This window comes from Oryzias latipes, chromosome 6 (assembly GCF_053564925.1).
Source record: "Oryzias latipes strain Hd-rR chromosome 6, Olatipes_Hd-rR_3.1".
NCBI lineage: Eukaryota > Metazoa > Chordata > Actinopteri > Beloniformes > Adrianichthyidae > Oryzias > Oryzias latipes.
The window spans coordinates 34,730,001-34,782,500 of NC_136242.1; the positions used below are offsets into that span (position 1 = coordinate 34,730,001).

Sequence of the window (52,500 nt, forward strand, 5' to 3'; positions counted from 1 at the left end):
GCATTTGGAGAAAGAGCTCTTTGACACCCAGAGATTTGATAAAAATGCAGACAACAACACAATCAGCAGTAACATTCATGCACAGAGACGTATCAAACTTAGGACAATTAGACAGTAAATCAGTGGAAGGATGGAAGCAAACTTCTAGAATCAGTAGAAAGAACGCAGCAGCTTCCTGTGCGCGTCTCTGCCCCTGCCGGGCTCCTGGACAGAAACACAAACTTTGCACTTTTCCCTTTTCTGTTTGCTGAACAGTCCGTGAAGTTCCTCGGCAGACGAAGGAGTCTGATCGACGACGCGCGCAAGGAGCGGGAAGCAGCGGCGGCGGCGGCGGAGGCTGCGGAGGCCGCCGAGCACATCGTGTTCGAGGAGGAAGACGGCAAAGCGCTGCTGAACATCTTCTTCACCCTGAGGAGCTCCAAGACGTCTGCGGTGTCGCGGACTCTGAAGGTTTTTGAGGTTCGTCAAAGGTCAGGTTCGGTTTCCACCTGAGGTGCGCGCGCGGCGGGAGACAACATAACAAAATATATAAAACGACTTCAAGCTTAGTCAGAAAGATTATATTGGTATCAATAAACGACCTTAAATGATTCTTTCCACTCAAGATCGTTTCAAAAGCCTGGAGACAAAAGCGTTTTTGTTTGTTGGGTTTTTAAGAAAGTGACTATATTCTAAATCATTTCCTTAATAGTGAAAACAGGAATGTCACTAGAGGCACAGCGCCTCGTACTTTTAGCGTTCATAGGTGCGGCCAAGAAAAAAGTTCCGCACTGGCCGCGTGCGCATTTCAGAAGTGACGCGCGAATAGCTAAAAAAAACACACGAGCGTCCGCTTTCAGTTTGACCAAAGCCAAAAGCAGGCAGGAGGTCCCAGCGGCAAAAGGAGATCCAGCACGGAGCGCGTGAGTGTTCGGAAGCAGAGGGAGAACCGAGCCTGCAGCTGAAGCAGGAAGAAACCTCAACATGCGCGCGCTCCGACTCTGTCCTCCCCCGCTGCGTCCCTGAGCGCTCTGCGTGAAACGCAGTCCGGTTCCGGACCGAGTCCGGTTCCGGGCTCAGCCTGCTCTCTGTGTTTCAGACCTTTGAGGCCGTCATCCGACACCTGGAGACGCGGCCGTGCCTGAAGCGGAAGGACAGCCTGGAGGGTCTGGAGTACCTGGTTCGCTGTGAAGTTCACCTGTCTGACGTCAGCACCCTGGTCAGCTCCCTGAAGAGGAACGCAGAAGATGTCAAGACCACCAAAGAAGTCAAATGTGACTTTTTTCAAAGCTGTGCCAATTCTAATGGAGCCTGAACATCCTTCTTCATCTTCGTCTCGATCATCTTCTTCCTTATTTTTCAGTTCACTGGTTTCCAAAGAAAATTGCAGATTTAGACAAATGTCACCACCTGGTCACCAAGTTTGATCCAGACTTAGATCAAGACCATCCAGTAAGACGTTCTTCTGTCATCATGGGACCAAAGTCTGCTGACAGAACTTCTAAAGCATCTGTTTGGTTCCGACAGGGCTTCACGGACCCGGTCTACCGACAGAGGAGGCAGATGATCGGGAACATTGCTTTCTCCTATAAGCAGTGAGCCCCTTTTTCCCAGAATGCAGTTCAGACCGAAGCAGAAAACTGTTTCTGATGGTTTGTCTGTTCTCAGCGGGCAGCCCATCCCCAGAGTGGAATACACCGAGGAGGAGATCGGCACTTGGTGAGAACCCCCGGCTCACCGATGGGGGGGGGGGGGGGGGGGGGGGGGGGCACACAAAGACCGCCGGCAAACGCTCACCTTCATTCAAAGGGAGTTTCTGTTCAGCCTGAAGACTTTGGATGAAGTTCAGACGCAGACGAGCATAAAGATGATCCACAGCATCCAAACTAAACCACCAGACATTTAGCTGATTTAAAGTAACTCAAATAATTAGTCAGGATCAACTTTTTGGTGAACATAAAATAGTTTTTAGTTTTAGATTCAGTTTCAGGTGAAAGGTTTTATATGGAGAAGTGACAAAAATCACATCCAGAAAGTAGCTATGAACCGGCAAAATGACAACCAAAAGCTGATGTCACTGACAGTGAGCTGTCAGCCGAGCCCGTGTGTCCTTCATCGCGTCGCAGCGGCCGTCTTCCTCTGAGGGAAAACTCTGGGTTTTGTCCCAAACAGGCGGCAGGTCTACTCCACCCTGAGGGAGCTGTACAACAGCCACGCCTGCAGCGAGCACCTGGACGCCTTCCGTCTGCTGGAGAAGCACTGTGGGTACAGTCCAGACAACATTCCCCAGCTGGAGGATGTGTCCCGCTTCCTCAAAGGTAACCTGTGACCCCCCCCATTCATGAGGCTTTGACTAATGCTTCATCTCCGGACGCCGCAGAGCGCACCGGCTTCCAGCTGCGTCCCGTCGCAGGTCTGCTCTCAGCCAGGGACTTTCTGGCCAGCCTGGCGTTCCGCGTGTTCCAGTGTACCCAGTACATCCGGCACGCCTCCTCCCCCATGCACTCCCCAGAACCGTGAGTACTCCCATGACTGCAATGTGTCACATGATCCGGACTGACAGTAAGAAGCTGAAAGGAGGCGCCGCTGCTGCTCCTTCAGCTGAGTGTGAGGAAGATCAGGCACCTTACGGTGAACCAGGTAGAGCTAACCGGACCAAGAACACCTCAAATCCAGTCTGACTGAACATCGCATGAAGACGAGTCACAAACCGAGTCCTAGACCAGGTTCATGTCTGTCCTTGTCTGCAGGGACTGCGTGCACGAACTTCTGGGGCACGTCCCCATGTTGGCTGACCGCACCTTCGCTCAGTTTTCACAGGTCAGTCAGCGCGTCTGCACGTTCCCGTCATGTAGGTTCTGCTGCGGTCATGGCTTCTTCTTACTGTCTAGAACTTGGGTCTGGCGTCACTGGGGGCTTCAGATGAGGACATCGAGAAGTTGTCCACGGTGAGACTTCCACTTTGGGAGGATTTGTTTGCCACTTTTGTTGAATGATCTCTGTCAGAAGTTCCCGTTGTTCACTTCCTTCCACTTTCACGGCTTCTGTTTTTCCCGTCAGCTGTACTGGTTCACCGTGGAGTACGGTTTGTGCAAACAAAACGGCGAGGTGAAGGCTTACGGCGCCGGACTGCTCTCCTCCTACGGAGAGCTGGTGGTAAGGTTGTTTTTTTGGGGAGTTTCTTCATTCACAACAATCTGAAATAAGGTCTCGCCTTCTACTCTGTCGTCCTTCCAGCACTCTCTGTCTGATGAACCAGAGACCCGAGAGTTTGATCCCGAGGCTGCCGCTCTGCAGCCCTACCAGGACCAGAACTACCAGCCCGTCTACTTTGTTTCAGAGAGTTTTTCAGACGCCAAAGAGAAATTCAGGTACTTCCTCCTTTCTAAAGAAGATGAGCAAACATTTGGGACTCCTCATCCTCATGCAGGAAAGCTCTCGAACCCCTCCCCTGTGAAAATCAGAGGGTCTGTCTCTGGGGGTCTGCATGGGCTGGGCTTGTTCCCCCAATTCCAGAATCATTGCACCGCAGCGGCGTGAGCTGCATCTGGGGCTATTGGGGTGGCAGCTTAGGGCTGAACAGAACGAAGAAGACAAGGGAAAGGTCAAGTCAGGAAAGGGTCACAGAGCAGCCTAAACCGCTAAGGATTATGGGTCAACCGGGGAGCCAGAAGCAAGGCAGCTGTTCCTTGTGTAGTCCTTCTTATGGTGGCGAAACGCTGCAGTTTGATTGTTGCTCTGGAAGGAAGCACTGCTCAGGGTCATTCTTCTGGAAGGAGGTGCTAGTCAGGGTCTCGTTAAACCCTTGTTCTATCCTAGGCACTTTAACGTTGGGGGTTGGGTCATCTAGACCCACTAGACAGTGCTCTGAACCTTTTTCCTTCAATGATTTGTGATCTTCACTGGTGTCCATGGATTACATGAAATCTTTCCACCTTTATCCACCTTTGTCATGGTAGGGAGAACACCTCAATGGAAGGGGGGGGGTCATCTAAGATAGCACAAGGGTTAAGGAAGGAGGTGCTGCTCAGGGTCATGATTCTGGAAGGAGGTGCTTTCTCTGACCTAAAGATTCATGGTGGAGGGGGGACGGGGGTTCTGACCAGATGGTCTCTTCCGCTGTGAACCAGGAAGTACGTGGCTGGAATCAAGCGTCCGTTCTCCGTGCGCTTCGATCCGTTCACCCACAACATCGAGGTTCTGGACAACCCCCTGAAGGTCCAGGGAGGCCTGGAGAGCGTGAAGGACGAGCTGAAGGTTCTGGCCGACGCCCTCAGCGTTCTGTCATGATGGATCCAGTCGGGCGGCGCCCCTCCCTCATCATCCGCCCTGCGACAAACACCAGACACCGCCGCCTGCTGTGCCCTGATTGGCCGATGAGGTCCCATCCTTTGACCCTGAAGTTGAAGCTCCATAGATTGGGGGGGGGGGCATCTTTGACAGCTGTTTCAAAATAAAATGGGACTGTGATTGTGAATGTGCAAAAAATGTCAACAAGCAAGGTGGGAATATTTTCAAAATAAAAGAATCTTATTGATCTCAATAAAAGTTTATATTTCAAAGTCTTAATTTAAGTCAAACCTGTAAAGTCCGTTTATGATTGTTTGTGTGAGATTCAGTTAATCCGGTTTGACTGGTCCTGTTTGATGTTTGCCCTTCACAGTGAAACCATCAAACTTATGTGTCAAATTCAGTCTTTATCGGAAAAAACGACAAATAAAAAGAAGCACAGAGGAACATTTCACCGGGAAAACGAGTCTCATTGTTTCAGCAGCAGAATTGATCGGTTGCTAATCCGCCACAAGAGGGCGCAGTTGGACAGCAGGTCCCGCTCCGCCTTTGTCCTCGCGCCTGATGGAGAAGCGGAACAAGGGATGAAGCGGCTCCGCTCCTCCTCTTCATCATTACTGCCCCCCCCCCCATCACCACAATGAGGACCACCGAGGGGGGGGGGGGGGGGGTTGACGGAGAAGTCCTCATGGGGAGGGTTTGCCCGGGCATATCCCGAGAGGAGGTGGAGGTCTGCAAACAGGTCGGTGGGGGTCAGTCTTACGTAAGAACCCCCCCCCCCCCCCCGAATTTCCCCTCAAAGATTCATCATGAAACCACAACTTTTTACGGACACTGTTACGGTTCTGTTTGGTCTTTTTTGGGGAGGGGGTCCTCCGTGGGTCATATCTGCATCCTGATGTTTTGCCCCGCGTGCCCCGCAGCCTCCGCATCAGCTGATCTGCGTCCTCCGCTGTCACCTTTGACCCCGATGACAGCATCTGGACGTAATTCGCGGGGGGGGCACCGCAGAGCTTCAAATATTCATCTCCATCCCGGCAGGGCGGAGGCTGACATTTCTGTCGGAATTTGCTCTATTCTCGCTCCGCGTGCGCCCCGTGGGTAGACACCGAGATTACAGGTTCCACGCGGACGCGGAAACGCGACGTTCTCCGCGCTCAGCCTGTGAAACTCCTCCATGTCACTTCTCCTCCGGGCCTCCTCTCTCTTTTTTTTATCAGCAATGGAGAGGAGGAGCGAGGGGGTGGGGTGGGTGTAAGGGGCGTGTAGTGGTATATAAGGCGCGCGCCTGTAAACTTTTGCCTGTCGCCTGCTCTTTGGGACAGCCTCTCACACGCATCTCTGGACCCGCAACACCTGGAAACTATCTCACCTGCAAACCCCGCAACCAAAAACCGCGTCTGCCATGGAGATCCCGCAAAGACACGGACAGCAGCCCCCCCGCCACACCTGCAGGACGGCGGGAAGCATCAAGGTAACCGCGCGCCCACCACCCAGCTTCGCCGTGCGCGTACATGATGGCAGGTACCGCTGCGAAAGGCGCGCGCATGTGGAAGGGACGCCGCGGCTCCGCGCGTCCTCGCGGCTTCCTCCTCCGGCAGCCGGACGTGTGCGCGCGGCGGGAACCAAAGTCCTGGATGCGCAAACAGATAAAGAACCAAACAGACCGGGGGCAGCGGCGTGTGTGTGTGTGTGTGTGTGGGGGGGTGTTCTCAGGCTGCACTGTGCCCGCCGCCCGCAGAGAAAACGCCGGTGTTCTCGCCGGTAGATAGGGGGCGGTAGGTCTGAGGGTCATTGAGCTCACTCCGGGGTGAGCGGGGGGGGGGGGGGGGGGACGCTGAGTCTGGGATTTAAGGCAGTTAACTATCGAGCAGCCGCGCGCGCAGTTCTTGGGGGTGGGGGTGGGGGGGGGGGGGTTGTGCAAGAGCCCCGATAGGGGCCACTTTCCTTCACAATAAGCATTTCTCCCAGATGCCGCACATGACAGCAGCTGACTAACACGGGGGGGGGGGGGGGGGGGGGCACTTAAACTTTGAGAAACTGCGTGAACGCGCGCGCGCATGACTCCGATGATGTTTGCTGCGTGCATGTGAAGTCATGCTTGTGTGCGTGTTTGTGTCCGCAGGTATGGAGGAGGTCTCCCGGCGGCGCGCTGCTGCTCGCGCTGGCTCTCACGCTCTGCGTGGGGGGGCTGGCCTCGGCGGAGACGCTGTGCGGGGGGGAGCTGGTGGACGCGCTGCAGTTCGTCTGTCAGGACAGCGGCTTCTACTTCAGTGAGTTGCCCTCTGTCGCTCATCCCCGCCTCTCCTGCTCACGCACTGACGCCCATACGCGTGCGCGAGGCCCAAGCGGCTGCAGCTGGCCGTGTGTCAGGGCCGCGCGCACGCGCCTGCTTGGACCTCTTTGCATGTGCAGAGCCACGATGAGCTGCGTGTTTACAAGGGAAGGTAGGAAAGTGACCTGAGCCGCAGTGATGGAGGAACCCGGAGGAGGAGGTTCATCTCCTGGGTGAGAGGAGCGTCTCACGGTCAGGGTGGAGGTTCCTCTAGAGAGAGAGGTGGAGGTTCCTCTCTCTCTCCAGAGGTGGAGGTTCCTCTAGAGAGAGAGGTGGAGGTTCCTCTCTCTCTCCAGAGGTGGAGGTTCCTCTAGAGAGAGAGGTGGAGGTTCCTCTAGAGAGAGAGGAACCTCCACCTCTAAAGAGAGAGAGAGGAACCTCCACCTCTCTCTCTCTAGAGAGAGGTGGAGGTTCCTCTCTCTCTCTTTAGAGGTGGAGGTTCCTCTCTTGTTTACGGCTCCTGTCTTCCTTCTGGAGGTCAAACGTCTGTGATCTTCTGACCTTTCGTCACAGTTAGGCCCGTTAGGTCAGCATGCCCCCCCCCTCACGGCAGCGTTTCTAATCTCGACTTCTCAGCCTTTTTCCTTTCTTCTCCTTCGTGCGTCTTTCCTACTCCTCTTTTGTTTTGCAATCTTCCGGCTTGTTTTTCCTCTTTCCCTGCTGCGTCCACCCCCCCCCATTTCAAATCCTTTCTCCTGTTTTCCCAGTTCTGAACCCCTTATCTGTTCAGAGACCCCCCCGATCACAGAAAAAGGCTGTGCTGTCTTTTGACCGGCGTCCCACTCTTCCTTTGCGGGCCTCGTTGGCGTGGAGACGGGATGTTTTGAGGCGTTTAAGGACTTCCAGAAATCCATAATCTGATTATGTCTACAAACAAAAAGATTTCATGCAGTTGCTGCTACATTTCCTTTGATCCTCTTTACGCCGCGCGCTGCTTTGACGCTTTGATTGTTGAAGTAATCCTGCAAAAACAACCCCCCATGACCCTCTCATGGACCTCCATCGCTCCTTCACAGGTAGGCCGACCAGCAGGGGGGGGCTGCGGCGCCAGCAGAGCCGTGGGATCGTGGAGGAGTGTTGTTTCCGGAGCTGTGACCTCAACCTGCTGGAGCAGTACTGCGCCAAACCCACCAAGTCGGAAAGGGACGTGTCCGCCACGTCTCCGCAGGTCATTCCCATGACCCCCGCACAAAAACAGGTGCGTGTGAGCAACAACATCAACACAACGCGCTGTCTGAGCCCCCGCCTCCTCACCTGCAGGGATCTTGTTTGTCAGCCAATAAGCTACTGACTGAGGTGGAACTGAGGCGGCAGGTGACCCTCATCCAACAAGAAAACTGCTTCTTCTGGTCACGAGAGAGCCCCCAGAGGTGGGGTGGGGTGGGGGGTGCAGCCTTAGATCTTCTGCTGTCACACACACATCTCTGCCTGAAGCAAACAGACTGGGGGGGGGGGGGGGGGGTAAATTAGTATGGGCATGTCCACCAGCTTGATGGGTACAGGCTGCTCCCAGCTGTTTGGGGCTATTGAGCCGTCCAGGGGGAATAAAGGGGGATAAACACCCTTTAAGTGGCGGATCCAAACGATCCGTTCACACGGAGCACCTCGCTGAGGGGGGAGCACGCCGTGCCTGACAGGACGGCGTTCAGGGGCCGTGGGCTGCTCTCCTCATATGGATATGAGGACAACGAGCGGCCGTCCCTCCCAAAGAGGCCGGCTGAGCTCCTGGTGACAGTCTCCATCAGTCCAGGAAACCAAAACAGGGACGGGGTGGGGGCCAGACCAGCCTGATGTGATGACGCTCATCACAATAAGATCCATCCTTGATTTCCAACAACCATTGATTGTTTTCACAGCCGAAATGCGGCGTTCCTCCATTGTGATAAGCGGCCGTTCTCTAATGAACTCTGATGAACTGACTCCCTCTCTTCCCTCTGTTTTGGCGTGCTCGCCACAATAGGAAGTCCCAAGGAAGCAGCCTATGACTGTGAGGTACGGCGACAACAAGGCGTGGCAGCGGACTGCGGCCCAGCGGCTCCGGAGGGGCGTCCCCGCCATCCTGAGGTCCAAAAAGTTTCGGAGGCAGGCGGGGAAGATGAAAGCCCAGGAGGAGGCGGTCTTCCACAGGCCCCTGATCAGCCTCCCCAGCAAGCTGCCCCCCGTGTCGCTCGCCACGGACAAGTTTGTCAACCACAAATGAGCGGCCCGCCCTTTGCACAGACCCGAGTTTGAGGCGAGGAAAAGACTAGAGGATTATAGCTTTGTCTCTGACGTCATTTCTGTGGCAGTCCTCTTTGACCTCCCCTGCCCTGTCCGAGCCCACCAGTCCCTCCCCCTGCTCTCGACCACCACGTCCTGAACCCCGTGGCCCTTTTCGAACCCCCACCCCGAATCTCACGCCCCCTCCTCCGGCACACAAACATGCCTTCACATTCTTCCTGTCTGAACTCCTTTGCAGGAACAGACAAAAGGCACAAACGCAAATGTCAAACAAAAGGTTAACAATTCGCCTGAATGCAATTCAGGTGGAAACTTAAGCAAAAGAGAAAAAGGAAGAGGGGCGAGAGGATGAAAGAGATCTGTGCTTTGCAAATGTCAAGAGGACACCTAGAGGAATGTTCTTTGTCCCGGTGGAGGACGGCTCCATTCCACGCAGTTTCTCCTGCCGGCGGTTCTTTTTCTTATTAGTTTGCACCTCTACCTATAAAGGGACTTCCACACTGTAAGGAATTATTTTGCAAAATTAGATTCCTGCTCCAGCACCTTTTTTGATCACAAACAAAAAGCAGAAGAGAGTCTGCAGAATTGCACATTGCCACGGATTACGTCAAAGTAAAGAAAAAATGGCACTATTTTTTTATGAACAATGAACGTGTAGCTTCAAAATGTCATGGTGCTAGCTTTGGGAACGGACTCAAAGAAGAGATTGAAAAGCACGTTTTTTTTCTGGAATGATTATTAAAACTTTCCGTTTTATGGAAAGTGTGACTTTAAAAACACGATGGAATCAAGGACATGGGGGGCTCCTGGCAGTGGCACCGTCAGCGGGGAGGAGTCACTGAGGAAGGATGGGCTGCCTTGGCTCATAGGCTCACGGCAGAAGGTCGTCGCTCGTTTGCCAGCATCCCAAGCAAAAGGAGGACTCGACATCCGGTTCCTTCTGTCCCCCCGAGGCTGACGGACACACCGAGCAGCGAGGGGGTGCATGGGACACCCTGGACTGCACGGACTGGGACTCTACAAGACTTTCAGGACACTACTTCCTGTTTGCCAGGCTTTGCACGCTTCCTGCTCTGGCAGGAAGTGACATGGCACGGACAAAGGCCGAGTGGGGATGATAATGATTATATCTTATTTTGTCTTTTTCATATCAATGTGTCGATGAAAACCCTGTCAGTTTCTGGTACCGTGACATTCCTGTTTTTCCAAGTTAGGCTTTTTGTTTTTTGGTTTGATGGTTATTTGTTTGAAAAGATTTTCCTGTCTAAAGAGAAGGCATACATTCAATTCAAAGGGAAGAAAAACAGCAATAATGTTCAACTAACATCATACGTTCATTTGATTTCATTAATATTCACATGCTTCTGCCTGGAAACAAATACTTGAACATACAGTACATCGTATATGTATGTATGTATATATCTATATATAGATATATACATACATACAGACGCAGATGATTAGGTGAGAATGAGGAAGATATTAAAATAGTTTCCAGGGACGATGTGTTATTTTCCTTTAGTCTGAGCTGTATCTTGCGTAATGAGCCGCCAAGCTTTTTTGTTTGTTTGTAAAAATACAAATAAGGGCACTGTATAAAGGCATTATTTATTTTGTTATAAAATATATTTTAAAAAATTGGTCCAAATGATATACGTAGCACTGATGCTCAACTGACGGATTTATTTTGTATGATCTCTGTTTTTCAATTGGAGTTGGAAGGCTTTTTGTAGATGCTTTGTACCAAAAAATGTCTTTTTTTTGCTTTTCATTTTGCAATGCTTAGCATAAATTAATATTTTAACAGCAGCGTAATGGGAATTGCTTAGGCGTGTTATATCACAGAACAGGCACATAACTCAGAAAAGGGCGGTTTGCATGGTCCCTGTCAGGGTTGTCTGAGAAAAATCTGCTCAAATATCTGTTTGTGCTCAAACCCACTACGTTTATGACGCCACTTTAGCATTGATGGCAGGAATACCAGAAGTCCTCTATTAAACCATGTCTTTATCACGGCTGACGGTGTCCTATGGTCTTCTGAAGAGCATCTCATGTGGCCGCCGACGCCGAGTCAGTTTGACAATCACGTGACCCAGCCGACATAACAGCGAAGATCATCCGCGGGTCGTGTAGAAAACAGCGACACGGATCTTCTGTAGCACATAGGCTGGGGAGGGGGGAGGGGGTGCATTTATCCCTCACAAGTTCATCCATTATGCGTTTGAAGCGATGAAGGGGACAGGGGAGGTGAACCCGTGGCGTGTCGCAGTCGGCTCGTCCGTCACGCCGTCCCACCCAGACAACAGTGACACAGAGCTCAGTCATCGCAGCTGCATCATCTAGATCTCTAGAACTATCTACATCAGTTGTGCATCAAAGCAAGCAGTGCAATTATTATTGTTATTATTATTATTACGATTCATATTTTCCTGCTAGGACTGCATATTGTAATATTACAGGCTACTATGGTGTTCTTATGAAAGACAACCACTTCATTTCCATAAACATGAAGAGAGAGCTGCCAGGCGACGGCCGCTTCCTGTCTCAGTAGCTCACTCAAGCCTGTGTGTATTTTCCTGATTTAACCTCTGCACGCTAGAACGTCCGAAATGCACAATTCATGTACTTTCATTTTTAATATCAATAAAAATACATTTTATCAAACGGACCATGTCTACTGCCTTTACTGCCAGGATTCAACGGTGTGTTTTGATGTTGTGCACGTCGGTGTGTGCATGTGTGTGTGTGCGTACTTGCATGTGTGTGCATGCATTTACACATGTGTGCATGCATGTACGCACACACATGCATGTACGCACACACATGCATGTACGCACACACACAGGCATGTGTCTGTGCATTTACACATGTGTGTGTGTGTGTAGAGCCGGAGGAACAGTGCTGGAATATTTGCACATGCGTTGCAGGCGGTGTGCATGGCTGATGATTATTCATTGCATGTTGAGATTGGGAATCTTTAGCAGCTTGTTGCTCCTCGCCGTCCCGTTTCTCCGCCCCCTATCCGGGTGCGTTTGTGGCCCGGCTCAGCTGTCCGTCCGTGTCAGTGACAGGACTGCATGCGACCACAGATCCCAAGTCTTCCTTCTTCTGCATTCTAAATAGGACAGACCTCTCCATCCTCTCTTCCTCACTGCAAACTACTGGTCTCCTCACTTTCACACCTTGAAAAAGACAGATTTTCTTTCAGGGACGTAGGAGGACCGATCTGAGAGGGGTCAGCTCCATCAGTCAACCCTGAACAAGACGCTTAAACGTGACCTGAAGGTTTGGTCTTTGTAGCCGGCAGAGCAGAGTTTTCTGGGTGTAAATGTTTGTCTGATGAGATTCACATGGGATGTGTCAGGGGAAGAAAAGCTGCTTTGAATGCCTTCTTTGCCTGTCTGTCCACAGCTCAGCAGGAGCAGGGAAACAGATTCCAACACTGATGGTTGCTGAAGGCTCACAGGTTCACACACATCCTGCATTTGCTGCTGAGTCTGAGGAGCTCTTTGCATTTCATGAGGGCACAAACATTCAGAGCTCCTAATGTGTGTGTGTGTGTGTGTGTGGGGGGGGGGTGTTCTAATACCTACAGGTATGGAAACAGTTTCTACTTCACTGACAGTAGATCAGATTAGGTTTAACGAGGAAAAAGCAGGTTTGGTTCCCTCTCATGTGTCAAAGTGTCCTTGAGCAAGACACTGAGCCCCATGTTTCTCCTAGCAGTTACAGGTTGGTGCCATCAAGTGTGAATTTGTATTTCTGGCACAGTAAAGCGCTTTGAACCCTTTTGAAGGTGGAAAAGCGTGGTTACGCATCCGCCGTTCAATTTCAATTCAATTCAATTTTATTTGTAGCCCAAAATCACAACAACAGTCGTCTCGATGGGCTTCAAAGTAAAACATGAACTCAAAAGGATCATGAATACAAAGAGTTCAATAGGAAAATACTAAATTGAACTAACAAACTGACTAAGCTGCCCTGCCCTTAGACCCCCCTTCTCTGTGAGGAAAAACTCCTAAAAAAATGGATTTCGGGAAAAACGAAGAAACCTCAGGGGTGCCCACATGAAGGAGGGATCCTCCCCCAGGACGGACAGGAGATTACCAGAACTCTTAGAGAAGAATTAACTTATCTAAATCTACAACTACATATATAAAAGTCCAGCAGACGAGCTTCATCCAGCCGTTCACCATATCCTCACAGAAACCGATTAAAGGTGACACAGGGCCAAAACCTCAGCAGGTCTAAAGCCCCACATGTGGGAAACGTTTTATTCACCTCTTGTTTTTCAAACTTGAAAGTTATTTTGGGACCAAAACCTTTCAATTGTAACTACAGAAAGAGCTAATGGATGCTGGCTCAGCAGGAAGTCATCAATTCAGGGGAATCCCAAAGATCTGCATCCATTTCCATCCCCTGAACTGTGGAGCAGGTCCTGGATGTGGGTGGCACAGCTCTCCCAGGCCTGACATTGGAAACTGCCAAAGAGCACACTGGAGTTAGTTGTGGTTGGCCGGATGCACGGGATGCATGCAAGGCCAGGCCAACTACTGAGGCACAGGGTTTGGCGTGCCCGAACCAACACGGCCCAGCACGGCCACACAGGCCAATTAAGACGGTCCTTATCCTCCCTTTCTTCTCCTCTGTCTATCTGCCTCTCTCTTTATCTGTCACTTTGTCTCTTGTACTCCCTTTCTGTGTCCCTCCATGCTCACAAAGCTAGCTCACACATTCCTCTTTTCCCACTTTTCCTCTCTAATTGCTGTGGACTGAAAAGAGGATGGAGAGAAGGCAACGAGATTGAGAGAAAGAGACAGAAAGAAAGCGGGTCATACCACAGACCGTCCATGGCCAGGACAAACTGTACTGGCTGGCCCCCCTGGATTAGTCCGAACCCCTTTGGGGAGTGTAGCTGCAAGCATCCCGCGCTTCCTCCCATGTTAATCACATAGAAGAAAAGACATTTCTCTGATTTCTTCCACAGAGTTTCCTGTTCATGAGGTGCAGATGAAGCGGTCAGCGTGGACCGAGTCTGAGCGTAAAGGGGTTTGTGTGTCTGCAGAACTGCACCCAAAGGTCTAATTGTTGATCCCTAGTCAGGCTTTAGGTAACTGTATGTTCTGACATGTTAACGTGGTGGATTTAAGGTAAAGACCACGGGGGTCCAGTCATGTTTCCGGTCCCCCTCACATGTTTGCAGTGTCTGCTTCAGAGACGTTTGCGGTTCCGAGACGCCAGACTGTGTTTTCTGAACCCGGACTGAGAGACCGGAGCTCAAACAGCTGCACAGCAGTTGTGTTTTTGTCTTTGCTCCGTGTCTTTCAGCCCACTCACACTAAACATAGGAAGCCTCCAAGCCTGCTTTTCTAGAGGCGAGCTATTCTGAGGCTTTGGGTGTTTTTGTCAACACTAGCTCAAAGGTCAGCATGTGGATGAGAGGAAGAGTGTGTCTGCAGGGTCAAAACACGGGAAATGAGGTGGTTCAGCCGTACCAAACCAGAACCCAGGGGGGGAAGCGGTTTGCAGTGTGGTCATTGGGTCAGCGGACGACCACCTCTGCCCACTGAAAAACAAGAGGCCTTGCAGCTTCGCTCTGAAATGCTGCAGATTTGGTCCGGGTTCGACTCCCTGGCCGGGTCAGACATGTCCGTCTGTGGCCTCTCCCTGCCAAGCTGGATAAGAATCCCCAGTTTCATTCAAACAACGTTTGGTTCCACTTTGGAGCAGAGGCGACGTCTTCAGTTATTGTGAAACATGAAGCGGCGGCGCTGCAGCAGGAAAGAGGTGGGTGGCAGAAGCTGTCCAGAAAGTAAAACCTGCACTTGGTTAGAGCAGGAGGTCAGCATGTTGGAGCGTTTAGCTCTCTGTGAGGTTTAACATTGTCCAGGTGGGTGCTCACCTCGCCCTATTGGGGGCATTCATCATTGTGGCACGCCAGCGTGGCCGTGTGGGGGTCAGCGGGGCATCACCTGGAGCTGCACGCTCACAAACACACCTTCCCGTTGTGACCGGCTCGTTTGGGGTCACGACGGCAAGGAGGCGACAAGGCAGAGCAGCTGAGCAGATAACGGCTTTACGAGCTTTTCTGTGAATGATAAACCGGAGCAAATGGGAAGCTTTCACGCCGAGGCGGGCACTTGTGCCAGGGGAGGCACAATAAAACGAGCTGCACAATCACCAGGGACACTCCCCTCTATGTTTGAACAACATATAATTACAGATCAGGATAGCAGAGCCCATTCTGAGGGGAAAATAGCAATCTCTCCTAATTACAAGGCAAGCTGTGATCCATACCTATCCCTCACTTCAAATAACTGCTGGAGCGGCTGGCAGCGACATTTCTGTTCAGTCAGACGGCACAAGATAAACGTTGGAGGATTCCTTTGTTGAAACAGTGAAGAAAGTCTGTCCTTCCATCGTGACGAAGCTCTCTGAAGACGTGTGTCTGCTGTCTGAACGCCGTCCAGGACGCTGACACAGAAACGGGCTGTGACCATCATCATCATCACAGATCTTCCTCACTTAACCCTTGTGCTATCCTATGACCCCCCCCCCCCTTCCATTGAGGTGTTCTCCCTACCATGACAAAGGTGGATAAAGGTGGAAAGATTTCATGTAATCCATGGACACCAGTGAAGATCACAAATCATTGAAGGAAAAAGGTTCAGAGCTCTGTCTAGTGGGTCTAGATGACCCAACTCCCAACGTTAAAGGGTCTAGGATAGACCAAGGGTTAAACAAGATCAGTTTGTTTCTTCAGCCATCACCTCGGTCTGCTCTTCCCGTCTTTGACCTTTTTTTCTTGCAGGAAAGCCTCCCTCAACTCATCAACATCAGATCATTTATTTACTCCGATTCTGTTGTCAGTTATTGAAAAAACGGTTTACATAACTTCCTAGTTGTCTTTGAGAATGACAAACATCTCGGATATCGTCAGAGCTCACGCAACGGCGCACATCCACCCGGACAACAACACAACAACATTTGGGAGGAAATTGCTCAAGAAGGACATTGCGACTGTGCCATTTGGCCGGCCCGGGGCATTGCCATGGAAGCTGGCAGCAGTTGTTTGTGTCTGCGATGCCATCATTCAGCCCGAGACTGTCAATTTAAATCTCATGCTTCAGTTACGTGGACTGGAAAACATCCAAAAACAGCCACAACAGAAAGACTGGCAACATAAACTGTATATCTGAGTGTGTGTGTTTGCGTGGGACGTCCGTGTGGACGTAAATACATATCCAGCGTGGAGTGATGACAAAGTGCTGTCCGTGTCAACCCACACTTATCCACGCGTGTAAACAAATGTAAACTAAAGGAACACCTGAGAACACGGAGCGAACACGCACATGTTCACATGAGCGGGATTCTTACACTTCTCCAAATGAGAGTGGACGCTCGCACACATGTAAACACACACGGCCGCTGGTGATGGAGCCCTGCTAATGATGGGTGGCAGTCTGATGTTTGTGTGCGCTCCAAAAGAATTGGCATTACTGCTGCGGCCAAATCAGCAGCCAACAGCAGCAGGCTATTAACAAAACTGTTTCTTTGTTTGCTTTTTCCCTTTTTTTCTTGAGAGGCGCCAAGCAATTAATGACTTGCCTATGGGAGGCTAGTAAACTATGCAAGCATGAGGAACATATGCTGAATAATGTAAGACAAAGTGGAACAATAGACAACAACACGGCCTGCATGGGTTTAAAAAGCAGGAAAACACCCAAAGTTCTTTCCAGCTGACATGCACAACAAATGAACACAGTTCAGTTTCACCAGGCTGGTGTTTGCCCGGTGTACAGTTTCACACAGTCACATGCTGAGCGGGCGCATGCGTGTGCACGTGCGCGGGAAACAACTTTTCATTTTACACTTGATCACATAAATGGAATCAGAAGCAATTGTTGCCTCCTGGTCAGAACCTCCAGGCGTTTTCATCTTTAATATTGATGGCAGATGAAGGGTGAGTCATCATAAAACGGCGGCGTTTGTTTGTAAACAGCTTGTCAAAATTGCTGCCGTCAGCTGTTTTCTGGCGCTGTGCAAACAGGACTGATAAGCAGAGCAGATATGAAGACCAACGGCAGGAAAGACAAATCCTAGGAAGGGATTGGTTCCCTGGAAGACCCAAAGAACTGTTGGTCAGCTAAATATGCTTCAGTTCAGATGAATTTAATCAGGTTTAATTATTTATAGATAAGGATAGACAAATATAAATGAATTAAAGTTTCATCATTCAAATGCAGTCAATGTAACTCTCCACATTGAGCGTTAACTTAAATAGAAACAGGAAGAACGTCCAGCACCACCAGACTGAGTAGAGGTGCCATAGAGACAAACCTTATTGTCACTATGCTCAGCACAAAAGGGTTAGAGAGGAAAAGAGGACAGAGTGAGTCATTGCCACGAGGTAAACGGCGTTCACCGTGCTAATCGTTTGATTACTTAAGTGGTGAAAGTCGTAGCTGATATTAACACCTATATGGCTGATTTATCTAGCATGATGACGTTATCAGCTGAATGAACTAAATGACCTCATCAACTGTTTACGTCGCCACTTAGTTGAAACGGATTTTCAAAAAGACTAAGCTGAACAAACCAACATGATCAAAATGTCTCTATCTGTTAACCCTTTACCGCCGGAGCCTTCACCAACCACAGGAAGGAACACGCTCCCTGAATCACCGGAAATCTTTGGCCATTTGACGGCCAATTGTAACTCCACTGGATTCTGAAAGATTCTGAAAGCTGAGAAAAGCAACTTCAGCTGCAGCGTCTGAACACTTTATGAATGACGCCAACAGCAGAACCAAAGGGTTAACGTAAGGCTAGCAATAGATCGAAAAGTTAGCTTAAATATCTATGACAACAAGCTAAATAAGTTTAAACAATCCTGATGCCATTTTCAACACGTTACCTGAACCGTGTCGTAATATTTTTAAAATTTTGTCTAATTTTTTGTATGTTAGCACGAGTTAACGTGTCTTTCTATGGTTAAGAGTAGCAATTGAATTATTTACAAGTGTACATGGGTGTATATGTATTTACCAATCAATGGCATGACTAATTATTCTGTTTGATACATCTGTGCATGGATGTTTTGTTTAGTTTTAATTTTGATTGTTTAAAATAAACCGTTTCCAAATCCAAATGAAGTTCAGGAGGCATCGTACCAAAGGATCTTTTCTCTTGCTGCTGGAGTCAAACGCTGTGATGTCGGGGGGTTGGTGCAGGACCCAAATGCAGAGACGAGTGGTTCCAAAAACAAGGGATTTTTTTGAAAAAGCACTGCCAAGCAGGGAAACCAAAAAGCGACTAAACAGGCAGACAGGGGAGCAGACGGATGGACCAGCACAGAGGAAGGCAGAGACCAGACTTACATACAAACAGGACTGACGAGACACAGGTGAACTCCATCAGGGGAGACTGGGACCAGGGAAGTAAAACTCAAACTAAGACAGGCAGGAAGAGACCTTCAAAATAAAACAGGAAGTTGAATTAAGGGAAAATAGAACCCAAATGACAACAAACTGACTTTTTTCTCTCGTCTTGCGTCACTCAACAACGCTTCTGCCTGTCTTCCCTCTGAAGACATCCCGTTCTTCTACCCCTTTCTGCCTTCTCACTCTGAAAATAGTCTTTGAATTCGATCGACGAATCCTCCCCCCGTTCACGAGTGGGGATATGGACCCTTCCTGCACGGATGGAACCTTTAGCGGTTGGACACACCTATGATCCCTTGGGCAAGAGGAGGCTGGGGACTCTGCCTAAAGCCTTGTACCTGTAAGGAGGTGGATCCATACAGGTGCTGTGGGTTTTTGGGTTGTCCAGGCCCGTGAAGGTTCATAGAGAAAAGTGGTTGGTTCTGGGCCCATCTGAAGGGAAGGGCAGAAGATGCTGAAGACGTGTATCTAACTAGATGATTGACAGTTAGATTTCTGAGTGTAAATCAAATGGCGCTTTATTGAAGGCAATGGTGTAAGGTGGTTCCAAACACGTCACCTGATGACTACTGGTAGGATTATTCTTCCGCCAGTAACCTCACAAGACACAGGTCCATAGTTCAGGATGGAAACCTCCCTCATCCCATGGTTCAACAATCCTTCCTGACGCGGATGAATGAAACCATCTGGGTGAGTGTGCAGCATTAATGATGTCTGATTAATGTTCTACCAAACACAATGATGTATTTGAGGATGTAAGGAGGCCATAAAAGTTGTGGTGTGAGATAAAGGGAATTTATGGACCTATGGGGCCAGTCAGTACGCAAACACGTCATTTTAAAAAGTATTCTGTGTTTTTAAAGTGACATAGATGTTTCACATCTGGATGTGGGTCTCTGGAAGCGCCATCACGCATGTCCGTGCAGTCTCATCCCACCCATGTCTCTTCTTTTTGGTTCCTCCAATGTCACTCCCAGTGCTTCTCCAGTCAGTCCAGCCTTTGAGAACCAGCAATTTCCCCTTTGAAAAAATGAGGATTATCAAGAAGATGACAAAAAAGGAACAGATCCAGAACGGTTCGTCTGACCAATAGAACGACTGAGGAACAGCTGTTTGTTTCTCTATGGAAGACCATGGCATACCAGCAGGTACTTCCTGTTTGGAACACCAGGGTGGCGGAGTCACTCAGTCCAGCTCTCATTTACAGTCAGGGGTTTGATTCAGACACTTTGTGTCCCAAAGGTTTCTGGTGAGGATGATGAATTCGCCTCATTCTGAAAAAGTTGGATGTTCGTTTTCTGCCGCATGTGGTTGATGTTCACGCCCACTCACGGGATAGGCTAGTTGTTTCAACTTTTAATGAAAACAAACAAACAAGAGCAACAGAATAAAAGGGGTATAAAAAAGGGCGTTAATGAGAAAAGCCTCTTTGCTGCTCGCCAGTGCGTGATGTTGACCAAGGAACCATGTTTGAAACCGAGCGTCCAGCTTTTAGTGCTGCAGCAAACAGCTTTATTGTGATCTGATGATCATCAGTGACTTCCCGCTCTCTGTGAACGCTGACGCCCTCTGGGCTTTCGTGGGATCCAACGAGATGATGTAACAGTTGTGGTTTCAACTTAACAAGGTGATTTGTGTGAGAAAATGAGGTGCAAATCCACATTTGGCTCTCCGTTGGGTTTGGCACATGTGTCTCACGTGTTTTTAAACGCACGACTGTGAGCAAAGTTTTCTTATCTAGCGCATAGTTGCTGCCATAAAAGTTGATATGTTTAGCATTTGTATGTTAAAGGTGTTTGTGAGAGGAGACTTTGACAGATAACCAGGAATTATCCAGTGACTTGCTCCCCAGACAGACCGTGCGTACACAGTGTCCCAAGGCTAGTAATTGTGGGCTAGAAGAGAGAAAGGTTATACCAGGTTAGCCTTATTATTATCATTAAAGTGAGAGTTAGCCAGCTGTCTGAAGATGCTCCTTCAGACAAACGGGGGCTTCTGTTCCTCCCACTAGAGCTCAGGGGCTCAAACGCGACCCGGTAGTCACTTCTCATGGGTCATCCGTGGAGAAAACAGCCCTCTGTCTTGATTTGACCTGCAGCTTTAAAAGCTAGTGGAAAGGGAATTGGTGAGGATTCCTGCCATCTTCTCGTGGAGCGACATGCTGCACCTTTGGTCCCACAGGCGATTTCTGCAGCAACCCCACGCCTGACAAACAAGAGTCTCTGGAGAGGGGAGACGGGAGGAGAGAGCAGCGATCCACAAAGGTTTTATTGAAACTGCTGCAACGGTCGGACAGAAAAAACGCAAAAAAACAAACACAAAAAAAGCTCATCTAAAACTGTTATTTCTGCCCGAGATTCAGACTGTTTTACAAATGCTTGGAAAAGAACAGATGTGACCAAAACATCTGCAACTTGAAATAAAACTCTCTTTCAAACAGCAGTTCAGCAGAACCTTTGTTTAAAAGTGAAGCCATTTTCCCTCCAAAACAAGAACATCATCGTCACCCCCCCCCCCCCCCCCCCCCAGGTCGCAGTTTTCTCCAGGCTGGCAAACTAAACAAGAGACGCAGCAAAACAGCCCCAGACGACAGACACAAGTTTAAGATGTTCCTTCTATGACAAACATCCCAGCAGCCAAAGCAAACACCAGGCCGCGTCGGACATTTGCCTGCAGACGTCCCAAAAGGAAACCGTGGGGGCCGTGCCCCTCCACCTGTCCCGGGCCACATTCTTGTAGTATCACCTGCTCATCTGTGCCCCCCCCCCCCACAGGGATGCTCTGGGGCTCGGCACGTCCGGGGGTTTCCAGCAGTCTGAAAATAAGGGATGATGTCTGGAAGCTCAGCTCCCACGTGTCAACAGTGAGGGGGGTTTCTGTCTATGGGGGTGGGGGCGAGCAGACAACAGCAGAAAAACAGAGAGATTATAGCACCCCCTTTTTGGAACCATCACGCACTTTGTGTGCATCATGAAAGCCACAATCAGCTGTTTTCTTTTTTATCCCAATAATGGTTTAAATGATATCATATTTACAGTGATAGCTGGTTTTATCTGAGAGAAAGTGATGAGCTTTCACGTGACAAACACTTTGGAAAAGAAGAGGAAAGTGTTGTGTGGATCCGCAGGCGATGACAGAGATCCAGTGTTTGTGCACGTTAAGCGCACAACAGGTGCCAAACATAACAGAGCAGATGAGAAAAACATGGTGGGGTTAGCTCTGAGCCAGACTTCCCGCTAATGCAGTGTCACAAACAAAAAATGGGACAGTGCGTAACTTTGAGCATACCAGTGCGATTTTGTGACTATGTGTGATGTTAGGGTGTGTGTTTGTGTGTGTTTGATAGAAAGTGCACTTCAGAGGATGCATCTGTGTGCGGAAAGTCTGCAGCTGTTCGTGTTCGACCAATGAAAACAAACAATACGGGGAAATGAATGAGGTCTGTGCGATGACTTGTTCTTCTGTTATGTTCATTTGGCTCCAACAGATGCTGCAGCCTGTGTGTGTGTTTGTGTGTATGTCTATATGTGTATGTGTGTGTGCGTGTCTATATTTGTGTGTATCTATATATGTGTGTCTATATGTGTGTGTGTGTCTGTGTTTGTGTCTGTGTGTGTGTCTATATTTGTGTTTGTCTATATGTGTGTCCATATGTGTGTGTGTGTGTGTCTATGTATGTGTGTGTGTCTATGTATGTGTGTGTGTCTGTGTGTGTGTCTATATGTGTGTGTGTGTGTGTCTGTGTTTGTGTCTGTGTGTGTGTCTATATTTGTGTGTGTCTATATGTGTGTCCATATGTGTGTGTGTGTCTATGTATGTGTGTGTGTCTATGTATGTGTGTCTGTCTGTGTGTGTGTCTATATGTGTATCTATATATGTGTGTCTATATGTGTGTGTGTGTCTGTGTTTGTGTCTGTGTGTATGTCTATATTTGTGTGTGTCTATATGTGTGTCCATATGTGTGTGTGTGTGTGTCTATGTATGTGTGTGTGTCTATGTATGTGTGTCTGTCTGTGTGTTTGTCTATATGTGTATCTATATATGTGTGTCTATATGTGTGTGTGTGTGTGTCTGTGTGTGTGTCTATATGTGTGTGTGTCTATATGTGTGTCTGTGTGTGTGTGTGTGTGTGTCTATGTATGTGTGTGTGTCTATGTATGTGTGTCTGTCTGTGTGTTTGTCTATATTTGTGTGTATCTATATATGTGTGTCTGTGTGTGTGTGTGTGTGTGTGTGTGTCTGTGTGTGTGTCTATATTTGTGTGTGTCTATATGTGTGTCCATATGTGTGTGTGTGTGTCTATGTATGTGTGTGTGTGTGTCTATATGTGTGTCTATATGTGTGTCTATATGTATGTGTGTGTGTCTATATTTGTGTGTATCTGTGTGTGTGTGTGTCGGTCTGTGTGTGTGTGTGTCTGTGTGTGTGTCTGTGTGTGTGTCTATATTTGTGTGTGTCTATATGTGTGTCCATATGTGTGTGTGTGTCTATGTATGTGTGTGTGTGTCTATATGTGTGTCTATATGTATGTGTGTGTATGTGTGTGTGTCTATATTTGTGTGTATCTATATGTGTGTGTGTCGGTATGTGTGTGTGTGTCTGGGTGTGTGTGTGTTTGTGTGTGTGTCTGTCTGTGTGTGTTTGTGTGTTTGTGTGTGTGTGTGTTTGTGTATGTGTGTGTGTGTGTGTGTGTTTGTGTGTGTGTGTGTCTGTGTGTTTATATGTGTGTGTGTGTCTGTGTGTCTATATGTGTGTGTGTGTCTGTGTGTCTATGTGTGTGTGTCTGTGTGTCTATATGTGTGTGTGTCTACACATGTGTCTATATATGTGTTATGTATCTATAAACTAGTGTGTGTATCTCTATACATGTCCTTGTGGGTGTATAGGTGTGTCTATAAACCAGTGTGTATGTCTGTATCCGTGTGTGTGTTTGGATACAGTGAGACCCTCTGATTTAGTTCTTCCACTCAGAAATCATGGAGGGGAGGGGCTTGAAACATTTTCGTCCACTGAGTGAGACGTCCTCTAAACAAATGTGGGAAATGCGTTGCGTGTTTTGGAAATGATTTCTTTGTGTTCTACTGCTGCAGTTAAGTATTTGAACCCCTGTCTATCAGCTAGAATTTGACCGCCAAAGACCCGTCAGTCCGCCTTCACATACTCCACCTCCACTTCCACCAACGTGATCAAGACCAAAGAGCTGTCCAAAGATACCAGAGACAACATCGTAGACCTCCACAAGGCTGGAAAGGGCTACGGGGCAATTACCAAGCAGCTTGGTGCAACAAGATCCCCTGTTGGAGCAGTTCTTAGAAATGGAAGAAGGTAAACATGACCACCAATCTCCCTCGGACTGGGGCTCCATGAAAGATCTCACCTGGTGGGGTCCTCAGTGATCCTGAGAAAGGTGAGGAAATACCTGCGAGGAGCTGGTCAGTGCCCTAAAAAGGGCTGCGTTTCCAAGGTTACGGTTGATGATCCACTAAGACGTCATGGTTTGAACTCACGGCACAGAAACCAGCATGTGTCCAGGTCCGTCTAAAGTTTGTCGAAGACCACTTGGACGATCCAGAGGATCATGGCAGAAAGTCATGTGGTCAGATGAGACCAAAGTAGAAATGTTTGGTCTGAATTCCAGGATGAGTACCATCCCAGAACACCATCCCTACTGCGAAGCATGGGGGTGGCAGCATTATGATATGGGGGTATTTTTCTGCACATGGGACGGGACGACTGCAGTGTTTTCAGGAGAGGATGACCAGGGCCATGGATAGCCAGATTTTGGGGAACAACCTCCTTCCCTCAGACAGAGCATTGAAGAATGGGCGTGGTTGGGTCTTCCAACATGACAATGACCTGAAGCACACAGCAGGAGAGCCAAGGAGTGGCTCCAAAAGAATCAGATCCAGGTTCTGGATGGGTCTAGCCAGTCTCCAGACCCCAACCCAATAGAAAACCATGGGAGGAGCTCACACTCTGTGTTTCTCAGTGGCAGCCCAGAAACCAGTCTAATCTAGAGGAGATCTGTGAGGAGGAGTGGGCCAAAATCCCTCCTGCAGTGATTTCAAACCTGAGAACTACGGGAAACGTCTGTCCTGTGGAATCCCGATCAAAGCCTGCGGCACCAAATATTAACGTGGATTTTCTCAGGGGTTCAAATCCCTGTTTGCTTCACCGCACATGTGTGTGTATCTAAATATGTGTGTGTCTAGCTAGAAACAAGTGTGTGTGTTAAATCCATGTGTGCATCTAATCCTGACCAAATCCTGAGCCTACTGTTAGGTAAAAGGAGCTGTGGTAGAGTGTCCAGCTGTGTCTGTGACACTGGTTTGTGCTCCTGTGAGGCAGTGAGGCCTCAGGGCTGAATCGGAGGTGAATCCTCTGGGAGACCCGAGGGAACTGATCTCTCCTCGTCTCAGTCACGCACAGACTGCTGTCAGAGACCGCCTGAACTTGGCGTCAGAGCTCTGGATGATGTTTGGAGGGATCAGCCCCCCCTCCAGCCATAGGCTCATGTGGAAAAGCTCACATTTTTCAAGTTCTTCTATGAACAAAGTGACCTGTGCATGCCGAACCTGCAGGAAACAACTTGTTACTACTTTATCTGATGGAGCTGATTGGTGGGAAACGCGTTGCTTGCAGCAAATTCCATTGGCTCACCTTAACATGTGACACAGGAGTCATTAGCAGAGGCCATCACCTCCTGCGGCCTGCAGAGCGTCAAGCGCCGGGGGGGGGGGGTTTGATTGCAAATGAAAGTCTTGACCTCGGGGTGTGGAATTCCACGGCTGGTATTCGAAGAATATGCTCGGCCATAGGAGCCCCCTGAGCACCTTCACCCTCAGACAACATGCTTCCAACAGACACACACTAAGCAGACAGTCCCCTGCCCCCTTCCCTTTGTTACCGTCTCCCAACCCCCTCCCACAAAGGAAAGGGACCTCCACCTTCTGAAAGGATCTTCTGCCACAGAGCATCCAGGTTCCATCTCTTTACCCCCACCCCCCACCCCCACCCAGCGGTGTTAGTGCTGGTGAAGCCCAGCATCACCCTCTCAGGACGATGGCGGCTGAGGCCCCGGTGGGCTCGGCGGGCTCGGCTGCGGTCAGGACAAAGCTCCTTTGAGCTTGGGCATTGTCTCCTCCTGCTTCTCTGTGATTAGTCAGCAGCCTGCTATCGCTGAGCTCTGGCCTACTTCTGCTCAGGAATTTGACCTCTGACATCAGCCTGCTGCGGAGAAGCCAAAGTCTATCCGGCGTGGGTCCTCAGGTAGGGACATCCTGGATACCTGAGCACCGACAGAGGAAGGAGCTGCTGGTTTCAAACCCAAACCGCCGCCACAAACCAACTCCCTTCACCCAATCCTCGCTGTTTCCAGAGCCTGAACCTTCTGGATCTCTGATCGTTTGCCATTAGGTACCGATTAATGTGATGAAAACAAGCTGCGGGTCGGTGCTGTGGGGTCGGTGCTGCAGGGTCAGTGGCTGTGGGGTCGGTGCTGTGGGGTTGGTGCTGCGGGGTCGGTGCTGTGGGTCGGTGCTGCGGGGTCGGTGGATGTGGGGTCGGTGCTGTGGGGTCGGTGCTGCAGGGTCAGTGGCTGTGGGGTCGGTGCTGTGGGGTTGGTGCTGCGGGTCGGTGCTGTGGGTCGGTGCTGCGGGGTCGATGGATGTGGGGTCGGTGCTGTGGGGTCGGTGCTGCAGGGTCAGTGGCTGTGGGGTCGGTGCTGTGGGGTTGGTGCTGCGGGGTCGGTGCTGCGGGGTCGGTGCTGCGGGGTCGGTGCTGCGGGGTCGGTGCTGTGGGGTGGGTGCTGTGGGGTGGGTGCTGCGGGGTCGGTGCTGCGGGGTCGGTGCTGCGCGGTCGGTGCTGCGGGGTCGGTGCTGCGGGGTCGGTGCTGCGGGGTCGGTGCTGCGGGGTCGGTGCTGTGGGGTGGGTGCTGCGGGGTCGGTGCTGTGGGTCGGTGCTGCGGGGTCGGTGGATGTGGGGTCGGTGCTGTGGGGTCGGTGCTGCAGGGTCAGTGGCTGTGGGGTCGGTGCTGTGGGGTTGGTGCTGCGGGGTCGGTGCTGCGGGGTCGGTGCTGTGGGTCGGTGCTGCGGGGTCGGTGGATGTGGGGTCGGTGCTGTGGGGTCGGTGCTGCAGGGTCAGTGGCTGTGGGGTCGGTGCTGTGGGGTTGGTGCTGCGGGGTCGGTGCTGCGGGGTCGGTGCTGCGGGGTCGGTGCTGTGGGGTGGGTGCTGTGGGGTGGGTGCTGCGGGGTCGGTGCTGTGGGGTCGGTGGATGTGGGGTCGGTGCTGTGGGGTCGGTGCTGCGGGGTCGGTGGCTGTGGGGTCGGTGCTGTGGGGTGGGTGCTGCGGGGTGGGTGCTGCGGGGTGGGTGCTGTGGGGTGGGTGCTGTGGGGTCGGTGCTGCGGGGTCGGTGCTGCGGGGTCGGTGCTGCGGGGTCGGTGCTGCGGGGTCGGTGCTGCGCGGTCGGTGCTGCGGGGTCGGTGCTGTGGGGTCTGTCCTGGGGGGTGGGTGCTGCGGGGTCGGTGCTGCGGGGTCGGTGCTGCGAGGTCGGTGCTGCGGGGTCGGTGCTGCGGGGTGGGTGCTGCGGGTGGGTGCTGCGGGGTGGGTGCTGCGGGGTGGGTGCTGCGGGGTGGGTGCTGCGGGGTCTGTGGGGTGGGTGCTGCGGGGTGGGTGCTGCGGGGTGGGTGCTGCGGGGTGGGTGCTGTGCTGCAGCACCGTCTGTCTGGTGAGAAAATTGTCCATCTGCAACACGTAATCCTTTTTTAGACGCTGTGCTCATTTCCCAAAACTTTATGAGATCTTGATGCACTCACAAAATTGTTCCTAAACAGGATGTATGTGTGTGTGTGTGTGTGTGTGTGGGGGGGGGTGTAATTAAAAATGAAAAAACATGGATGTCGGGGGGAGGGGGGAGTACAAAAAGACCAATTCCTTCTTTTTTAGAGATTCTCTTAAGATTATTGATTCTCACTGGACCCCCCACCCCCCATCTCCTATGTTTCATTCTCTTTTATCCACAGCAGCTTTTTGGGGATGGGGGTCTGTGTGTGTGTGTGTGGGGGGGGGGGGGGGGGGGGGGGGCAAGTTCGCAGGGGGACAGTGGGAGACCACCTTCTAGCACATTCCAGGCTTTCGTTATCCCCAGAATTCTGACTCCTGTCAGCGTCTTTACATCATAGGTAATACGTCATCAGGGATGAGAGCCCCCCTGTCCCCGGCCCCTTGCCCCCCCCCCCATTCCCCCAACACCATGGGAGGGAAAAAGATGTGTGGTGAGGAAATAGCTTTAAAGTGAGACGCCGTTCTGCGTGATGAATGCACGCCGTTCTGCTGCAACTTATGTCTGCTTGTAATCTAGATCGGGGGTAGTACACCCCCCCCCCCCACACACACACACACACACACACACAGACACATAAATAATAGTTTAGACAAATGTGCAACACAGAAGGTTTCCAGCTGGGTCAGTTGTTTTTGGGAAATCTTTTCATGAGCGTCTTTACGAGCTCTCCTGGTGCACACGCCAGCGGGCCCTTCAGACGGACCGCCCGGGTGCAGGGGGACCGCCCGAGGCCAGGAAACCTCCACCGGCCCTTGAAAGTGACGTCAACCTCCAGAGCTTTGCTCAAAAACCTGAATCAGAGTCTGGTTAGGAACGTTTTCCACGTTTCCCTCCTCATTCCTCCCATCCTCAGACCCCGGTCTTTGGGATCTTCATTCCCAAATTGGGAGGAAGTGACTGTAGGTCGGTGGTATGCCTGCAGAGTAAACAGTGTCCAGCAGAGGCCTGGTTCCGCCTTATCGGGCCCGCCTGATTGACCCTCCACTCCCTTTTTGTTTAGACGTCCTGACAGGCGGGTCAGCGCTCCACATCCTCCTCCGCCTCCGCTCCGTTATTCCCACAACTCCATGTTGTAAAAGTGAAAGGCCATGTTTTACCTCATTACTCGAAGGGCAGACACGCTTCCGGAGGAGCTTTTGAGGAAACCAAACACTTCAGCAAAGAGGCTGGAGAAGATGCTCCGACTCCTCTGAGGGGGGGGCTACGCTCAAACAGGGAGGGAAGGTAAAACGGGCCACGGGTCATTCCTTAGACATCAGTGAGAATGTGAGGGGACGACTCTATCAGAGGTCAGTCACCCCCCACCCTCCTCCCCCTCTGTGTGTGGCTGGTCCTTCAGCTGCCCCCCAGCTCTGACGGAGACCGCTGTGGCCTGTCAGATTAAAGGCCCGCTCTCCCAGTCGGTCTCAGATGCCGCAGGCTTTGTGATCGTTCGTCGGCCTCCTTCTCATCCATCTTTGCCAGAAACCGAGGGAGCAGAGGGGGTAAAAGGGGTTCAGGAAGGGGGAGGGTCATACACGGGGAAGAGTGGGGTCAGAGGTTAAGCTAGGTTCCCCCGTGTCTTTGCACCAGACCGGCGAGGCCGAGCAGAGACAAACAGCGGCTTCTCCTGTCAGAAAGGGTTTTTCCCGTGTCACCAACACTGCAGCTGTTGGTGCAGAATGCTGCAGGGTCAGGTGGGGGGGGTTGGGGGGTGCAGATGAAGGGGAAAATGCAGGAGCTGAACGGGATGGGCCTGTTGTTTGGGGAGTGGCTTTGGGTTCCTCAGGCAGAGAAACCAGACAGACTGGAGTCCGGCTTTCTGATCTCTGAGCTCAGCACCTCACCGTTAGCTCATTCTAGGTAAACATCTGAAGGTCTTACCCAACCTGCTGCTATCAAACTGCAGCGTTCAAGGGTCGCTTATCAGGAAACCTGCTCTGCTCCACATCATCCGTGTCAGCACAAAGTTTCTGACTTCAGTCTTTCAGATGAACTTTCATTTATGTGAAGTTACTGTGGATCTGTGATCGCAGCGAAAACATCCTCTTTTTCCTCAAGCTGCACTTTGGAACTGTGAAATCAGCAAAGGGAAGGTCCTTCAGAAACCACGGAGTGAATGTTTTCACTTCCCGATTTGGCGGCAGAAGGATGTTGCAACCATCCAGCCAGGAGCTAAAGATAACCTGCAGCGTTCAGAGGCTCATCCCACCGTCCTGCGTCTCTTCAGCCCACTCAACACTTTGACACAGAATTCTCCAAACCTGATGGTCTGCTGAACCTGAAAGCTGTGTGGGTGAAGGCGGGGGGTGCAGACGTTGCCCCCCCCCCTCTCTGTGTTGTGCTCGTTTAACATGAAAATAGAGTTCAGAACAACTATCTTATCTCAGTTTGTTTTAAACGGAGCGTCTGACAGTCTGACAGGTTGGGTTAGTGCAGCAGTTCTCACCTGTCCCCCCAGCCCCCACCTGGGGGGTGGGGGGACAGGGACGAAGTTGTGCAGCAGAGATGAGATTTTTGGGTTGAAACTCGTCTCTTCAGGCTGCAGCAGTCCCTTCCAAACTTCTGCAAATCTTTCCATGGATCCTCGTCAGCGGTTGTGGAGATCAGAGGAGGATGGCAGACCAGCCAATTACAGACTGTGATTGTCTCAGCCTCTGTCCGTGGTCCTGAACTACTCATCTACACGCAGAGATCTGCAGCAAATAGAAGAAAGTGACCCGATTCAACTAAAAAACAATCACTTCAAAAAATCTATACAAGAATTTTTTTAAATGAAAACAAAAACAAAGAAATGCAAAAAATGTGTTCGACCTTTTCAGCAAATGATGCTAAATCGTGAGAATGTGGGACATACTATCTGACATGGAGGAGTGCACATTCCCTTCAATTGTGATGAAAAATTAAAGATCTAAGATGTAAAGTTGTGGTGAACAGATGATGTCCTGTGGACAGCGTCCCACTGTCCTCGTCCTCCTGCTTCCACTCAGCGGGCTGTCCTGGCTTCCCTCACACACTGCATGAGGAGGCATCTTCTGTAAAACGGCAACAGGAAGCGTGTGGCTCCAGAGAACATCCTGCCCTCTGAACGTTAAATGACTCGCTGTAAAGCTGTTCTGTGTGTGACTCGCGCGCTGCACCCCACCGGTAGCCCGGACCCCCAACCCGCTCACGGGACCGGCTCGCCACACGTTTTATTGTGTGACTCGCTGCGGATGTGCGCACACGTCCTTGGGCCGTGAGCACGCTGTGAGCTCCTGACCTCTCACCCTCATAACGTCCAGCTCACACACACGCCGCCATGCGCTCATGCTGTCGGTAGGTTTACTCAAAGCTTCCGACCACATAAAACAAGTGGAAGAATGGCGTTTTCCTTCCCGACAGTCCAAACGGTTTCCTCCTTTCTTCTGTGAGTCCAAAGCCAATAAAGTTCTTGTAAGTTTGATCTCCTAAAGGGAGCTGGTGGATCCCAACGTTCTCCAGAGCATCTCGCTTCCAAAACTTTTTTAGTCAGTAGAAGAGATTTCAGACAGTGTGACCCCCCCCCCCCCCAAATAAAATGTAGGTAGAAATCGAAACATGAATAAAAGCTCAAATGTGCAGACGTCTGTGAAGACCCCCCCCCAATATGTTAAAGAGTTTCTCTTTCTCAGTGAGATCGATGCAAACGGATCCGTCATCAGAGGAGGAACGATTCATTTGATCAACAACTCAATTCATATCATAATCTGTTTGCTGAGACCATTCCCAGTCCATGTCGGTTCATTCTGAACGATCCGATTGGATCCGGTTCTCTGAGCTAAAGTGGATCCAGATCCTCTTCATCCAAACTTCCAGACAGAAATTCCTGCTACTGAACAGTTTTCCAGATTCTTGGATTTCTTCCAGATCATCAAGTTAATGAAATCTGTGTCCAAACCAACAAGTAAACTAGAATGAATGTCAAATCCATTCACATGTTAGTTTCCTGAAGTTCACCACTGTTGTTTTTCCACATCCAGAGAATCCAACATGCAGTCGGTTTTTATACATTTACTGATGTGAAGCTCGTTGAGACAACTGTGTTATTGTGAAGAGAACTGAACTGAATCTGGTTGGATCACAGGAACAGAAATGGATTCATGGTTCCACTGAAGTCAGGTTTATCCCTCCTACTACCTGCTTCCATGGCAGTACCCTGGTTTGGACCCTCGGTTCTGTTTGGTTCCTCTGTGGACGACACCGCCATCACCAGATGCTTCAAAAAGGAGATGGGGGGGGGGGGTACAGCTCCCCACCTGGGGTTGATTGGATTGAACCAGCATCCGTGTGATGGAGGGGGGGGGGACTCTGGTCAGCTGATGACCCTTTCTTGGTGGAAATTGGTTCATTCCAACCTCTGCACATGTTGCGCCATAGAACCCCCCCCCCCCGGTAGATGCCACTGAGGAGGTCCAGCTAAAGATGTTCTGCATAAAACCAGAGATGTTTCCTGCCTGCAGCTTTAAAACAAGAAAAGATGAAGAGCAGGAGGAAGGCTTTGATTGTTGCTGCTTTGGGCTTTTTCACAGAACGTCAATAAAACTTTTGCTTTTGGTTTTCGGATCTTTGTAGGACTTCCTCCGTCTACCATCTCCCAGACTTCAGGGGTCAAACTTCTGAGTTCAGGCCCAGTTCTTCATGCTCCATCAGATGTGATGTCATGGCGTTGGACACGCCTCCTCTCTGCTTCCTTTCCCCGCTTGGACAGCAGACCCCCCCCCCCCCACGCACGCCGGATCAGATGTTTCCAGTTTTTCAATGCAGAGATGAAGAACTCAGCTGCAGTTTCAGAGAAATGACGGATCATAAAACGAGGATTTGACAAACAGGCTTATCAGATGCATGGATGTGCAACTAGTGCAGAAAGATGAGACGTGCATGAAAGGGAATGTACATACTCTGCCTTTGGACGGAGACAATTGTTTTATATTCCGTTTTTCTAACAGCATGCAGTCGTAGAAAATAAAACTTTAAAGAAATCATCAACAAAATGATCATTAGAAGAAATAAAACAGAACAAACTTTTGACCCAATTGACTGGTTTTCTCTCAGTTTTAGAGCCAAAAATCATTAAATCATTTAAAAAAAATGACTTTTATCCTGTTAACAGTCAAAATAAATAAATAAATATAATTTTCAGATATTTTTTTAGGTCATTTAAGTAAGTGAAAAATCTGCCATTTCAGGCCTTTTTCTGCTCCCGAATCCTGTTCTCCTGAAGAGCTTCGACCCCCCCCCCCTCCGGGACAACAAAAGTTAGGTCAGGATAGCGGACCATTGATTGGTGCTTCTGTTAAATCTTCCTTGTGTTTGCAGTTTGCTCCTCTGAGTGACGCTAATCTCTTCATTGATGCTATCTGCTGGGCTGACCTCAAATAACCTTTCCCTCAGAGCGCCAATGAACCTCAGGAAAGGACCTGAGGAGCGTTCCGACCTGGAGCCCCACACCAGGGAAGGAACCCACTTTCTTCTTGAAGCTCCGCCCATCTTCGACCCTCCTCCTCGTCAAACAGATCTTCTAAAACGCTTGAATTCCTTTAGAAAAACCTGACAGACATGGAAACGTGTAAAAAGGAGGAGCTGAAGCTTTCACTGTTTTATTCCACACGCCCCTCCTTTCCTTTACCTCTCCAGACTGCTGCATTCTGGGTAAGTGAGTCTTCATACTGTAGCTGTTCAGTTCTCTGCTTCACTTGTAGGTGTGAAGTTCATCCAACTCGAACTTAGACCGGTCTGCTCGAAAACATGGGGGGGGGGGGGGTACTGAAGCAGAGAAGAGGAGGAAATGAAAACCTGAGGAGGTGTAGTGGTCAACACCCTCGCCTCACAGTGAGAAGGCCCTGGTTCAAACCCCTGCTGGGACCCTTCTGTGTGGCTGGGGGGGGCGGCCCTGCAACAGACAGGGGTCCTGTTCAGGGTGGACCCCGCCCTCGGGTCGGTTCCAGCGACCTGTGACTCCAAAAGGGCTTCAGCAGGTTCTGAAGAGGGACGGATGGAAGAAGTCAATGGATGGACAGGTGTTTCCTGCTGAAGCTGGGATCTTCTCTTGAACCGTAACATTTATTCTTCTCTGTGCTTTTCAGACATCAATCATCACATGATTCACCCCCCCCCCCCCAAAGGACAACTGAGCAGAAGAAGGAGGGGTGTTTTTCACGCCCCCTGCCCGTTTCCTGGTCATCACATCATCACACGTCTTCAATTAAACGCGGAGAAGAAGCATCAACCCGCCACTGTCATCGCTCATTTATTGGCTCTAATTGTTCCGTAACCCTTGTTCTATCCTAGGCACTTTACCGTTGGGAGGTGGGTCATCTAGACCCACTAGACAGAGCGCTGAACCTTTTTTCTTCAATGATTTGTGATCTTCACTGGTGTCCATGGATTACATGAAATCTTTCCACCTTTATCCACCTTCTTCATGGTAGGGAGAACACCTCAATGGAAGGGGGGAGGGGGTCATAGGATAGCACAAGGGTTAGAGTAAAACAATTTAAATGAAAAACTAAGAAAGTTTCCAACGCTGGAAAGATGTTGATCGTTGAGGAGAATCCCCCAGAAGTTTGGTGTTAAATCCGCCACCCCCCTCCTCATCGTCACAGCAGCTAAATCAGAGCCTCCTTCGGTTCTTCTCTGCTGCTTTGACCTCTGACTGCTTCTCCAGAGGAACCTCCTCCTCCTGGGAGCTCAGATGGTTGAAGCTGCTTTTGGTGGGCCTTCAATAAGCCATGAGAACCAAAGTTCTCAGCACTGACCCTTCCAATCTCCTGAGCTCCAGCTTGCTCCAGTCCGTCAGTCATTAACCAGAGTCTGGATAAGGTCTGTTCCCTGAGCTGATAAGTCAAACAGAAGAGGGGATCATTGACACTCGCTCAGCGTTATGAAACACCGCAGCTTCTGCAGGAACTCGCCTTCCACAGAAGTGGAGGGTTGATTGATTATTTTTTGGAATGATTGCTGCTTTTCCTCTGACATCCCAACCTTTTTATCAGAACACAAGTAAAGTGGAAACGGCGGAAAAAGAGTTCTGATCCTGAGTTCAGAGGCTGAAATGATTCATTTATGAAGTGAACCAGAAAAGTAGCTTCTTGAACGGCAGGAGGGTTCATCATCGAGTCGAGTCGAGTCGAGTCAAACTTGGTTTTCAGAGAACTTTTCATGTCACTCAAAGTGTTTCACAAACATTGAATTTCAAAAAACCAAAAGCAAGACAAGAGACCATAACGCAAAAAGTGAATAAAATGATCAAATAAACAGAAACGCCATGCGTTTCACCAGAGGACCTCGGGTCGGCAAAGGTCATACTTTAAAATCCTGTCAGATAGATATGAAGGCCCAAGACCATAAAAGCATTTACAGACCAATAAAAGAACTTTAAAATCAATCCTGGATTGCACAGGGAGCCAATGCAGCGATTTTAAAATCGGTGCAATGTGTTCCGCCTCCTGGTCCTCGTCAATACGCCTGCAGCTGAATTCTGCAGCAGTTGAAGGTTCGATTTCCTTATTCTGGGAAGACCAGAGAGCAGGGCAGGACAATAATCTAAACGACTAAAAATAAAAGCATCAGCACCTCCTTGCTGGCAAGAGGGAGAAATGGGCGGAGTCTGCCAATGTTCTTAAGATGATAAAATCCTGTGTTTGTTCAATATTTAATCTCAGAGTCTGAAATAACACCTTAACACACTGAGCAGTTTTGTCATTCTTTAGTTTAGATAAAACCATCTCTCTCAGGTCTTCAGGATCACTAAAACCTGTTCTGTCCCGGTTCTGTCCCGGTTCTGTCCCGGTTTAACTGTAGGAAGTTCTCAGCCATCCATGACTTCATGTCTAAAATGAGTATGTTGACTCTTCGTCATCAGGAGACACAGCGATGTAGAGTTGAGTGTCATCAGCGTAGCTATGAAAACAAACGCCACGCCTCCTGATGAAACCACTTCAGTATCAGAGAGGCCCAAACCTCTCAGCCTGTTGAGTCAAATACTGTGATCTAGTGTCAAATGCAGCACTCAGATCCAGTAGTACCAGGACTGAGAGTTTCTGACAGTCCAGATTACATCTAATATAATTGACTATTTTGACAAGGGCCATCTCTGTGCTGTGGTTTGTCCTGCAACCAGACTGATATTTTTCAAAGATGTTATTTCAATTTAAAAACTCATTGAATCGGATTAAAACAGTTTTTTCTATCATTTTACTCTGAAATGGTACGTTGGATTCTGGTCAATAATTGTTAACGTTGTTAGGATCTAAATGACTCTTCTTCAGAAGAGGCCTCACCACTGCTGTGCTAAAGGCAGCAGGGAAGACGCCTGTCTGAGAGGGTCATTTACTAGATTTAAAGCTCAGACTCACAGAAGTCATCAAATGTTTAAATCAGTGATGTGGGGATTGGGCCTAAAAGGCAGGTGGTGTGTTATCTGGACGGAAACTCAACCTAATGCCGTATCGTCAACCAGGACACTTTTAGTGTTTCCTCTGATAAATACGAAGCTATCGATTCATTTGAGTTAAAAAAAAGAATCATGCCATTTATAACACATGTGGAGGCTACAAAATCCCATAGTCTCACAGTCTAGTGGATGCAGACTTCAATGCAGTCACCATGACAGCGCTGTCTGAGTTTGGACAAAACTCCATCAAATGTAAAGAACAGGTGGATGAACAGAGATGCAGCATCTTCACGTTTATCGCAGGAGTGACAGTTTACACGTAACCCACCATGAACAAAATCTGGATGAAAATCTACAAACTTTCTCCACTTTTTACTGACAGACGTGAACATTTTCACACTTTTCTCTCTTAAACTCTCAAAGTTCAAACCATAGAAAAAAAAGTTCAGGATTTGGAATGAAGACAAAGATCTGACCGCCATCAAAGATTTATGTAGATGTGACAAAATGAACACACTCTGTGTAGAAGACATGGAGGAGGTTGATTGACAATGCTTTACAGCCAATCAGGATGCAGAAAGGTGAACCGCGACACGGCGAGGGAAGCGTGTTCCCAGAGTTTGATGCAATTGTCCTGCGTGTCGACCAAGCAAAGTCATGAGAGTCACACAGAACAGTTTGGAACGAGAAAAGCTTCAGACCAGGCTGGAAAACTGCAGACAAACCTCCAAATGTAAAGCTTGAAATCAAATGTGAATGCTGTCCAACCTCTAACCTCTACGTAATTTAAAGCCTTTGGAGACGACCACGAAAATGACACAGTTTAATTACACAAAATTGAGCAAACACTCCACATCTACTTATGAGTCATTTGCACAGGGAACAGTGGGCTGCTGTCCAGCTGCTGTAGACATGATGAACGCTTCGCCGTGGCATCTTCAGACGCTCTAGATCTCTGCCAGAGCTTCACGCTGACACTTCCAGGCCCAAATCCAGCCTTCTGAGGCCGATAGAGCAGCACCAACACCTCAATGAGACCGTGGACGGCTGTAATGTTCGGATACTACGAACAGAGGTTATGATGAACGGGAAAGCAACCAGCAGGGTTAAAACGCCGTCAAGAATGCACCAGATGTCATAATTCACGGAAGTCATTCTGGTTCTGAGCAGACGTTCCCCTCATAAACCGTCAACCGTCAGTCCAGTGTTCCTCTTAGAGGTCAGACTTCCTCCTTTATTCATGAATTCCAGTTCGCTGATAAGGAAATCCAGTGAAAGCTGAAATCATGGAGTGAGTCCAAAACCAGAGAAAAGGTTTCAAAATGAATGATTCTAGCCTGCAGCTGGAGCTGATGTGTCTTCATTTTGATAGGAAGCTGCAGATCAGGTAGAGACCATGACCTACTGACATGCAAACACAAGGAGAGCTGAGAGAAGGGATTTATTGGACCATAACTGTCTCATGTTGCAGACAGAAACACCTGAGACGTCTGCATGAAGACACGCGTCTGCTGCAGTCAGACGTTCACACGAAGCCACGAACCTGCCGGAGGACACGACGCTCCCTACCGAACGGACACATGACTCACAGACACGCGTTTCAACAGCACTTTCATGAGAACCCTACTTCCAAGCAGAGAGCAAAAACCTTTGCTTAGCAAACGCTGCCCTTGAGCAGATAACTGTGTTTGCTTTGCTGCATTTTGGACTTTGTGTTCAGAGATGTCCTGGGAACCAAACGCACCCAAATGCACTCGGATCACGTGGAACAACAGCTGAATGTTATTCTAACACCACTTCATCTGTCACTGCATCGTTTTCTGTCCATCAAATGAAATAAACAAACTGGTTGGATTTGGTGGCTGACGGTCGATCCACACTTTAGTCTGAAAGCTTCTGATCTGGTTTGTGGAGCCGACTCAGCGTCGGACCGGCCTATCATAGAACCGAGGGACAGAATCAGTCCAAACCGTCACACCGACTGATCCGTCTGAGTCCCAGTTCAGACCAACTTGCTTTTGGGAGGAAGTAAAAGTGTTTGAGGAAACGGAGCACATGACTTTTCCAGCGTGGAAGCCGCCACGGCGTCCCTCCGCAGCTCCATCCTCTTCTCAAAAGGAGGTCCAAAAACGAACGTTTGTTTTCATACCTCAATATTTCCTTCATTCTTTCATGGAGTCATAACCCATGAGGTCATTTTCCCTCCTTCGGGGAGTTGGGGGTCTGACTCCGATGGTGATATCATGATTTCAGACAGGAAATGACCTCAAGCGGCTCAGATGACATAATTACTATCACCTGTCTGATGGCCAGACAGCTCTGAGGCTGCCTGAGTCACAGGTCATCATTCTTCCTTCCAAAGACCTCCTCTGCTGTTAGCAGCATGCGTTTCATCCAACTGTCACATTATGGAGCGCAGCATTTCCATGCAGCGTGTCCTCTCTGGCTGCCTCCAGGCATTAGTCTGGGTCGCAGTGACATGAAAACTCTCGGGGGTTTTACAAGTAACAGCAGTAAATGAGAAATGAGCTCGCTGGTGATGACAGAAGTGCTGCTGGCCTCACACCGGCGGATCAGAGATGATTTGGGAGAAATGTCTGAACTTTAAGGCCAAAGAGGTTTGCTGCCATCTGCAGTTGTTTGGTTCAAAGTTTCTGTTTCTCTGTGGCCCCCATCTGCTCACGCAGACCCCCGAGCTGAAGATCTGCTTCATGGATGTGGCGTTCCTCTGCATATTCTGACTGTTCTCACTGAACACGTGTGGCACACGCCTGTCACCACATTCTCTGCTGCCTGACCATTCTCTCTATTTTTTTTACACAATTTCACAACAATTCCCAATTAGAAGAAATTCCAGACATTTGTGAAAACGTGAAAATGATTCTTTCTTGCAATCAAACTTGAGCTTTTAGGTGAGTTCTAGGTTGAAATGCAGCTGCTGGATGGATGATTGTGATTGGTTCATCGTCTTTTTGGAAGGTTGGTTCTCTGGCTGAAGCCAAAAATGTAGGGATCATCCATTTGGTTTTGTTTGGGGGAAACCTTTGCAACCCTGTTGAGTTACTTACTAATATGACCAACACAAAGGTGAGGCACAGACCTAGTTAGACGTGGATGTCTGGCTCAAAGCTGCATCCCTTGCTGCCCTAAGGCCAAGAGTAGAAGGACCTCAGATTCTGATGGACCGCATCCTCCCCTCGTCTACTGCTCCACACCACAGCGTCCACAGGTTCAATCACCTGGAACCATGACCCATTTATAGTTTTAACTTAACACGGGTTAGAGTCGTTGGAGAACAATCCCAGTGAGGATTCTCCGACTTCTATCTGCCAGAACCGCCTCCTCCACCTCTTCTGGGAGGAGCCTGAGGTGTTTCCTGGTTAGAAGAGGAATCTCCTCAGCATGTTGACGGGCGGTCCTGGGTGGGTTGGTCCTAACCCTCAAACCCATCACCACAAACAACCAGGAGGCTTTCTGATGAAGTTGTCGGAACCGTTTCCGGTTCCTCTGGATGCTTCTTCTTCACGTTCCGTCCAAACGACTGGGCTTAGAATTAAAACCCTCATGGAGAGTCTACAACTGCAGGGTGAGACCTGGTCTGATCCAGGATTAGTCCTGGTATGAACAAGGTTTCTGATTCAGGTTTGGTCTGAGTCTAAAGCAGCTCTGGTTCCGGTCTGATCCAGACCTGGTTTCCTCTGATGGTCCCCCAGAACTCTGGTTTGGACCAAACAGGAGAACCCTGGTCCTCTCAGGAACGAGGGTCTCTGTTCAGTTGCAGATGAACTCTGGTCCGGTTCACTTCCATGTGAACGCAGACAGACTCTCCAAAGGGAGGAGATGCTGGAAGCTCTCCGTGTTCTGACAAGATCCAAATGAATCTGAAGCAGCAGGAACCTTGAAGAAGTTTGGAAATGCATGCTGGGTAAAGGAGGAGCAGTGAGGAGTTGCAGGAGCTTAGACGACCATCAGAGGACCAGAGGAACGAGTGGCTTTTCTTCTTGTTTGTTTTTTGTTCTGGTTGGAGCTGATTTCAGACAACAGCGCCCCCTAAGGATCAGATGTTGGTCTGAATGTAGCAGGAATTCAGGGATTGAACGTCCAGCTGTGGGCTCCGGAACATTTGAAAGCTCTCGTTGTGATCTCATCCCACTAGAAGCTGGGCAGATCTGGACTGGTTTGTTGTTGTTTTACTCAGAACAGTTGAGATGTACCAACACCAGGTTTCTGCTCCGACTGGATGCTGACCGAGACGTAGAACAGAGACCCACTGGGTCAGACGCCGTCCTGGTCATACATGACCAGAAATGTGAGTTTTTCTGGGAAATAAATCCCAACCAGAATTCTGGAAAAACTGGAATTTGACTGAAAAGACAGAGGGACAGACAGGAGGACGGATGGACAGTTTCTGTTTTTCTGCCCAGTTTTCATCAGACGCTGGAATGAACAGGAACACAGCTAAAACAGCTGGACTGACTCTGCCCCCCCAGTATGTTTACATCAGGCTTATTGGCTGCTTCATTTGGTAGGATGTACCCCCCACAGGAATGTGAGCTGCTTTATATAAAGATGTTGGCAACAGAGTCCACCGCAGAGAAAGGTTGGATGTGCTGAAGGCCTCCCTGTTCGTGCTGCCGCTGCGGTTGGGGGGTGGTTCCTTGGCCGTAGCTGGAAAAGGTTCGCCGTGACCTCTTTTCCCGGGCGAACAGATCAATTTAACTGTGCTGCTAATAAAATGAGTTCAGAGCAAAGTTTGGGTTTTGTCTCGGCTCTCACGAACACAGCTTCTAAGAAAAAGAAGAGAAACTGTTTACACTGACGGGAGCTGAAAAAGCAGCCATAAACACACCCTGAAGAGCTGCGTATTGCTCACCGACACTCCCGCAGAGGTCAGGTGGAGGTGAACCAGCAGCCCTGCTGGTTGGTGCTGGTCCAGGGATGCAGCCTGGTTAAACCTGCAGAGGTGGGAACCGCACCGATCTGTGCTCCAGCCGGAACTTCCAGCTCTCCCATCTCTGATCCGGGCGTCAAACGTTCCGTTGATGATAACAATATTTCTCTCTCAAGAAAAGTTGCTGATATTGTATGCGGGCTGCCAGCAGAAAAACAGACAAGATCAGGACATTCAGTACAGAGGAAGTCAGACGGGTTCAGGATGACGAGGGAAAAAGCTGAGGCACAAAAACAAGTTTTTACTGCAAGGAAATGAACGTATGCCTCAAGAACAAACTCTTCTGTGACTAATAAAAATCCAACAGCTACCATTATTCTCTGTGGAAAAGTCTTTTTTGATGATGTAAGCTGTGGTTTTGTTCAGCTTTTCTCTCTATGAACAAACGTTAAGTCACTAAAGAGCAGCGCTTCACTTCATTAAATATTTTAATAAAAACATGTATTGAAAACCTTAAACACAATAAGAATCTTAAAAAAAAGTACAACAAAAACACAACAGTGAAAAAAAAGTCTTTCTCAAAACTGGTTAAAAATATAGAATATGAGATTTTCCCTTGTAACGAGTGAAAAATGGAAGCTGTGGTTAGATTTGATCAATTTAACTTAAAAATGAGCTTTAAACACTTGTCTTTGGCTTTATTATGTCTTAAAATAAGCATGTTCGGCTCAAAAACAGTTCTATATGTTACAGTAGGAATGTGTGGACACTATTTCCCTCAAATACATCCTTCACTAGGGCGGCAACACTCCACCTTAACCCTTGTGCTATCCTAGATGACCCCCCCCTTCCATTGACGTGTTCTCCCTACCATGACAAAGGTGGATAAAGGTGGAAAGATTTCATGTAATCCATGGACACCAGTGAAGATCACAAATCATTGAAGAAAAAAGGTTCAGAGCTCTGTCTAGTGGGTCTAGATGACCCCACTCCCAATGTTAAAGTGCCTAGGATAGAACAAGGATATTAAAAAAAGATGTTTTTAACAAAAAAAAAATCTAGATTTATCATCACATAACAGGTCGTTGCGTCTCACTGAAAAAGAAGTTAGTTTAGTCAAAAAGAGATGAGAAATTGAATCCTGAAACTTAGATAAAAACAACAAACAACTTCTATCAGTCAGCTGAAAAGCAGCTTGAGGTGCCGTCAAACAAACAAGTGGAGAAAGCCAGAAGTTCCCAAATGTTCCATAAAACTCAAAGACTCAGTGAACGGCAGCACTTCCACGTCCGACCTTCAGACCGGAAGAAAGCGGTTCCTTCAGGCTTTGATGGATGGAGAGGCTCCTCCGAAAACAGACAGGAAGCCCACTAAAACATGCACTGGTTATAAATGAACAGCAGGTTTCTCCGCTCATTCAGCAGAACTGGATTCGGATTGGAGTTTCATTTTATCTTCAAAAGATTTTTCCTTCTGAATCAGCAAAGAGTAAAAAATGCTGAAAGCCTCAACTTTACGGTTTGAAAGATCAAAAGATCTTTGATTAAAACCCAGACACGTCCTCCATCCAACCAGGAACCAGCCGATTCTTCTGGTGAAGAAACACTTTTTCAGGAGGAAGGAAGACTTTCCAAAGAGCCTGAACCCCCCCACAGAAACACCTGCTTATTGTCAGCCCCCGACACCCTGAAGGCCCTCCCCCGGAGGAGAGGAGATATCTCCGTGCGTGCCGTCAGAAACGGCGGCGTTCCCAGAGAGCAGACTGATGGGACCATGACTCAAACCCAAACACGTTTTCTAAAGGTGTGAACATTTTTGACATGACGCTCATGCGTGTGGAGTTGATGAAATGAGCTCAGAAATGTGGAGGAACGAGCTGCTGCTCCTGAGCCTCCTGGACGCCGCCTCACCGCCGCCTTTTCCAAGGGAGTCATCCTTCTGTCATGAAGCGCTGGAGGAAAAGCTGTTATTGGGCAGATCCACATTTTAGTTTGAAGAACCAACATCAAAACTCTGCTTTTCTCCCCCATATTAGGCCTTTTTTCAGCAACATAATCCACTGTTTGTCTGATGTTTTTTGCAAATATCAGACAGACCTCCACTGCTGCTGCCAGAACCACTGAGCAAACCTGAACATTTGGTGGAACCTTTTCCTTCACAGACACCTGAGGGATGAGCTGACGACCAGGAAGCTGTAAAACAGTCATGACATTACTATCATCACATGACTGACACGCTCCCTCCACATGTACAACTCTGGAGATCAGCGTTAGCTCAGAGTCATGAAGAAAAGGAGTCCGGAGAAACTCTGGAAAAGCAGACTGGAGCTCTAGAAAAAAAAGAGTGGAGCTCTGGAAAAGCAGAGTGGAGCTCTGCAAAAGCAGAGTGGAGGTCTAGAAAAGCAAAGTGGAGCAAAGGAAAAGCAGACTGGAGGTTTGGAAAAGACGACTGGAGCTCAGGAAAAGCAGACTGGAGCTCTGGAAAAGCAGAGTGGAGGTCTGGAAAAGCAGAGTGGAGCTTTGGAAAAGCAGAGTGGAGCTCTGGAAAAGCAGAGTGGAGGTCTGGAAAAGCAGAGTGGAGCTTTGGAAAGCAGAATGGAGCTTTGGAAAAGCAGAGTGGAGGTCTGGAAAAGCAGAGTGGAGCTCTGGAAAAGCAGAGTGGAGGTCTGGTAAAGCAGACTGGAGGTGTGGAAAAGAAGACTGGAGGTCTGGAAAGGCAGACTGGAGCTCTGGAAAAGCAGACTGGAGCTCTGGAAAAGCAGAGTGGAGGTCTGGAAAAGCAGAGTGGAGGTCTGGAAAAGCAGAGTGGAGCTCTGGAAAAGCAGACTGGAGGTCTGGAAAAGCAGAGTGGAGCTCTGGAAAAGCAGACTGGAGGTCTGGAAAAGCAGAGTGGAGCTCTGGAGAAGCAGACTGGTGGTCTGGAAAAGACGACTGGAGCTCTGGAAAAGCAGAGTGGAGGTCTGGAAAAGCAGAGAGGAGGTCTGGAAAAGCAGAGTGGAACACTGGAAAAGCAGAGTGGAGGTCTAGAAAAGCAGAGTGGAACCCTGGAAAAGCAGACTGGAGGTCTGGAAAAGACGACTGGAGCTCAGGAAAAGCAGAGTGGAGCTCTGGAAAAGCAGAGTGGAGGTCTGGAAAAGCAGAATGGAGGTTTGGAAAAGTTGAGTGGAACAATGGAAAAGCAAAGTGGAGGTCTGGAAAAGCAGAGTGGAGCTTTGGAAAAGCAGAGTGGAGCTCTGGAAAAGCAGAGTGGAGGTCTGGAAAAGCAGAGTGGAGCTTTGAAAAAACAGAGTGGAGCTTTGGAAAAGCAGAGTGGAGGTCTGGAAAAGCAGAGTGGAGCTCTGGAAAAGCAGAGTGGAGCTCTGGAAAAGCAGAGTGGAGCTTTGGAAAAGCAGAGTGGAGCTTTGGAAAAGCAGAGTGGAGGTCAGGAAAAGCAGACTGGAGGTCTGGAAAAGCAGAGTGGAGGTCTGGAAAAGCAGAGTGGAGGTGTGGAAAAGAAGACTGGAGATCTGGAAAAGCAGAGTGGAGCTCTGGAAAAGCAGAGTGGAGCTCTGGAAAAGCAGAGTGGAGGTCTGGAAAAGCAGAGTGGAGCTCTGGAAAAGCCGACTTGAGCTCTGGAAAAGCAGACTGGAGCTCTGGAAAAGCAGACTGGAGCTCTGGAAAAGCAGACTGGAGGTATTCAAAAGCAGAGTGGAGCTCTGGAAAAGCAGACTGGAGGTCTGGAAAAGCAGAGTGGAGCTCTGGTAAAAGCAGACTGGAGGTCTGGAAAAGCAGAGTGGAGCTCTGGAAAAGCAGACTGGTGGTCTGGAAAAGACGACTGGAGCTCTGGAAAAGCAGAGTGGAGGTCTGGAAAAGCAGAGTGGAGGTTTGGAAAAGCAGAGTGGAACACTGGAAAAGCAGAATGGAGGTTTGGAAAAGTTGAGTGGAGCTCTGGAAAAGCAAAGTGGAGGTCTGGAAAAGCAGAGTGGAGCTTTGGAAAAGCAGAGTGGAGCTTTGGAAAAGCAGAGTGGAGCTCTGGAAAAGCAGAGTGGAGGTCTGGAAAAGCAGAGTGGAGCTCTGGAAAAGCAGAGTGGAGGTCTGGAAAAGCAGAGTGGAGGTTTGGAAAAGCAGAGTGGAGCACTGGAAAAGCAGAGTGGAGCTCTGGAAAAGCAGAGTGGAGCTTTGGAAAAGCAGAATGGAGCTTTAGAAAAGCAGAGTGGAGCTCTGGAAAAGCAGAGTGGAGGTCTGGAAAAGCAGAGTGGAGCTCTGGAAAAGCAGTGTGGAGCTTTGGAAAAGCAGAGTGGAGCTCTGGAAAAGCAGAGTGGAGCTTTGGAAAAGCAGAGTGGAGGTCTGGAAAAGCAGACTGGAGGTCTGGAAAAGCAGACTGGAGGTCTGGAAAAGCAGAATGCTCTGGAAAGGCAGAGTGGAGCTCTGGAAAAGCAGACTGGAGGTCTGGAAAAGCAGACTGGTGCACTGGAAAAGCAGAGTGGAGCTCTGGAAAAGCAGACTGGAGGTCTGGAAAAGCAGAGTGGAGCTCTGAAAAAGCAGATTGGAGCTTTGGAAAAGCAGACTGGAGGTCTGGAAAAGCAGAATGCTCTGGAAAGGCAGAGTGGAGCTCTGGAAAAGCAGACTGGAGGTCTGGAAAAGCAGACTGGTGCACTGGAAAAGCAGAGTGGAGCTCTGGAAAAGCAGAGTGGAGGTCTGGAAAAGCAGAGTGGAGCTCTGAAAAAGCAGAGTGGATCTTTGGAAAAGCAGAGTGGAGGTCTGGAAAAGCAGAGTGGAGGTCTGGAAAAGCAGAGTGGAGCTCTGGAAAAGCAGACTGGAGGTCTGGAAAAGCAGAGTGGAGGTCTGGAAAAGCAGAGTGGAGGTCTGGAAAAGCAGACTGGAGGTCTGGAAAAGCAGAGTGGAGGTCTGGAAAAGCAGACTGGAGGTCTGGAAAAGCAGAGTGGAGCTCTAGAAAAGCAGAGTGGAGCTCTGGAAAAGCAGATTGGAGGTCTGGAAAAGCAGAGTGGAGCTTTGGAAAAGCAGAGTGGAGCTCTGGAAAAGCAGACTGGAGGTCTGGAAAAGCAGACTGGTGCACTGGAAAACCAGAGTGGAGCTCTGGAAAAGCAGACTGGAGGTCTGGAAAAGCAGACTGAAGCTCTGGAAAAGCAGAGTGGAGGTCTGGAAAAGCAGACTTGAGGTCTGGAAAAGCAGAGTGGAGGTCTGGAAAAGCAGACTGGAGGACTGGAAAAGCAGAGTGGAGCTCTGGAAAAGCAGACTAGAGGTCTGGAAAAGCCGACTGGAGGTCTGGAAAAGCAGACTTGAGGTCTGGAAAAGCAGAGTGGAGGTCTGGAAAAGCAGACTGGAGGTCGGGAAAAGCAGAGTGGAGCTCTGGAAAAGCAGACTAGAGGTCTGGAAAAGCCGACTGGAGGTCTGGAAAAGCAGACTTGAGGTCTGGAAAAGCAGAGTGGAGCTCTGGAAAAGCAGAGTGGAGCTCTGGAAAAGCCGACTGGAGGTCTGGAAAAGCAGACTGGAGGTCTGGAAAAGCAGACTGAAGCTCTGGAAAAGCAGAGTGGAGCTCTGGAAAAGTAGACTGTTGGTCTGGAAAAGAAGACTGAAGGTCTGGAAAAGCAGAGTGGAGCTCTGGAAAAGCAGAGTGGAGCTCTGGAAAAGCAGAGTGGAGGTCTGGAAAAGCAGAGTGGAGCTCTGGAAAAGCCGACTTGAGCTCTGGAAAAGCAGACTGGAGCTCTGGAAAAGCAGACTGGAGGTATTCAAAAGCAGAGTGGAGCTCTGGAAAAGCAGACTGGAGGTCTGGAAAAGCAGAGTGGAGCTCTAGAAAAGCAGAGTGGAGCTCTGGAAAAGCAGAGTGGAGGTCTGGACAGCAGAGTGGAGCTTTGGAAAAGCAGAGTGGAGCTCTGGAAAAGCAGACTGGAGGTCTGGAAAAGCAGACTGGAGGTCTGGAAAAGCAGACTGGAGGTCTGGAAAAGCAGACTGGAGGTCTGGAAAAGCAGAATGCTCTGGAAAAGCAAAGTGGAGGTCTGGAAAAGCAGACTGGAGGTCTGGAAAAGCAGACTGGTGCACTGGAAAAGCAGAGTGGAGCTCTGGAAAAGCAGACTGGAGGTCTGGAAAAGCAGACTGGTGCACTGGAAAAGCAGAGTGGAGCTCTGGAAAAGCAGACTGGAGGTCTGGAAAAGCAGAGTGGAGCTCTGAAAAAGCAGATTGGAGCTTTGGAAAAGCAGACTGGAGGTCTGGAAAAGCAGAATGCTCTGGAAAGGCAGAGTGGAGCTCTGGAAAAGCAGACTGGAGGTCTGGAAAAGCAGACTGGTGCACTGGAAAAGCAGAGTGGAGCTCTGGAAAAGCAGAGTGGAGGTCTGGAAAAGCAGAGTGGAGCTCTGAAAAAGCAGAGTGGATCTTTGGAAAAGCAGAGTGGAGGTCTGGAAAAGCAGAGTGGAGGTCTGGAAAAGCAGAGTGGAGCTCTGGAAAAGCAGACTGGAGGTCTGGAAAAGCAGAGTGGAGGTCTGGAAAAGCAGAGTGGAGGTCTGGAAAAGCAGACTGGAGGTCTGGAAAAGCAGAGTGGAGGTCTGGAAAAGCAGACTGGAGGTCTGGAAAAGCAGAGTGGAGCTCTAGAAAAGCAGAGTGGAGCTCTGGAAAAGCAGATTGGAGGTCTGGAAAAGCAGAGTGGAGCTTTGGAAAAGCAGAGTGGAGCTCTGGAAAAGCAGACTGGAGGTCTGGAAAAGCAGACTGGTGCACTGGAAAACCAGAGTGGAGCTCTGGAAAAGCAGACTGGAGGTCTGGAAAAGCAGACTGAAGCTCTGGAAAAGCAGAGTGGAGGTCTGGAAAAGCAGACTTGAGGTCTGGAAAAGCAGAGTGGAGGTCTGGAAAAGCAGACTGGAGGACTGGAAAAGCAGAGTGGAGCTCTGGAAAAGCAGACTAGAGGTCTGGAAAAGCCGACTGGAGGTCTGGAAAAGCAGACTTGAGGTCTGGAAAAGCAGAGTGGAGGTCTGGAAAAGCAGACTGGAGGTCGGGAAAAGCAGAGTGGAGCTCTGGAAAAGCAGACTAGAGGTCTGGAAAAGCCGACTGGAGGTCTGGAAAAGCAGACTTGAGGTCTGGAAAAGCAGAATGGAGCTCTGGAAAAGCAGAGTGGAGCTCTGGAAAAGCCGACTGGAGGTCTGGAAAAGCAGACTGGAGGTCTGGAAAAGCAGACTGAAGCTCTGGAAAAGCAGAGTGGAGCTCTGGAAAAGTAGACTGTTGGTCTGGAAAAGAAGACTGAAGGTCTGGAAAAGCAGAGTGGAGCTCTGGAAAAGCAGAGTGGAGCTCTGGAAAAGCAGAGTGGAGGTCTGGAAAAGCAGAGTGGAGCTCTGGAAAAGCCGACTTGAGCTCTGGAAAAGCAGACTGGAGCTCTGGAAAAGCAGACTGGAGGTATTCAAAAGCAGAGTGGAGCTCTGGAAAAGCAGACTGGAGGTCTGGAAAAGCAGAGTGGAGCTCTAGAAAAGCAGAGTGGAGCTCTGGAAAAGCAGAGTGGAGGTCTGGACAGCAGAGTGGAGCTTTGGAAAAGCAGAGTGGAGCTCTGGAAAAGCAGACTGGAGGTCTGGAAAAGCAGACTGGAGGTCTGGAAAAGCAGACTGGAGGTCTGGAAAAGCAGACTGGAGGTCTGGAAAAGCAGAATGCTCTGGAAAAGCAAAGTGGAGGTCTGGAAAAGCAGACTGGAGGTCTGGAAAAGCAGACTGGTGCACTGGAAAAGCAGAGTGGAGCTCTGGAAAAGCAGACTGGAGGTCTGGAAAAGCAGACTAGAGGTCTGGAAAAGCCGACTGGAGGTCTGGAAAAGCAGACTTGAGGTCTGGAAAAGCAGAGTGGAGGTCTGGAAAAGCAGACTGGAGGTCTGGAAAAGCAGACTGTTGGTCTGGAAAAGAAGACTAGAGGTCTGGAAAAGCCGACTGGAGGTCTGGAAAAGCAGACTTGAGGTCTGGAAAAGCAGAGTGGAGGTCTGGAAAAGCAGACTGGAGGTCTGGAAAAGCAGAGTGGAGCTCTGGAAAAGCAGACTAGAGGTCTGAAAAAGCCGACTGGAGGTCTGGAAAAGCAGACTTGAGGTCTGGAAAAGCAGAGTGGAGGTCTGGAAAAGCAGAGTGGAGCTCTGGAAAAGTAGACTGGAGGTCTGGAAAAGAAGACTGAAGCTCTGGAAAAGCAGAATGGAGCTCTGGAAAAGCAGAGTGGAGCTCTGGAAAAGCCGACTGGAGGTCTGGAAAAGCAGACTGGAGGTCTGGAAAAGCAGACTGGAGGTCTGGAAAAGCAGAGTGGAGCTCTGGAAAAGTAGACTGGTGGTCTGGAAAAGAAGACTGAAGGTCTGGAAAAGCAGAGTGGAGCGCTGGAAAAGCAGAGTGGAGCTCTGGAAAAGCAGAGTGGAGCTCTGGAAAAGCCGACTTGAGCTCTGGAAAGGCAGAGTGGAGGTCTGGAAAAGCAGACTGGAGGTCTGGAAAAGCAGACTGGTGCACTGGAAAAGCAGAGTGGAGCTCTGGAAAAGCAGACTGGAGGTCTGGAAAAGCAGACTAGAGGTCTGGAAAAGCCGACTGGAGGTCTGGAAAAGCAGACTTGAGGTCTGGAAAAGCAGAGTGGAGGTCTGGAAAAGCAGACTGGAGGTCTGGAAAAGCAGAGTGGAGCTCTGGAAAAGCAGACTAGAGGTCTGGAAAAGCCGACTGGAGGTCTGGAAAAGCAGACTTGAGGTCTGGAAAAGCAGAGTGGAGGTCTGGAAAAGCAGACTGGAGGTCTGGAAAAGCAGAGTGGAGCTCTTGAAAAGCAGACTAGAGGTCTGGAAAAGCCGACTGGAGGTCTGGAAAAGCAGACTTGAGGTCTGGAAAAGCAGAGTGGAGGTCTGGAAAAGCAGAGTGGAGCTCTGGAAAAGTAGACTGGAGGTCTGGAAAAGAAGACTGAAGCTCTGGAAAAGCAGAGTGGAGCTCTGGAAAAGCAGAGTGGAGCTCTGGAAAAGCCGACTGGAGGTCTGGAAAAGCAGACTGGAGGTCTGGAAAAGCAGACTGAAGCTCTGGAAAAGCAGAGTGGAGCTCTGGAAAAGTAGACTGGTGGTCTGGAAAAGAAGACTGAAGGTCTGGAAAAGCAGAGTGGAGCTCTGGAAAAGCAGAGTGGAGCTCTGGAAAAGCAGAGTGGAGCTCTGGAAAAGCCGACTTGAGCTCTGGAAAAGCAGACTGGAGCTCTGGAAAAGCAGACTGAAGCTCTGGAAAAGCAGAGTGGAGCTCTGGAAAAGTAGACTGGTGGTCTGGAAAAGAAGACTGAAGGTCTGGAAAAGCAGAGTGGAGCTCTGGAAAAGCAGAGTGGAGCTCTGGAAAAGCAGAGTGGAGCTCTGGAAAAGCTGACTTGAGCTCTGGAAAAGCAGACTGGAGCTCTGGAAAAGCAGACTGAAGCTCTGGAAAAGCAGAGTGGAACTGCGATTTGTTATTAGCATGAATACGATGTGGGATGGTTGACACAAGCGAACAGGACGTCTTATTCTGAAAGTTCTCTGTTGAAAGGAATGATGAAAAGACAAAGAGGGATTTCAACCGTCACCCGCTAAAGCTCACCAGCACTAAACATTTTTATGAGCCATGAATAAAAATAGTGCTGCTGGATTTGTTCCTGTGATTGTGTGCACAGACACAGTGGTAGTGGAGGTGCAGCTGTGCGTGGAGTTGAACCCTCACACCGGCACAAAGGTTTGGCCTCATTCACTCCTCAGCATTCTGCAGCAGCGTATCGAATGTCAGGCCTTTCTCAGCCGGCCGCCCTGCAGGGATCGTGTTCACAGAGCCACTGCTGAATGCTGGAATTCTTGGAAAGTGATGGGGAAGCTTTTTACAGTTTATTATCTCACGCCGCTCCGTCTCATCCATCCATGCAGCCATCGCAGCGAAGGATCTCTCAGCACTTTCCCTCACGCCGCTCATTCGTGGCCATTTGGTTGCGATTTACTACCAAGACGTTTACAGCAATTTGTTCCTTCCTCCCTGTTTCTTCATCTCGTCTTCCCTGGTGTTCCCTTTCCCATTCCGATCTGTTTTATGGTATTTCTTTGTGTTTTGTTTGTTTCCCTGTGACTGCTTTCATCTTCCAGCCTGTCTGGCCTCATATCATTTTTAAAGTGGACCCAAATGCTTTCCCTGGAAGCTGCACGCTCGCGCTTCCAGTAAGTCTGAGACATAAATCGAACATTTGAAACAAGGCAAATAAATAGAAGTGTAAATGTTCTCTTGGAAACGGCTCGAACACATTCTGTATACAGAGGGGCTGTGTGTTTCGCTGCAGGTACAGATGAATAGGTCGTGGTGATGTTTGTGGGTCTGCGTTTGTGTCAGGGCCTAAATGCCCTTCTGAAGGGCCTTAAATGGCTTACAGCCCCCGGGGGTGTTGGTGAAAAAGGCTTTTTCTGGGTTTGGACATGTCAGCTTGACCTGGCTGTAACAGCCGTCAGCAGAAGTCTTAGCGGTTCTCTAACGCCGGGCTTCATCTGGAGCTTAGAGAACATGCCACAGAAACGGAGACAGAAGGCCGGTTGGCAGCATGAGTCACAGAAACCAAAACACGTCTGGCATCTGGGAACGTCGTCGTCACTCTGAGATGACGGGGCACCCCCCCGCTTGTCCTGCTGGTGTTTGTGTGTGGACACCAGAGCTCTTTCTGCCGGTGTCATGAGTGAGTCGGCGTGTTGGTGGTGTTTATGTGTGGGTATTGTGTCTGGACTGGGTGGTCATTGTATTCCAGACATGTGGTATTTTCACTGCCGAGTGATTCATCTGTCCACCTCTGCCGCCTCAGAGGCCTGACTAACTAGCAGGAACCGAGCAGCCGGACGGGCTCTGACCCCATCTCAAAAATATACCAGAGATGGCCAAACGGAGCCAACAGGAAGCCGTCATCGGGGCACAACAACAACACACTCCATGACAGCTTTTCACCGACCCGTCCAACGCGGTCGCTGTTTTTGTTTTTCAGGATCCGCCTGCGCCTGCAAACCCATTTTCCCCCCATGAGCTTCTTGTTCTTATGTATCTACAGCCACATCTGACATGTTTTCCATTTCCAGACTTGCCTGTAATTGTTAGTCACGTGTGGTTTATGAACAAAAATAAAGTTACAGAAAACCAAACAACTAAGCAACATTTCAAAACTCAACTTAAAATTCATCAACTAACCTTTCGATGAGTTCTCTGAAAATCTGCTTGTCTCATTAGGTGAAATGGAATTCTTTAACCCTTTAACAGCGGGGATGCCCCAGGCCACGCCCACACACACGCCATACCTCTTTGACCGTTTACAAGATCAGTCAGCTGAAGGTTTGAACGCCATAAAGAGGCTTCTCTCCACCACAGAATCCGCTGGAATTAATCGCGTAAACAGTCGAAGAATTACCATGTCGAAGGAAAGTAAATGCTCAGGTGAACATGGGATGGCGTCTCCTTCGGTCATGAATGGTTTCGTACCGGCTGGAAGGAGAAGCAGCACCTCAGGAACTGCGGTTCTCCCCTCTGGACTTGCTGAAACCCAAGAACAAGAGAACCTGCAGGACCAAGTCCGGTAAATAAGGGGGGCAACAGAGCAACAACAACATTGCCCTCCTGATATGTCAGTTGTGTTTGCAATGAGGCAACTTTACACTTCTACCCTCAGTGAAGTTCAGGGCTTGAGAATAAAGGAAGCATATTTGGGGAGCATTGTCTTGGCTGTGCCCCCCTTCTGGCCGTTGCCCCCCCTTTTTGGCTGATGGCCCCATTCGGTCATCATCATCATCAAACTGCAGGTTTTATTGATCCACAAAGTTCTGATGGGCATGGCGTTGTGTGTCTGTGCTGTTACCACTCGACTGAACACTTGTTGGTTCTTGAAGTGGATTTGGTTTGGAAATAGTTGATTTCAAGCAAACAAAACCAAATGTGAACTAAACCAAAAGCAGAAATAGACGTCTGTACAAAGATCTATGAAACCTGGGAGAAACAGTGATGACATTGATTGGAAAACACACAAACATCCACATCCACTGCTTCAATTGTTGCTCTTAACCATAAACAGATCCTTCATGCGCACAGAATGTGACACATGAGATCATCAAATATGAACTTTGTCAAAAAGAGTTCAATGAATTGCCTGAAAGGGAGGAAGAGAACCCCTC

The 52,500-nt window shown here is 49.4% G+C and overlaps 2 protein-coding genes and 1 long non-coding RNA gene across 3 annotated transcripts in view; 2 read left to right on the plus strand and 1 right to left on the minus strand.

The window, feature by feature from the left end:
- The window catches only part of th (tyrosine hydroxylase), a 4,994-nt gene extending 275 nt beyond the window's left edge, over positions 1-4,719 (plus strand). Inside the window, 12 exon segments of the mRNA NM_001278868.2 lie at positions 256-459; positions 1,079-1,253; positions 1,343-1,431; positions 1,507-1,574; positions 1,648-1,698; positions 2,152-2,297; positions 2,360-2,495; positions 2,730-2,799; positions 2,871-2,927; positions 3,040-3,135; positions 3,217-3,350; positions 4,110-4,719. Coding sequence (NP_001265797.1) covers positions 256-459; positions 1,079-1,253; positions 1,343-1,431; positions 1,507-1,574; positions 1,648-1,698; positions 2,152-2,297; positions 2,360-2,495; positions 2,730-2,799; positions 2,871-2,927; positions 3,040-3,135; positions 3,217-3,350; positions 4,110-4,269 — 1,386 coding nt within the window. The 3' untranslated portion in view covers positions 4,270-4,719.
- An 830-nt stretch (positions 4,720-5,549) lies between these two features.
- On the plus strand, positions 5,550-11,492 carry igf2b (insulin-like growth factor 2b). The gene is made up of 4 exons (XM_023956176.2): positions 5,550-5,743; positions 6,395-6,542; positions 7,621-7,802; positions 8,565-11,492. The coding sequence occupies exons 1-4, from the start codon at positions 5,675-5,677 to the stop codon at positions 8,802-8,804; spliced, it is 639 nt and encodes a 212-aa protein (XP_023811944.1). The 5' UTR covers positions 5,550-5,674; the 3' UTR covers positions 8,805-11,492.
- A 24,481-nt stretch (positions 11,493-35,973) lies between these two features.
- Positions 35,974-42,703, minus strand: LOC144992584 (uncharacterized). Its single transcript, XR_013656655.1, has 2 exons — positions 40,375-42,703; positions 35,974-40,288 (listed from the first exon to the last, which is right to left on the minus strand). It is a non-coding gene; the product is annotated as an uncharacterized LOC144992584 (long non-coding RNA).
- Positions 42,704-52,500: the final 9,797 nt, after the last annotated feature.

Coding starts and splice junctions, on each gene's coding strand:
- igf2b (XM_023956176.2), top strand. CDS start 5,675: ATGGAGATCCCGCAAAGACACGGACAGCAGCCCCCCCGCCACACCTGC. Junction 6,543..7,620: donor GGACAGCGGCTTCTACTTCA/GTGAGTTGCCCT, acceptor GCTCCTTCACAG/GTAGGCCGACCAGCAGGGGG. Junction 7,803..8,564: donor TGACCCCCGCACAAAAACAG/GTGCGTGTGAGC, acceptor TCGCCACAATAG/GAAGTCCCAAGGAAGCAGCC.